The 60,948-nt window shown below is 47.3% G+C and overlaps 2 protein-coding genes across 2 annotated transcripts; both read left to right on the top strand.

The window, feature by feature from the left end:
• Nucleotides 1-21,099: 21,099 nt before the first annotated feature.
• On the top strand, nt 21,100-43,976 carry LOC146176485 (uncharacterized). Its single transcript, XM_084580974.1, has 4 exons — nt 21,100-21,186; nt 24,047-24,208; nt 28,199-28,288; nt 43,896-43,976. Exons 1-4 carry the CDS (start codon nt 21,100-21,102, stop codon nt 43,974-43,976), a joined length of 420 nt encoding a protein of 139 aa, XP_084437100.1.
• LOC146176486 (uncharacterized) lies at nt 35,808-43,842 on the top strand. Its single transcript, XM_084580734.1, has 2 exons — nt 35,808-36,935; nt 43,825-43,842. Exons 1-2 carry the CDS (start codon nt 35,808-35,810, stop codon nt 43,840-43,842), a joined length of 1,146 nt encoding a protein of 381 aa, XP_084436860.1.
• Nucleotides 43,977-60,948: the final 16,972 nt, after the last annotated feature.

Genomic DNA, 60,948 nt, shown 5'->3' with positions numbered 1-60,948 from the left:
ACGTACGTTCTCAATAAGAAAAAGGGGATGTATTTGGTACTCACGAGAGCTAATGATTTGATCTTTTTTAGAGTTCTTAAGGCCGACTGTACCCGAACTTGCGCATTAACTTCCTACTAGCATCTCCTAACCGCTTTCAAGGGTTGCTGAAACATAAACTTGAACACATATTTGTTTGGTTAATTATTTATGTTAAATTATTTATTGAGAGGCGCCCGCTAACAGCCTTTTAGAGTGCTGCGACGAGATCAGTGGCCCAGAAAATGATAATGAAAAGGTCAGAATAATAATAAAAACAGCAATAAAAACTATGTAGAAGGAAAGATAATAGATGATGGGTTAACTGTCAAAAAGGTAGAATCACAGCGAGCCCAGCAGGCTTCAGATGAAATAGTTTAAATCGCGAGGAAATATATTAGGACCAAAATGTTTCCCACATGATCTCCATATTATGAGGGAGAAAATAGTATCTTCGCATTTACATAAATAACTAAATCCCAAATGCAGATCATCTCGCAATGACTAGATTATCGATAGTTTAAGAAAACATGCAGGATTTACGCGGAAACAATTTCATAAGTCCTGTTTGTATTCAACCTCTCTATAATGATAATAAAAATCATTATTATTATTATTATTATTTCTTAACGAATATTTTGATATTGCTTTCCTGGTACAACTTCCTCCTCGCACTCCAACAGGAGCACCCCACTAAATCTTCCTTCTCTTAACTGCCGTCGTGCCAGAGTAGATATAATTTTTCTGTACAAGGCTCCTTCGTGGCCACATTATGTGCCCTCAGCTCGTAGAGTACATTCTTCTGCGCGTTCCGTGAAAGAGCATGAGGGAATTCAGACCATTTCAAGTTTCTTCGTTTCTTTATTCCCATTCCCCTCTTGACAGAATGAAGATGTTGTTTAACTCTATGTCTTCACCTTTACATCTTCGAAATCTCACTCTCTTCATTTATATTGGATGTTCGAAGCGTTGTATTGTAAACAGTATTTATCACATATAACTTCGATTTTCTAGCCTAAATACTGTATTTACTTCACTTTTTACTTTTTTCTCCTGTTCAATGCTGTTTGTATCTTGAGCTGCTTTTTATCCGTTTCTTATTTATATTTTAACTTTAAACCTTATATTCGAATCACACTGTTCCACGTTCTACTCTATTTCTTTATTGTATATCCCTGTATTTCTAGCCTGTATTTTAGATACCACACACCTGTTGCGCCTCGAGTGGTTGTTTATTTTATGTATATTTGTATATTACTATAGTCAATGACAGCTATTTGTGGTTGTTGTTTTTTTTTTTTTTTCGTGATGTGCTTTACAATTCTCTCAGCGTGTATACAAGACATGCTACTCATTTATTTATTTCTCTCTGTGACTCTTTTCATCTAAGTTTCATTTCGTGTGATATTTGTTACTACTTTCATGTTCTATCTGTATGTGTAAAACTTTTGTGTGCATTTCGTTTTGTGCTGCAGCACGAAGACCGCATGGTTGTTCTGCGCACATTAAATAAAGATTGATTATAATTATTATTATTATTTTTGCATGCACTTCCTGCGCTTTAAAATGAAATAAAAAAACACTGCAGCGCAGCTGTTCCCAGCGAACAACGATGGCTTTAGCACACCTTTCACACGAATATGGCCGTTTAGATCCGGGCGCCAAACAGCGATTAAAAACTGCGTGGTGCTATTTTACACGCAACTCCAAGCAGCGCGATATACTCCCTACGAAGATCTTACGTTTTATATAAACGTAAAAACTGGCTGATACAGAAATCACAGCTATGTGCAAAGCGTGACCACTGTCAGGAAAACCTTCAAAATGGGCAGGTGGCTTTCAGAGCTAGTCTATTTCAACTAGCCTACGTGCGACCATTTCAAATACCCTTGTTTTGCTTGATTATTTGACTGAAAATTAGGATTGAGGTACCCATAACGACATCAAAAACTAGCCAGGAATCCCTTAAGAACTTTTTCGGAATCATCAATCATCTGGCCCTAACGACCATCTAATGTAAACTGAGCTCGATTATCGTTAACTGCCTGTCATTTTATGGGCTAGTCAAAAGAGTCAGTCAAGGTAACTGGGAGCAGGACATATGTTGGGATCCTTCCTGCAAGTTCATAGCATACACGGTGTGCCAAATTAAACAGGCACGCAGGTGGTACCAAGTGCTACTGCAAACACAGACACTGCGCTTCCTTTCTCCCAAGATCACAACCAACACACTGCTAGGAGTGACTCCAGAAAAATGTTTCACAGTGCTGGCTATGTAACAAGAAAGTGCATAATGAAAACCAATTGCCAAGACTATTTGACACTTCTCACTATGCCTGCCCCAGGTGAAACTTCCCAGCTTTCGCGGCTGACGTAGTTTTGCGACAATAGAGGGCTTCTCTATCAGACTGACCGTTGGTTTTGCAAGAAGCTTGAGGTCTTGTTCGCAGGATGCTTCTCCTGTGAACAGTTGCACTCGGACAGCATTTAGATGGGCTGACATCTCTCAAAGACAGATTTGGGCAAGAGGTTGGCTGCACCAGCCATGCTTCGACTCTTTCTTCAAATATAATCAAATAATCAAATATAATCAAAGGCAAAGCACATGAAGCCGAGATGCTGCTCCTGAAATGTGCTTGCTCTTGGTGAAGTTTGTTGCATTGTACTGCTCAAGAAAATAGTTTTCTTGAGATTTTGCAACCAACATTTCTTTTTTTCTTGACACTTTTAGTTCCATGAAATGTTCCTAAAAACATTAAATTGACTGCACCAACATCAGTCTGTGAAAAGACAGAAAAAGAAAATACCGACTATATGTTACAGTGAATCCAAGGATGTGGAATCGAATCCTTGCAACGACAGCAGTTTTCGATAGAGGCGGAAAGCAATGCCTGTGTGTGCTATGCGATGAAATTTCCGGAGCCCACCATAACGTCTCTTATACCATGAGTCTCGTTGGGTTAAACCCTATTAATCAAACCAAACCACTACTTTCAAAGATTTCTGCGCAACTTAAACAATATTTGCTCCTTGGCCTTCCTTTCAAATCGCCCTCCCCATTTTGTTCTTACACGTGATGCGCAGCGAGAGCATGGAATTTGTAGCTTTAAGGAAAATGTAACAGTAAACGTGTCTAATTGCCGTAATGTAAGTGCTGCAAAAAGGCAGGGCCGCGCACTAGCGCCTGTTCAAAACAACTGCTGGCCTTTGCAAAAAGGGAAGTGATCTGTTATAAACACGTCGACCTATAATTGAATTACGCCCGTGAAAATATACCTCACCTTGTAAATGCAGAAAATTACGACAGCTTTAGTTTAATGAGTGCGGTTTTCCCTCAATGCCAATCTAGCGAGATTCCGCTGATAACGGGCGCAATTTAATCGAAAGCGTCGTCTCCAGATTTGCAAGAAAAGGAAGTCTTACGACCTAACAAGTCAAGTGAAAAATACTGACGAATGAGCATTTCACAGATTATATCGCTTCTAAAGCGGCGACTGCCTACATTTCGCATAGCCTAAAAGAGCAAATCTGAAGCTGTTGCTTACATTGGAGAGTAGTGGCTTGATCTCGCGGGTGAGACATAAGCTGCGACAGTGGATGGCTCTCAGTCAGCCTCTTGCGCATATACTAGTCCACTTTAACCTAGGCAGACCTTCTGGGTGGCTGCCATCATGGGTGGCAACCCACTACGGTAAACATAGCTTCAGGTGTTCAGAATTCTTACTCGCGTATTTAATGAACCCGTGACAGACCCGGGCCACAAGGCGAAATTGCTAAACGTGAGAAGAGGTGACGGTCTTTAAGAACACTTTTCTAGAGCAAACTCAAACATTGATCTTTACATCAGCATCGGCTTATTTCAAGGTATGTGCTACATAGATGACTCAATATGCAGTGTTTAGAAAATGTTTTATTAGACATTCATTGACATATGCGATGAGAAATGACCAAACTCGAAACGTACGCGGTTAACCCATAAAGAGAATTTATTGGGTACATACAGACATACATACAAAAACGCACGTTACTAACAAAACAAAGCACTATACAAAACCCTATAGGTTACATATGCATAATAAACTAAAAATAACATGATTCCCCAGAGAAGGCAAACTAGGTAAATTCTAATAAAGTACGACGGGCATCTCAAGTCTGCAGCCACGTGGTTAATGGAGGAAATTGCTCACATACCCCATGTCGAGGAAATCCGACCAGGCATTGGAATCTAACTCACGGTCATGCTTATGAACTGTGGCATGTGCACTCGCTTAGTGTGAGAACATATTCAGCAGTTTTAACGGACTTTGCTTAGAGCAATGTTGAGAATTTTCATAGAGATGGCTTCATTAGAGAGTGTATGGCTGTTTTCTTGGTAGGTATAGATGATTGGAGCTAAACTCGAATGCTCAAGTAAGCAAATGAAAAAGTTCCAAGATAAAAATAATGGCAACTGTGGATAATAATAATTGGCTCATGGAAAAGGAAAGGCATAGTATGCGTGACACGTTCTGCGGACACCTACATGACCCGAGCCTAAAGTGAAGGCAGGAGTTTGGGAGTGAACGTGTAAGGAGAGAAAGAAGAGCCGTAGTGGGAGGGCTACGAAATAATTTCGACCACCTGGGGACCTTTAACTAGGAAGGAAGGGTGGCTGATCCTGGCCCTGATGATGCTGTGACAGGTAGGTAGGTCACCGCCACTTGTGGCGGGGACAGTCTTTTTTTTATCTTTTTTATCTGTCATCGAATTTTATCTGTTGTAGGCCGTCATTGTACCCGCCACTGCTTCGGTGGTGGACGACGGCTGTTGTTACAGCGCGCGTCTTTCTCTTCCTCTTTTTTTTTCATTCGTCTCTATTCTCTCTTCTGTCCGCACGAGGCAGCGGAGGTGGCTCAGCTACAGAGCCAGTAGTAGGCCAGTACATTTTTTTCCTTCTTCCTACAGCCACAGCATCAACAACAATAACTGACATCGCAAAGCATACGGATGTCTCTCCCTTTCGCCTGCATCGAAACACTGCCGCAGCGGTTGGGATCTAACCCGGGTACTCCGACACAGTAGTCGGTCATCTTAACCACTGCAACACCACGACGGGGCAATGTCAGCTGTGGATTATATTTTTCAAACGATGTCTGTCCCGTCGGGGTGGCGTAGTAGTTTAGATAGCTGACTACTGTGCTAAGTACGAAGGTTCGAACTGGACCCCCGGCGGCTGCTTTTCGATAGAGGTGAAATGGAGGGGCGTCCGTGGAATGTGCGGTGTAATAATAATAATAATAATAATAATAATAATAATAATAATAATAATAATAATAATAATAATAATAATAATAATAATAATAATAATAATAATAATAATTGCTTCACAGAAAGCGACAGGCGCTGTATATGTCACACTGCGCTGTGAACACCTGAACCGCGCCGTAAGGGAAGGGAGCAAGGTGGGAATGAATATGGTAAGAGAGAGGAGAGTCGTAGCGGAGGGATTAAGATCATCATGTGGTAGAAATTTCTCCATTGCTGTGCGATGTCAGCGCACGTTAAAGAGCCCCAGATGGTCGAAATTACTCCGTAGCCCTCCACTACGGCACCCCTTTCTTTCTATCCACTTTCACTCTCACCTTCCTCCCTTCCCTAACGGCGCGATTCAGGTGCCCACAGAAAAAAGTGTGACAGATACTGCGCCTTTCCCTTCCTGTGAACCAATCTTATATCGCCACTATTGCTCCTCTTTGCACTTTCACTCCCACCTTTATTCCCTTCCCTTACGGCCCAGGTAAGGTACAAAGGGCCCCGCCAGGATGGTGCAGGGGTAAGACGCCAGACTACTGTGCTGGAGTACCCGGGTTCGAGCCAGACCTCGGCGGCTGCGTTTCGATGGAGGCGAAACGAAGAGGCGAACGTATGCTGTACGATGTCAGCGCACGTTAAAGATCCCCACATGGTCGAAATTACTCCATAGCCCTCCACTACGGCTCCTCTTTCTCTCTTTCCACAATCTTCCCAACTTCCTCTATTCCCTTACGGCGCGGTTGAGGTGTCCACAGAAAACAAGTGAGACAGTTACCGCGCCTTTCCCTTCCTATAAATCAATCAATCGGAGGTGGCTTAGCTACAGAGCCAGTAGCAGGCCCGTACATTTTCTTTTCCTTCTTCCTACAGCCACACCCTCAGCGTTGAAACCATAAATGTTTTACACTGTGTCGGCGGCTGCGTTTCGATGGAGGCGAAAAGGAGAGAGCCCCGCCGGGGTGGTGCAGTGGTAAGACGCCCGACTACTGTGCCGGAGTTCCCGGGTTCGAACCCGACCGCGGCGGCTGCGTTTCGATGGAGGCGAAACGAAGAGGCGTCGTGTGCTGTGCGATGTCAGCGCACGTTAAAGATCCCTAGGTGGTCGAAATTACTCCGTAGCCCTCCACTACGGCTCCTCTTTCTCTCTTTCCACTTTCATTCCTACCCTCCTCCCTTCCCTTACGGCGCGGTTCGGGTGTCCACAGAGCAAGTGTGACAGTTACTGCGCCTTTCCCTTCCTGTGAACCAATTTAACTTAACTTTAAAGGAGAGACGTCAGTGTTCTATGCGATGTCAGTGCTCATTAAAGATCCTCAGGTGGGTAAATTACTGCATAGCCCTCCACTACGGCCCCTCTTTTTATCCTTCCACGTTTTCTTCCACATTCCTCCCTTCCATTACAATTATTATTATTATTATTATTATTATTATTATTATTATTATTATTATTATTATTATTATTATTATTATTATTATTATTATTATTATTATTATTATTATTATTATTATTATTGCCCTCTGCAACTTGGCACCGCAGGTTGGCAAGGCGTTATCCTCTGTGTTTCTTCACATTGTCCTGGCTGGTATCATCTTCGAACCCCTGCTAGGTCAGGGCACGCGGCTTCGGTTCCTGAAGACGTCTCCTTTCTAGTCGTTCCTCTCTTTGGTCCGGTGTCTCCGCTGCTAGCTTAGCCTTCTGTTCGTTTTTTGTACGTTCAATGGCCAACTGCCAGGCGACAACCTCGGGGTCCGACGAGTTGAGATTTTGCAATCTTAGGCCGCTTAGCTGCGGCCTGACTTTAACATCGCTCCCCATGGAGACCTGCGGCGTTGGCAAGGAAGAAAGAAAATAAAATGCACGGGCCTGCTACTGGATCTGTAGCTGAGCCAGCTCCTCTGTGTCGTGCGGACAGAAGAAAAAAATAGAGAATAAAAAGAAGTGAGATAGAAAGCCGCGCGTTGGCAAAAGCTGTCGTCCACCACCAAAATGGAAGCGACTGCAATGACGGCTTACAACCGCAGCGTTGGCTGCGTTTGCCGCCCCTCGTTTATACGCGCGACGCTATCACCTCGCACATGCGCGGTAGCGCGCGCCGCGGGTGAGAGCAGAAGGTGGTGAAGGGTTGCTGAACCTAGCCCTGATGAGACTGGGACAGGTAGGTCACAGCCGCTTGCGGCGGGGACTAGCCTGCCCCTCAATCTTATCTGTTGTAGGCCGTCATTGCACCCGCCACCGCTTCGGTGGTGGACGACGGCTTTTCGGCGTCTTTTTCTCCCTCTTCTTTTTCTTTCTTCTCTACTTTCTCTCTTCTGTTCGTTGTTCTTATTGCGGCTGTAGGAAGAAGGAAAAGAAACTCCACGGGCCTGCTACTGGCTCTGCTGTTGCTGTGGCTTAGGAAGAAAGAAAAGAAAATGCACGGGCCTGCTACTGGCTCTGCTGTTGTTGTGGCTTAGGAAGGAAGAAAAGAAAATGCACGGGCCTGCTACTGGCTCTGTAGCTGAGCCATCTCCACTGATTTATTTTATTTATAGGAAGGGAAAGGCGCGGTAACTGTCTCACTTGTTATCTGGAGAGAGTTGATTGATTTATAGGAAGGGAAAGGCGCGGTAACTGTCTCACTTGTTTTTTGTGGACACCTCAACCGCGCCGTAAGGGAAGGGAGGGGGTAGGAGTGAAAGTGGAAAGAAAGAGGAGCCGTAGTCGTTATCTGGGGACACCGCAACCACGCCGTAAGGGAAGGGAGGAAGGTGGAAGTGAAAGTGGACAGAGAGAAAGAGGAGTCTCGTGCGGACCGAAGAAAGTAGAGAATAAAGAAAAAGAAGAGGGAGAGAAAGACGCGCGCAGCAACAGCCGTCGTTCAGCGCCTAAGCGGTGGCGGGTGCAATGACGGCCCACAACATACAAATACGGTGGCTGGCTAGCCTCCGCTGCAAGCATCGTACACCTATCGTCCCAGCCCCGTAGAGCCAGGAACAGCCACCCTTCACCACTTCCTCTCGGACCTACAGAACCAGTAACAGGCCAGTGCATTCACTTTTCCTTCTTCCTACAGCCACAACAACAGCGTGCCGCTTCTGCTCCACAAGTGGCGGCGCCGATGGAGTGATGTCACCCGACTCGGCGTAACCCGGCTGCACGCAGCTGCCACAAGCGGCCGCGGTGGTGGCGAGGCTCGCCAACTTGAAAACTGCGCGCAATGACGTCACTCGCTCTCCGTGCATGCACTGTAGCCTCGTTGGAGAGCCACGCGAAGGCAGCGAGAGTGCGGCCGGTGTACCTCACGCTACAAGAGGCATGTCAGAAGCAACCAAGAAAGCAAGGGCAAGTCCTCTACCAAAGGAAACTACGTCCCCCACTTACACATAGCCTGTGTTTAGAAAACGTTTTATTAGACATTAAAAATTCACATGAGCGGCGACCAAAACAGAAAATGCACATGATTAAAAACAAAAAAGTGCACATAAAATACATCCTAACGAACAAATACATACAAATCAGATTTGCATAGACAATGAAGTCCGGCTATATATATATATATATATATATATATATATATATATATATATATATATATATATATATATATATATATATATATATATATATATATATACGTACATACAATATTAAATAGCAATGTTCAAAGAGAATTTATTGTGTACATAGATACAAAAGCACACATACAGACAAAAGCACTATACAAAACACTATAGGGTGCTTACACCTAATAAACTCAAAAGCATGATTCCCCAGAGAGGGGAAAATAATAGAAAGGGGGGATCTAATAAAGTACGATAGGCATCTCAAGCCTTTTCACAGAAAACAAGTGAGACAGTTACCGCGCCTTTTCCTCGTACAACATAGAAGCGCGTGTGCCAGCGCCGCAGAAACCGCGCCTCGCCGTCAGTTTCTCGCTGTACAGACATATCCCTCCAGAGGACGAGGCGCCGCCTCTGCAACGCTCGGTACATTGCGCGGGCGGGAGTGCGGCTCGGTTCAGCGAGGCACCGGCGACCCCAAAACACGAACAGAACCACAGAGAACACAAGATGTTCGAACGGGTTGCACCGGCGCCCAACGCCGGGGTTCATGATTGATTGATTTCTAGGAAGGGAAACATGTGGTAACTGTCTCACTTATTTTATGTGGACCCGCGCCGTAAGGGAAGGGAGGAAGGTGGGAGTGAAAGTGGAAAGAGAGAAAGAGAAGCCGTAGTGGAGGACTACGGGGTAATTTCGACCACCTGGGGATCTTTAACGTGCGCTGACATCGCACAGCACACGGATGCCTCTTCGTTTCGCCTCTGCCGGGTTCATCCGGACGTTAAACTAGGCACTATAGTTAAACATACAATATGCGAGCCGCCATTGTACTCGCAACTACACATTTGAAAAACAAAATTTTCAGTGGCTTAGCTTTATTCACAACGCAAGCACACTCTATTCCCTTACGCTATAGTATAACCTGTACATGTTCCTCTAAACACATTTCCTCCTTATCACTTGTTGTTTAAGTTTGCCCTGAAATCTTCCTTTTTTTAAGCCTAGTAATTGTGAAAGAAATAGCTATGGCTACGCCTAGGTTCAGCTGGTGGTGTATTTGGTTGTGGTGCTTGTGGTTATGCTTATGGTTATGCAGTAATTCCCTCTGGCCACGGTATATGGTTCAACTATTGTTTATAATGGGGTGCTACCTGGTTATTCTATGTACAACTAGTAGCTAGGCAAGGAGTGCCATGGCTGCAACGATATACTTTAAAATGAAAGCATCCCTGGAGACTGCGTTGGTTCCACCTGCCGCTAGACCACCTCCTATAGTATCTAACGTTGCACCCCCGGCGGTCGCTGCGGCTGCAGCCCCATAATTCTTCTTAGCTTTAGGAGCATGTGGCACAAATGCAGCTCCGCCCGGCCGTAGATCAACGTTGGGCCTAACTCTCGGTGTGTAAGGGCGTACCCGAACCGGCGCCCCAAACGTCATTCTAAACGGTCTCACAAGTCTCAGGGATGACGTCACTCCGGTTGTAGCGCTCCCTCACGGAGGGAGCGGGAGTTAGGCCGCAGCTGGTAGCTACCGCCTCGCGAGCCGACGGCGCGAGTGGGGTCCCCTGTTTCTGCGGCAGATGGGATGACGTCACTCCGGCTGTAGCACCTGTCGTGGAAAGAGCGGCATTTAGGCCGCGGTTGGTAGCTACCGCCTCTCGAGTTGATGGCGCGAGTTGGGGCCCTTGTTTTTGCGCAGCTGTGCTTGGCGGCACGCCAAAGGTCATGCTAAAGGTCAATTACCGCCTCGCTACGCGAAGGGCTGAAAAATGAAAGTAGTATTGTTTTCACAATAAAACATGCGAGAGGCTCTCGGTAGCACCGCAGTAGGTACACAGGTCATTGGGTACAATACCCCATCTGGCAAAGCGCTGTTTCGTGGGGAAAACGCCCTAGCACTTAAGCTAGTCAAAATCTCGCACTTCATTTGGCAGCCGACAAGCTGCCCTCGCTCTCTATTTGGGGACAGCGTTCTCTAGTTGTTCATCACCTGAAAGCCTGCGAACAGAAAATAGTTCGCTTATGGGTATCGCTGCTAGGTCACCTACATTAACATCTGACAGGTCAGCATCGAGAGTCGACTTTGATTCGGCAACCTCGCGGTAAAAAGGCAGAGGACCGATGTAATGTTTGTATGTAAGCACAGGGCACGCCGTGCTTATCCAGTACAGAACGAGGGATCAGGATAAGACTCGTCAGCTAATAGCCTTTCCACCAGCCTTAACGCGAGTACTCGAGCCACTGTCGGGATGCATGGCAGGCCAAGGCCTCCTCGGCTCATCGGAAGGCGTAGGATGTGACGGGCGACAAGCGCTGTCCTGCCGTTCCAAACAAAGTCCCTATAGACCCTATTCACTACCAGGTTTCGCAGGCGGCAGTTGTGGCAACCATGTGTTGTGGATACGCCATAACGTTGGGCGGTTTGAAACTAAAAGGTCACAAAAATTGTTTCCGACGCGTCAGCGTCAGTCTACTGGCGTCCTCCCTGCTGAGGGCCGTTCATTTGTCGGACACTTGAGACGCCGTTTGCAACGCCGTCCAACCAGAGCTCGGATTTCACCGACGCCATGTCGTGATTCGCTGTAGGCCCCCTCTCTATCTTTCTTTCCACCTCTCCGATGTTGCTTTCTGCGTGTCATGGTTGCCAGTAAAGCTGCAATGACGTCACTTGAATTAGCTCTATAAGGGACGTTAGTCGGTTCTCCACACGGCGCGGGATTGTCGCGGGACGCCCCACATAAATGCTGAAAGCGCACGCTCGTGTCTTGACAATCGTCACTTAGCTGAAACTCGCTGCCTCAGAAAGCATGCGCAGCTCGCTTTCTGAGGCAGCGAGTTTCTGAGGCTGCTAGGCAGCAAACGGTACGGCGGTGGCTAAAGGGCCCCTGAACTTCGTTGAAGAGAATTTTATTTTTCATAAACATCTACAGAACACAAGTGTATCCGTCTGGGGCCTTAGCGGACAAAAATCAATAATTCTAGAGGGGTTCAATCGCGTACATATACAGAAATATACATACAAATATAAATGCTCTTTCGCTGATAACATTTCTGCGGAGCTTTTTTGCTTTGTGGAGCTATTTCATCATAACACTATTGAAACGTTCCTCTCACTTGCCTATCTTCCTGGTATGGAAGGATAGGCGCGGTCACTTTACCATTTGCAACAACAATGAATCTCGTTGACCAATGTCGGAGGAATTCTTCCTCCCCTAGCATGACAAGTTCCTCATTCAAGTGAGTGTATACTAACGTTCTTAATCTAAGCAACATCGGAAACATCCAGGCCTCTCCGCTCCCACAACACATACATGCCAAGCTCTAAAGACCTCGAGCCTTGTATTGCCGATAAAACCGCTCACCAAATCTACTTCGTCATTGTTATGTTCGTTTACTCGTGCAAATGTACCGGATCAATCTGGGAATATATTACAATTTTATTAAGCCCCTATGCGAAAACCGTCTATAAAAAGTTTTTGAAATTGCCATTGTCACAGGGTGCACAGTTGCTATGTTGGAAACTGTAAATGAATGAAACTAACGCCGAATGGTATGGCAAACAAACAACAGTATCATGTATCAATAATGGTACCCGGGCCACCTGTGAATTTTAGTATTTGCCAAACGCAAGCTAGGAGTGGAAGGCGCTAAGATTTTTCCACTTTCCGTCCAATTTTGTTGACATAATAATAATGTTAATAATTATAATTGATTCACAGGAAGGGAAAGGCACTGTATCTGTAACACTTGTTTCTGTCGACAGCTGAACGATGCCTTAAATGGTGAGAGGAGGGGGAAGAGAGACTTTATTTTCGTCCATAGTAAGCCGTCAAATGTGAGGTTATAGGCCCATCAAATGACCATGAGATCATGGCTCTCGGCGACTTTTAGGGCTCTTGTCACGACCCGGATCTGTGTGTCCGAGTCGGAGCTGAGGAACGAGGCCTCCCACTGGTCTTGATTCGAAAGCTGCAAACCTGTGGGAGGGAGTCCCAAGGGCAAGCCCAGAATATATGTGAGAGTGGTGTTTTGGCCACATAGAATACGAGATGAGGAGTAGACCCCACGATATATGCGAAAATATATCGCAGGGTGCGAGAAAGTTCGTTTGGAGTTGCCTCCACGCTACCGCTAGGGGTTTCGTAAGGGAAATAAGCATGGTGGATAGATAAGTCTGCCTAAGCGGTACTGCATGGCGATGTCACGAAACATAACCATATGATCTCTCGCCGTCCGCAGAAGGGGTGATGCCACAGCCCAGTCGACGAATCCTCAGGCGTAATTGGGGTCCGCCTCGTTCCCTTGATAGGACGAGTGCGCTGGGACCCTGATCAGTTGGATCTGGCAGAGATGGAAATTGGTTGAATGGAGGAGAGATAGGACGAAAGGGGGAGACCCGGCATTTGACGAAGTTACGAATTGCCGATTTGGAATCACTGAAGATGGTCTCAGTAGAGGTGGAGGCTATCGCCAAGACTATGGCCGCCTCTTCGGCCTCTTCAAATGATCTGACAGAGGTGGAGCACGCAATCAGTGGCCGTCGACAGTGGTTTATTACCGTGAGCGAAAAAACATTGCGGTCGCAGTATTCGGCTGCGTCGACTTAGACTGCAATCCGATCTGCAAATATTTTTTGTGCGGGAACTTTGCCCTGTCCTTGCGGCGAGCAATATGATACACTGGGTGGATGTTTTCAGGGAGAGCGGTAACCATGAGGTTACTGTGGATGCGAGGTGGAAGCTGGGCATTGTCAGCGATGATCGCTTCGAAGGCTATTCCCATCTTGCCGAATATGTGACGTCCCGATAGGGTGTGGTTGAGGCGCTCGTACAGAGAGATGAGATGAGCTTCCACGAGCTCCGTTACTGTGTTATAGCCCCATAATGCCAGGACTTTGTAGGTGGGTGACCTGAGAGGGAGGTGGTGAGCCGCTTTGTATGTCTGTCTAATAGAACAGTCAACGCGGTCCCGTTCCTGGCAGCTAAGATACAGGTAAGGTAGAGTATATGTCAGGCGGCCGATAACAAATGCCTGGAACAGACGTCGTAAGTCAGCCTACCGCATACCCGATGTTCTGCGAGACAAGAATGGTCTGCGAGACAGCGCCTCTGAGTTTGGCTTGAGTGTCGTTAATTTTGCGATTGCTCTCAATAAGCAATTCTAATACCGTAATGGTGGATGCTTCTTTTATAGGCTGGCCGCTAGTAGTAATGTAGATAGGGCAATGATCGCGAAATCCGGGTGAACCTCGGATGAAGAACAGCTCGGACTTCTGAGGGGAGCATTAGAGATCTGCTCCAGCTACGTGGCGCTCAGTGACATCCACCGCTTGCTGAAGCATAAGTTCAATTTCGGCATCGTTGCCTGTTGAAACCCGTAGGGTGATATCGCCCGCCTATAAGGTACGGGATAGCCGAAGGATAGAATCTAATTTAGGAGGTAGCGTGAGCAAGGTGAGAATAAAAAGAAAAGGGAAAAGGACTGATCTTTGGGGCTTTCCATTGCTATCGTGGGTAATAGCGACTCAGAGTAAAGAGCCAAAGCTTACTTCAGCTCTACGTCCGGAGAGAAACGTGCGTATATACTCGTAGGTATGGTAGCCGCGATTTAGTAGGGAGAGATTAGTGAGTATACCTGCGTAGTAGATATTGTCAAATGCTTTGGTTATGTCAAACCCGACGACTGCCTTTGTACCTGCTCTTTTAGAGCGCCATATCTCTCGACAGCTGTAGCGTAATGTCCTGAGTGGAGAGATTTGGTCGGAAGCCAAATATAGCAGAAGGTAGGAGGCGATTATCTTCAACAAAATGGTTAAGCCGGTTCGTTAACGTGTTCGATTAGTTTACCAGCACAGGAAGTGAGGAAGATGTGGCGGAGATGCTTGAGAGGTAGTCGTCTGCCAGGATTCGCTATCAAAGTTACCTTTGCGTGTTTCATGCTGCGGGGACATCCCCCTGTGTCCAGCAATCATTCATAAATGCGTTGAGGGCTTCAATGGATGGGTCATCCTAATTACGAATTGTTTTGTTGGAAATGCCGTATGGTCCCGGAGCAGAGTTAATGCGGAGTTAGAGCGAATCTTACCTGAGCCTCCGAAATCTCTGCAGCTAGAGCGGGGTTGGCATCCCCCATATAGTGGGGAGAGGGTTTGGGAGTGCGGCGTTGAGGTACCATATACTAGGCTCATTGACGAGCTCTTAGTCGGAGCAGGGATGTTTATGAACTGTGCGGGAAATGCTGTCTTGTTGGGATGTTTTGCATCCGTTCGGATCTAAAAGGTACCGGAGAAGTTGCCAGGTGCGGGTGAGCCCGAGCAGGCCGCGCATGTTGTCGCAAACTTCGCCCCGTTGTTGGGTAGCTAAAGCAAGAGTGTGAGCCTCGATTTGCTCATCTGTATAGGATTCGTCGCCGAAGCATTCTGTTGTGGCGTTGCGTCATCCAGCGGTTTTGCTTACTTTCGCGAGCCTGCCGGAGCAAACGGCTGTTTATATTAGGTTGTTCAGCTGTGTTAGGGGATTCTGTTATAGTAGCAGAGATGTCTGCCTGGAGGACAGACAGCCTTGCCTCCAAGTTATCAATTAGCGTAGGGGCGTTCTGAGAACGTAGCTCACGAAACTTATCCCAATCCGGCATGAGGGCCGGGTGCCCTTTTCGACGGTGTTGTCGCGACGATATAGTGGTCGCTTCTGAGGGTATCCCCGGTGCTGAGCCATTGATCAGCCCGCACATTTTTTCGGAATGCCAGATCACCTGAAGTATCAACAGACACGCTGTTTCCTACGCGGGTGAGAGTGTGAGGGCCAGTAATAATAGTGAGGCCCAGTTCGCGTGCTCGCAGCCACCGATTGCTACCGTTTGGGTTAACAATGTGGTACCCCCAAGCTGAGTGGTGGGCCCTGAAATCTCCTAGAATGAGGAGACCTGAGTGGGGCGTCAGCTTTTTGACACGGGAAATAAGAGAGATGAAGTCGCCTCTTCTGTCTTTTGTGGAGCTATAAAAATTTATAATGAAAAGAGTTTTATCCTCCCTTTTACGAGGGATGAGTTTCAGCAAGGCGCAGTCCATGCAAACGTCGTCTAAGGTGTGTTGGACGGCAGGCAGATTGCGTTAACTAAGGTTAGCAGTGTCGGTGATGGCCACATGCTGGGGAGAATATTATTTATAGCCAGGTAGTTTCACTTGACTGGGAATTTCCGAAAGGGCGAATAAATGGGAGGCATGTCCGAATTTCGAACGTACTCCTGCAGGTTACCTCGCTTATAGCGGTACCCCCTGCATTCCACTGTCACACATTAAGTAGATGGTGGGACCAGATGGGGAAGTGTGGGTGGAGCTAGGATAGGTTAGGAGGCTGGAATAGGAGGCAAGCGGTCGTATGGTTTGACCCGGGTGGAGGGGAGAGCTGCCATAGCGTCGGCACTAACGTTTGGGCATGTGACGCGTTTTAAGTTTGTTGCATAAAGAGCGCTTTGTCGGATCACAAACAGAAGTATAACTTCCTTTCTCCAAATTTGCCATTAGAATGCATTCGCTCCCGCGCAAGCATGCTCACTGGTGGACGTAAGCCAATCAGCATGCATAACTGGTACTCGTGGATCCATGCTCTGCAATGGCCGCCGTCACCTTCAGTCACCTTCCTACTGTAGCGAGTATTTTTGCAGCAGTCGTCAGAACAATCGTATCTAATGGCATGCGTCTTCGCGTTAGTGATAAAGCATAAGCAAATCTTTGACCGAAGCTGACACATGTATTTCTCCTACGGGCGCATAACACAAGTTTCTCCTCGCGCTCGCTATAATACAAATAACGTAAAGAATACTTAGGAATACTGTTCTCATGTCGGTTGCGATATGGAACCATTTACCAGATCTAAATGCGAAGAAGTGTGTGCTTCAAATGCCTGCGTTGTTATGGCCAGCTGCGAGGTTTCGGCGCCACGCTGCCGCCAAGGTACGCAGGAACAACTTTGAGAATCATGCTTACAGCTCATGTGACGTGCTTTGTAAGGTTAACATGAAAACCTTACGACAGACAAGTTATTCCGCAGCTTATTTGCTACCGGCGCCACTGCTCGTCAATACAGGACCGGTGCGACGGTTGCCCACTGTGGTAGGCCTGGTGCCGGTAATTGCCGGTGGCAACCGCTCCTTGCTCGATGTCGATGCAGTCCGCCGCACAAGACTCCTTGGAAGTCGGAAAGCAGGCACGGCTCTCCTTGGAAGTCGGTAAGCAGGCAATCAGGCACAGCTGATCAGACCACCATGCAGCGGCGAAGAAGCGCAGGTCGTGGCAGGGAGCACAAGCGGAAACATGAGACACGACATACGGGGTTCCGGCCAAATCCCTCTATTTTTGCGGAGCAGAGCGAGAGAAAAATTCAGTTGTCAGTGATTTACATGGTGTTTTGGTCTTGGGTTGCACTTAGCTGCTCCAGGTGCAAATATCGCTGATCCACGGAGCGATCCAAGACCCACACCGGATCCCAATCTGTATTGGGACAGCCAGCTCTGGTTCCCATTCTACCATTGGACCACAACTGCCCCAAACGGAGCAAAAAATTTAATCGTGATCAGCACTGTAGTACAACATTAGATGTAGGGGCTCTCGGTGCAAGTTAATAACAAAATATTCAATATTTGGAAGCATATATTCTTTGTGCTCTCCACTTGGTGGTCGAGGAAGAGGAGGGAGAAGTCGATCCACGCGAGCTGCGTAGAATCTGTTCCGGGCGAGCGACGTCAAGTTGGAAGGTGAGCACCCGATTCTTCCGCGTTTGCTTACAGACTTAAAGAATTGAAATTGGGCCACGGCCCTGATAAACACGACAAGCAAACAGCAACGGTTGTAGAACCGCCATTAAATCCGCTAAATCACAATGGAGCTTGTGACCTGCCGCGAGGCTGCAGCGATTAAGAGGCCCGACTGCAGCGCCGGGGAATCCCGGTTCGATCCCGACCGCCGGAGCCTACGTTTGGATGAAGCGAAACGAGGCCTCCATGTGCTGCGCGACTTCAGTGCATGTTAAATATCCTCAGGGGGTCGAAATTACCCTACAGCCCTCCACTACAACACCCCTTTCACTCTTTCCACTTTCACTTCCAACTTTCCTCCCTTCTTTCTATGGCGCTGCTCAGGTGTCCAGAGAACAAATTGTACGGATGCTGCGACTTTCCTGTGAAGCAATTACTAATACCAAAGCTGCGTGTTGCTTCAATTCGGTTAAATGAGCTATTCAGCAGTACGTGGTACTGGCACGCATAGGCGATAATAATAGGCTGTTATCGTACGTGAAGTCTCAGACCAGTTCGTGTTGCTAATCGTGTATTCACTTGGTGCCATTCACATCGGCATAAAAGGAGCATAGAATTCGGCTGCTGATATCAGTTTCCTTGTACTGACCACCACCGCGATTGTCACATTTTGATGAAAGCCAAATGAAGACCTCGGTTGACTTCGCGGCTTCACGTCTCTTTTTCTCGATCCCCGCACTATCACTTGTCGCTTAGTTCATGCCTAACTTGATGACGTTAGGGGCTCCAGGTTAGCACACAATACGATGTCGTCAGGGCAGGATTTTATAACTCCTTCATGTTCGAAGGCTACTAACCTCCGTATAATTCCTCTTCTAGCCAATATATCGCCGGTCCTGCATGCTGGCCGCCGACATGCTGCTGCCTCTCATCATAGTCCGCCCTTCAATACCCATGGAGTCGCTTACACGGATGCCTCTTATGTGGCTCCTCGCGCGTCTGAAAGCCAAGTCCTCTTTCATTCTCGTTTATCTACGCCTGTAATTCACACTAGCGGCCCCTTTCTACACCCTCCGGATATTATCGCGCTTGAGGTCCTCTCCATCACCATGCCATTCAAAGTTTCCAATCTCTCCCACCTGTGCCTCCGTTTATTATATACACTGGCTCCCAGGCTGCTATCCGGGCCAATCAATCTAAAAGTCTCACACATCTGTCCACGGAGCTCCAGGCTGCACTTGTTGCACTGTAGCCCTGCTCTGTCTTCATCCGGTGGATCTCTGGATACTCGGGGATTGACAGCAATGAGATGGCGAACCAGCCCGCCCGTGAAACTCGTAGCCGGGCACCGTTCATCCCCTGGCCAAGATCCTTGGAAGGCGGGTCGAGACTGTCTCTTTTCACCACCATCAGCGAGTATTACAGTGCTGCTCGCTTAGACCGCAAGCTCTACCCCGACCCTAATTTCTCCGCTCGAAAGGCTCATGTCCTTAGCGGATACAGCTGAATACACTCATAACTCCTGCACGGCTATACCTATACGAATTCCATCGTGATCCATCAAGCCCCAACTGCCGTTCCCCTTATGGCAACCTTTCCCACTGTCTATTTTTATGCCCGGTTGAATTGCAATCGTGTTTCTTTCCCACCCCCACTCATACTACCTGGACTTGAGTGGACTGGCTTGGTCCTGAGGGAGAACAGCGCCTGCTCGTGCAGCAGGACATCGATGTATTAGGCGCCTAATTGTTTCGCTTCAATAAAATCTTCTACTACTACTACTATGTACAGGTGGGTTAGAAAGTGAAAAGACCGAAAATAATCACATTTCCCTACCAAAAGACACTGCCTGCCTAAAAGGCAGGCACTAATAAACTTTCGCTGGCAGTCCTTCAGCTGTTGCGAGCATATTTATAGAGTAGCAAAATCATTATTTTTTCATTGGATTCCTTGTTGTAACTATAACAATAATAGTAATATAATATTAATAATATTAATAATAATAATAATCCTAATGTCCATCTACACGATGGAGGAGGCTGTGCGCAAAATCTGCTCGAAGAAACGGCAGCATTTTGAGTTCATTTCCACCAATCCTCGCATGTGTACGGTTCTCTGCACTCCGATGGCACCTCACACATCGTAACAGTGGCGATGATGGTCCGCGAACAAGTGCAATTAGTAGCAGAGAAGCAGATCCTTGAAATCACATAGTAAAAGAGTGAAACTTGCCGATGGTGTAGGTGTGTATTCCATAGCAAAACATCAGCGCACAACATGAAAAAAAAAACGAATCACGTCGTCCTGTCTGCTTCTCTCGTGAATGTTCTCCACTCTTCATTTTTACCAAGTGGTATTTACGCACAAAAGCGCTCGCGAGCTACCATTGCCGTTTCATTGAATTAGGGGACTGCGCCACAAAAACATGCTAAATCCTCACTAGAGATTCTATTAGATACGTTTGCAAGTAATTCCAGTGCAACGACTGACCCTTCACTACCACATTACAAGGTCAGATTTGTGATCACGTTCACAGTTTCTTGTCATTACGATAAGGCGCTTAAATTAGGGATATATAGTGCTGTTTTTGGTCACCTCACCAGCATTCGGAACCTCTGTCAAAGAATTTAGGCTGCTCACGAATTGTAACGGTTTTGCCAAAAAGCATGCAAATATTTTGGGCAAATAGAACATATATATATATATATATATATATATATATATATATATATATATATATATATATATATATATATATATATATAACGACGTTCCCCATAAGGTATGTCGCACCTTATACAGCGTGACCCTGGGTTACAGCATGGTACTAATAGATTGTAGTTCATTTTGTAGGATAGAAACGCGCAGCAACAGAATAACTTTGTGTATCTCAGCCATGCATGATCTCAGAGAAGAGATGAAGGAGGGAGAGAAATGTGGAAGGAAGAGGTCTCGTCCGGTTTCTAATGTTTAAGGTCGCAAAGCGACTCAGGTTATGAGATATGGCGCAGTGAAAGTCTCCAGAAATTTCGACCACGTGGAGTTCCTCAATGTACACTACAGTAGTCAATATTCGTAATCAATTCGAGCCGCATCGACTAAAGCATATAACGCATTACCGAAAATCTCAAACTCCAGGTCACCTTTTATTTATCAGTGACGTCGTGCAGCACAGGTGCGCCTTTTGCTTTCAGTCGCCAGCGAAGCCTGGCCTCCATGCGGGCATTGCAACCGAATAATCTGGATGACAGCATCGGACACTGAGCCGATCCTCCGACAACTGCGGAGGATCTGCGACATGATTCCTCTGAGATACGCACCGCGCCGTGCCTAATTGCGCGCTGTTTATGTTCGTGAGAATGCGGGGTAATTATTTACAGCCGTTGCTCCTGTCGTTTCTCGCTCTGACGACAAGCTTTGCTATTTCAGCTGCTACATCCGCTCCTGTCGTCCCCCGGCACGTTAAAGATGTATGACGTCATAGATGCGCGCGGGATGATCAATAGGCGCCGTCCGCTCTTCCAGATATCATTCGACGACTACATCGGGACGATCAACGGGTTCTTCAACTTCCTTGAACTGGTAAGGATTGCTCTGCAGTGCCCGTAGCTTCAGCATGCAGCGTGTTATAGGCTTAAAATACAGGAGAAAAATGTGGAGTTTGAAACTCGATGAACTGTTACATAATTTAGCTCCGGTGAAAGCATGGTGAAGATAAGCATGAGCTTGTAATTTGAACAAAGCATACTCAAAACTCTTTATTTCAAAACGAAAGTTGAAGTTGAAGGAACTGCAGATGTACAAACAGGTCTAAGAAAAGTCTGGTGTTTTCGAATTCGGAATTCACAAAAGGCCGTATTACGCGTTTGCGCTTTCTCGTAAAGAGCGGCTGTGGAATAGTGTTTAAGCTTTGCAGTAGGCATGACCTTGAATCTGCTCAAGATTTTCTATAATAGACGTATATTTAATTGCTCGACAGTAATATGTGAAAATTGTTATGAAGATTTCTATAAGCTTCCCAGATGTATTTTGTATGAATTTCATGCCTGCATGAGTTCATAAGGAGTCTATGAATTTTTCCATGTGTGTTTACACAATGGTCATACGCAAAGGAATCGTAAATAAAATACATTAAATATAAAAAAGCGTTATGAGGAATTTTTTTATCATCATTTTACTCATCATCGTCATGAGCCTGCCTGTGCCTAATTCCGGTCAAAGGTTTGATTCCCAATCCGCTCCAGTACTTACCCGTTCCACAGCGACGTTATTCCAGTCATACATTTCGATCTGAGGCCTCACCGAAGCCCTGCGCAACCAGATTGCTTATCCATCCAACTGAGTTGGCCAGACATTCACACTGTGACCCCAATTGTGACTCCCTATCATTACCGTAGGCCATTTCCTCACGCGCCGCTGCTGTCTTTCAGCTGTTAGGCCGCTTTAACACTGTGTGGGGTCCCAAGTGTTCAATCTGAGATAGATAGCAGCAGACCTCCGGGTAGCTGAACTGTTCTGAATTACCTGAAGCACTTAACTATGGCGTCCCTTATACTGTGACTAGATTTTGGTCGTTACAGTACAATGCCAAAACAAGCCACGTTTTTTATTGCTCACAGAATATCTGGCCTCGGTGATGAAAACAGGCAACCGACTAGGAAACGCCCGTTCTGGCATAGAATAAGATAGAAATGAAGCGCTTATTGAGAGTAGACGCGCTAACTTGAAAGAAAGATTGTCGGTTGCGGCCAAGTATACATGTCAATCCTTTGAATGTTATCGAGCAACAGAAGCTGTGTGCGGGTGAGCTAAAATACGATATTAGAAAACATAGCTACAAAACGTGAAGCACGGCACAGATTTATATGGGGCAAGCGTATTTTGCCTAAATTAAGTTTCAAATTAGCACCTGTTGCATCTACATTTATGTCATTCTTGTATTTTCGCACTCTTTCCGAAAAAGCTACTTGACACATGTGGCCAGCAAATCGCGGGAAAGGCGCTGTTGCGACGACACTGAGTTGTTATTTCTCTTTATCTGTTTGATTTTGTTTGTTATACAGGGTTTAACACCATAAAGCAACTCAAACTATCCTGCGATGCCGTAGTGGAGGTCCCTGGATAATTTCGACCATTTGGGGTTCTTCAACGTACATTACAATCGCACAGTGCAAGGGCATATTGCTTTTCACCTTCATCGACAGATTCTTCCCCGACCGGTCCCGCGGTCATTTGGTTCAGCGGTCGAGTGCCCCAACCATTGAGCCGCTACTGTGGGGGCTTGTCCTCCGAGTCTTCATCAAGATATCTCCAACATCTGTAACACTTACTGAGTCTCGCAGAATGGCGGGACACTCATCTCGAGAGCTTGGCAGTCGACAACGCACTTTCATAAGTGAAGCTAGAAACGAATAACGCCCTCCAACTGTGCGACAGTCAACGGACAATTAAAAAAAAACAAATGTTCCTGATTACAACTCATGGCTTAGAACTATTTTGTAAGCTAATATTGATAGCACCATCAGCTTTCAGGCTTTCTGACCTGACACAACAAATGCAATGCATAAGTGTTTCAGTGATAAAGAATGGTGAAATGGACAGCAATGGTGAAATGGACAGCATCTATTCATGATACGAATTCATTTGCAACGTAATGACCAGAAAACAAAGTCAAATTGACAGGGCTACCGGCCTTTGTGCTTGGGCGTATGCTGATGTTTCAGCAGACGTAACGTTTACAAAAACTGTCTACTGTACATAATTATCTACTCTTGTTTCTGCTATATGGTGCAATAAATTGACCACGTAAGCAAACGAGCTTGGTCCGCTGGTTATATTGGCTAAATGATCTCACATGGACTGTGCGTAGATGCTCTTACGATAAATTCTGCCCGCCTGTGGAATCAATAAGGTCACGGAATGTGATTTCAGATTGCTAATATGAAATTCAGTTCCAAGTAAAATTATTTAACAACTCATTCCAGTCTGTATTGGAAAACTGTAATAGTACATGTGATGCATTAGAATGTGCTCTTCCAATATTGGACATATGCGAAACATATCTTTTCAAAGAAAGAGTTCCAAGGAACATTTCAAGTATTTTAAATTGTGGTGGGTATGTTGCCGTAAAAGAAAATATGAATGAACGCCCACGGAATATGACACCAATGACAGTTTACCCCATATGTGCAAGGCGGATCAGGAAATGACACACAAAGCTGCGCATGGAGATTTTATTTGGTCAGCCCAAAGAAGCGCAGAATCACCCGCACCTGGCCAGTCTCCACGTATGCATTTTTTGGATGTACCCGGACAGTCCCGAATCAGGGTACAAGTAACGTTGATAATAGCGATACTGTTTAAAACTTCCGACAATTTCAGGGAACTCAAAGGGCATGTGTCAATAACTGAGGGCGCTAAGCAAAAACACCTCTCTCTGCAGTGCGGCGGCTGTGTGCTCTACATCATGCTGGGAACTGCCGAAACAACTTCGCAGAGCTTTCTGGGTGGCACAGCATATACATATTCCTTCAACGGCCTCTTAGTAATCTTCTCGAGCTTTGTGAGTGCCACCTCCGCCTTCTACCTAACGGGCACATTCTACGTAAGTACATGCCCACCTCAGACTCCGTGGGTAGGAAGGAAGATGTGATGAAAGGGGAAGGTATTCCCTACGCATAACGGTGATAATGCTTGAATAGTGGCAGGCGTCGACTAAAAAAACACTCGCATGTTCTTAAGCCTAATTACTTGTTCGTAGTGACTGTAGGAAGAAGGAAATGAAAGTGTACGGGCCTGCTACTGGCTCTGTAGCTGAGCCACCTCCGCTGCCTCGTGCAGACAGAAGAGAGAAAATACAAAAGAAAGAAAACGAAGGGGGAGAGAACGACGCGTGTCGCAACGGCCGTCGTCCACCACCGAAACAGTGGCGGGTGCTATGACGGCCTTTATTTATTTATAAACTTTATTGGGGAAAACTGGGGTTAGGGGTAGTGGGTTAGGAAAGAGCAGTAGTCGGCAGTCCTCTGTCTAGGAGTCCGTTGGCCTCAGCAGCAGCTCTGGCCCACTGCACCAGCATGAGTTGATGCTGCGCGTCCGAGTCGGCTAGAAGGTCCTCCCACTGCTCAGACCTAGGGCTATATATTTTAGGCATTTGGTACAGGTACCGCCTCTTGCGGCGGGGGCTAGCCTGGCACCGAATTTTTATCTGTTGTAGGCCGTCATCGCACACGCCACCGCTGGTGGTGGGCGACGGCTGCTGTTGCGGCGCGCGTCTTTCTTTCTCTCTTTCTTTTCTTTCTTCTCTATTTTCTCTTCTGTCTGCACGAGGCAGCGGAGGTGGCTCAGCTACAGAGCCAGTAGCAGGCCCGTGCATTTTCATTTCCTTCTTCCTACAGCCACAACAACAACAACAACAATGCCCTACATCCTCATGTTGTGTGGTATAGTGTAGCAGGGTCTCCATACTAGAAACATTCGCTTTTATTGTGTGTTGGTCATATATTGTGGTACAGGATTATGTTTGGATGTGTGTTTGTTTGTAGGCGCCTAAGTGTAGCGGCTTGTTCTCGGCTCAGTGTGTCATGTGGAAGTGCGTACTTTATACGCCTCTCCCTAAACGCTCGTATTGTTTCCCCGTATGTTTCTGGTGTTCTGAAAGGCTCTACCAATGGTTCCGCCTCCTACAACAGATAAACATTTGGTGGCCCGCTAGCCCCCGCCGTAAGCGGCGTTGACAGTCCCAGTCCCATAGGGCCAGGAACAGCCACCCTTCACCTACGCGAGGACAAAAAATTGACCATTAGAAGAGAGAGAAAGAGAGTAATTTTAAGAAATGTCTGGTTCTCCAAAATCCTTCACAACCATCTCCTCTTTCTCTCTTCCCACTTTCACCCACTTTATTCCGTTCCCTTGCTACGCAGTCAAGGTTTCCAGAGCAAAATGGGAAAGATGCTGCGGTTTCATTTTCTTTGAACCAATTTATTGTGGTTACTTCACATCTTCATTAGTGTACCAGGTGTAGAAGCGATGCCTTGCAGAGAGGGTGGACGCAGGTGGATGGACGACGGTTCATCCCTGGCGTTGCATCGAAAGCAACTTTGATAGGGAACCATGTCGTAAAAGAAATAGGGGTCACAGGAAGATGTCCATGGACTCCTATCAGCAGTTCCAGGGCATCAGCAGCAGAAACGTAGTCAGGCTTAATGTAAGCAGTCGAAGAGAGCCCCTCGGCAGCATAGAAGAAGTGTCCGTCGGCTGTCACCCCCACGCTAGAATGTCACGTCTTCCACAACGCTGTCTCCCGCCATAAGAAAATAATTGATTCGCAGGAAAGGAAAGGCTTTGTATTGGTCAGACGTTCTGTGGGCACCTCATCCGCGTCGTAAGAGTAGACAGGAAGGTTGAAGCGAAAGCGGAAGGAGAGAAAGCGGTGCCGTAGTTGAGAGCAGCGGGCGGGGTAATTCAGACCAGCTGCAGATATTTAATGTGCACTGACATCGCATAGTACACGGACGCCTCTCCGTTTCGCCTCCATCGAAAGGCAGCAGCCGGCGGTCAGGATCAGACCCGGGTACTCCGGCACTGTAGTCGGGAAACTTAACCCCTGCACCAATGCGGCAGACCAAGTCTTCCGTCAAAACTGTTTTCTCATACGTCAGGACTATAGTGCCTTCTAGGCACTATATCAGCACTCTGCTCCTCGTGCTCGTCACTCTTCATAGTCGCCACTTTTTGGAGCATCTTTCGCATCTGCACCCATGTAACGCTGGGCTGGAACGCGAGTCGCTCTGCTGTCGACGCGCCACATTCACTATACTAAAAAATTAGCGGACGTTTAGCGTAGTTAAACATGGTATTCAGTGAAAGCTTCGCAGATGGTTGTTCGATGGAGGCGAAACGAAGAGGCGTCCGTGTGCTGTGCGATGTCAGCGCACGTTAAAGATCCTTTGGTGATCGAAATTACTCCGTAGCCCTCCACTACGGCTCCTCTTCCTCTCTTTCCACTTTCTTTTCCATCTTCCTCCCTTCCATTACGGCGCGGTTGAGGTGCCCACAGAAAACAAGTAAGACAGTTACCGCGCCTTTCCCTTCCTATAAGTCAATCAATCAATCAGCATGGTTGCGCTTGGTACAACACTTGATGCTCATTAGTGGCTCTGAGTCGAGGTCTGGTTGCTCCCGTTCATATACCCGTCAATTCACATCGTGGCTATTTTGTTCGTGCGATGGAATGATAGGATCTCATCCGCCTGATTTATCACGTGCCGCACACCTTCCAAGCTCCTTAGCTCCTAGTTTGAAAAATCAAAGGTCAAAGGTCGTTTAAAAGATTGAAGTGAACCAAAAGCTCATGTGGTCAATTTCATGACCTTGTCCTACGAAATCAAGCTCGTTTGCAAGGTTACGATTCAAGCGGCCGGATGTTATGCGGAAAGGAAGGCACCGTATACTTACAGCCTCACTTCCTCCTCTGGCTCCTTGAAGCGCCAATGGCTAGCCTAACCTACCTAACATCCCTCACCGCAGCCTGGCGGGATTTAGAAAACACCCGGTTTGGAGCCGTCTAAGGTGGCACTCCTTAGATCTGTCGAGACCTTTAGCAGGTCGCGTGAGTGCCCTCCTGCAGAGGCGTAAATAATTTGTAACGTCCGCATAAGTTATGCTAAAACACGTAGACCCGAGATTAACGCGTAGGTGCACATTCTGCGGGCAGTATGCTAACCTATATCACATGGTGTGGGTCTGCCAGCAAAATACAAACAAAAGTTATGAAATAGCCAGCTAGGTAGGGCTGGGAGGCGGCCCTGTCCAGCTAGGCCTGGTCCAGAGAGCTCGGGCAGTGGCGGCGGCCAATAACGTCCCTGAATAGGATTCGCCACTCAGCTCCACAGCCATACGCACCTCCTTTTCCCAAATCATTTCATTGTAAATAAATGTTTTCTCCTCCTCCTCCTCACTCCAGCCTTGTTCACAATAAAGTTTTTAGCCTAAGCTAGCGCTGCATTATGCATTGATTATAGAAAACGAAAGGCACAATATCTGTCACATTTCTCTGCAGAAGCCTAAACCGCATAGCAACAATTTCACCTCCTCCTTCTTGAAGGTCAAATGAAGGCCACATTTTCAGAGAAGCCAAATAAGGCACTACCTAGCGGCTCTACCTAGCTTTCGCTTCAATATACCATGATAATACTTTGTCCACCTCACACAAGGACAATACTGTTCCCTTCAGCTCCTGGCAAAAAGAAAAGTACGGGTAGATGCTCTTTCACTTCACGTCGCGTGCTTTGGGTAGTGGTTCCTGGAACACCAACGAAGAATAACACTAGCAATAATGCTCACGCCCCACATTAGCCAAAAAGCAGACTCAGGTCGGTAAATACGACACGTCTGTCCCCAAACCTCACAGCTGACATATGAGTATCCTTAGGGGACTGTTCCATGCAAGTGGGAAGCAGATCTCTACAGCAGAGTTCGGAGCATGGGCGCACCTTTGCGCATTAATTTAGAGTAACAATTTGTTTATAAGCAATCAGTGTTTCGAATCTTTAGTTCGGCATGTGCCCTGATTTCCTCTTGTTCTCGATTGCAGTACGTCCTTTTCCACGGGACAGGTGCCTTGATGTACATCTGCACATGTATCATAATCATCCGAGATTCCAAAGAAGTGGGCGGGCCTCCGGTGAGTACACTGCTGTTCCATATGACACCATTACCGCCAATAACGACCTGTGGATAAGCAGTAGGCACAAAAAGCTGTCTCTTATGCGTTCTGGCATCTTTCAGCGCGAGCTATAAAATACCATTAGGGAGGAGGCCATATCCAAGTGCAATAGCATACCTTAAAAGTATAGAACGATGCGAACCGAGTGGCCTGCAGCTATGTCCCATTGTGCGAGATGTATAAAAAGGGGGGGGGGGGGGGCTTAAGCATGATTTGAACCGAGGGATTTATTTATTTATTCATTGCAAGTATTGTCACGTAGTGGCGACAAGGCCGTTGACACCAAAAAAAGACACAGGCTTGATGGTGCTAAGTTTAACTCTTTATTGGGCTGACTAGCGCTCGCGAAAGAAATAAGCAACTCGGCGGCGGCGATAGCAACAAACGTGCTCGTCGATCATCGAACAAAGAATGCTCGTCACACTCGTCACACTCGTCAACGCTCGATTTAAAGGCTACTCAGAATAATCTAGGTAATGTCGCAAACTGCTACTAGCCCAACCTGGAACATTGCAGAAACATACGCAAGTGATCGAAATCTTCGAGGCAGATCTTGGCGTATTGTTCGCTACAAAGAAAATGATCAGTCATTCAGTCGTGTCCGACTCTTCGTGACCCTATGGACCATGTCACGCCACACTTTCCGGTCTCTCACTATCTTCCTAACATCACATAACTTCATCGGCAGTGCCTCGAGGATGCCATCTAACCATCGCGTTCGCTGCATACCCCTTCTCCGGCGACCCTCAACCTTTCCCAACATCAAATCTTTCTCCAGCGACTCCTCTCTTCTCATCAGATGGCCAAAGTAGCTGAGCTTTAACTTTAGAATTTGACCCTCCAATGAGCAGTCAGGGTTTATGGTCGACAATATCGACTGGTTTCATCTTCTGGCAATCCAAGGAACTCTCAAGAGTCTTCGCCAGCACCACAATTCAAAAGCGTCAATTCTTCGGCGGTCAGCCTTTTTCACAGTCCAACTCTCGCATCCACACATCACAACTGGCAAGACCATAGCACGAGTTATACGGATCTTGGTTGGCAAACTGATGTCTCTGCTCTTTACTAGGCGGTCAAGGCTAACCATTGTTCTTTTTCCCAGAAGCAGGCGTCTCCTAATTTCATGGCTGCAGTCTCCTTCTGAGGTAATCTTGGAGCCCAAAAAGAGAAAATCTGTCGCAGCTTCCACTTCTTGTCCATTGATGCTCCAGGACTTGATAGGGCAAGACGCTATGATCTTTGTCTTTTTAATGTTCAGTTTAAGCCCAAACTTCTCACTCTCTTCTTGTATGCGCATCAGAAGTCTCTTGAGTTCCACATCACTTTCTGCCATTAAAGTGGTATCATCCGCATATCTAAGGTTGTTGATACGTTTTCCAGCAATCTTCACTCCAGCTGAAGACTCGTCCAGACCGGCCTTCCTCATGATGCACTCTGCATGTAGGTTAAATAGGCAGGGCGACAGTATGCAGCCTTGCCTCACTCCTTTCTCAATCGGAAACCAATCAGTAAGACCATGCCCAGTTCTGACTGTGGCCTCTTGTCCTTCATACAGGTTCCTGAGGAGACAGATGAGGTGAATTGGAACTCCCATCTCTTGGAGAGCTTGCCACAAACTGCTGTGATCTACGCAGTCAAACGCTTTCGCATAATCAATAAAGCAGAAGTAGATGGATTTCTGGAACTCTCTTGCTTTTTCCATGATCCAGCGAAGGTTGGCAATTTGGTCTTTAGTTCCTCTGCCCTTGCGAAACCCTGCTTGCACGTCCGGAAGCTCCCGATCCACATACTGCTGCAGCCTACCTTGGAGGATTTTCAACATCACCTTGCTAGCATGCGAAATAAGCGCGATCGTGCGGTAGTTGGAACAATCTTTGGCACTGCATATCTTTGGAATGGGGATGTAAACTGACCTCCTCCAATCCTGTGGCCACTGCAGGGTTGTCCAAATCTTCTGACATAATGTATGCAGAATGTTAACAGCGTCATGGTTGAGCTTTTGAAGCAACTCAGCTGGAATGCCATCAATTCCGCTAGCTTTGTTCTTAGCAAGGCTGGCTAAGGCCCATTCAACTTCACTCTTCAGGATGCCCGGCTCGAGATCAGTAATCACAACCGTCTTATGTTGGGTTTGCACATTCGGGTCCTTCTTGTACAGTTCTGTGTATTCCTGTGTATGCCTGTGTATTCGCGTTGTATCGCGACAACGAGCATGAACAAATACGGGATACAGAATTGATACGCGTGCCAGGATCGCAGTGATAAGCCCGCATGCCGGCGGCTGTAAAAAAACAACAAATACAGTTTTGAAGGTTTAGCGGCAATATTTTCCAGGTCCGAAGGCATTACAAAATGTAGTGGTGCAAAACCAAGATACTGTGCATCGTTTTACAATACTGAATTTACATCATCGCCGAAAAGTTTTTTTTTTTTTTTTTTTCAGCATCCGTAATGGCGGCGATGGAGGGAGGAAGGTCATTCCAGCCAACGCTGGTTTTAGGAAGAAAGAAGCATGACACATTTTTGTTCTCGAAAATGGAACACGAGCTTTAAATATATGATTGGACTGGGATAAAATGTGTGAGGGGCTTACAAAAATTTGATTCAATAGTACTTTGTTATGGCGATACATTCCCTGCAAAAGGTACAGTCGAAAGCACTATCGGCGTGAAGAAAGGTCCGGTGAGGCAAGTGTTTTTCATTGAAGTAATGCTGGCATAACAGCAATAGTTAGATAAGATTAAACGTCCGGCACGATTTTGAATGGATTCTAGTGTGTTTATCAGTGTGATTGTATTACGATCCCACACTGCAGATGCATATTCAAACATCCGCCGTACTAATGTTTATAGAGGGTTAGTTTATCGCTAGAGGCGTGGTAGAGAAATTTCCACTCAAGTATCTAGGAGTGCTTTTGGCGTTATTGATGACATGTTCGACCGGTGTATGCCGTGATAAGGTACACGGGATATGAACATGCAGGTATTTGTAAGAACTGACGGATTCAATGGCAATGTCGTGAAAAACAGAAATATGCGTTTTATCAGTTATGCTTGTGCGACGTAATACATGCATTTATTAACATTTAGTCGTATGAACCACTTATCACATCAGTTGGGTACGCTTCTGAGACCATCCTGAAAATAATTATAATTAGTCTGGTTAGATATGTTGTGGTAAATGACCCAGCCGTCTGCGAACAGCCTGATAGAAGAATGAGGAATACATTTAAGAAGACCGTTAATATAAATAGGAAGAAAAGAGGTTCCAGTACCAATCCTTGGGATGCACTCGATATTACGCAAGTGTGAGAGGAGGAACAGATACTGATATTCTGGATCTTTTTATAAGAAGCTTTTAACCCAGTTCATTGCGTTAGGTCAAATGTTAAGCATGCTGAAATTGATAATTAGGAGATCATGGGAAACAGTATGAAATCTTTCGCGAAGTCCAAAAACAAAGTTTGCATTGATATTCAATTCAGTATGGGCAAATAGATCTTTAGTAAAGCATATGAGTTATGTTTCACATGAAAATGTCTTCCTGAAACCATGTTTCCAGAAAACAAGGAATTAAACTCAAGGAAATCGGTCAGATGAGAATGTAAGATAAGCTCCAAAATTTTACTTTGAATGACTGTAGGTGATATAGGACGATACATATCGGGATGAGCTGCCTGATTTATGGGACAACCTTGCTAAGCCTACAATTACTTGGAAGTACTGAGGAACCTTGAGTGGAAAGAGAGCATCAAAAGCATACTGGTAGAATATGGTTGAGTGATATTGAGAAACTATAGTTGATTGGATCTTCCCAATATGAATAAGGCATTTTCAATTTTTCAGTCAACTTTTGTACGCCGACCCAGTCTATACTGAATGAGTTCATTGGCAAATAGGAAAACTTATTTGCAGACGGTACAGTGTCAAGAAGACTTCTGTGTGGGAAACGGAAGCAAATAAATTATTTAAAACGGAACAACGCTGCTTCAGAGGAATTGAGACATTGTCAGAACTAGCTAGCTGGATTACCTAGTCTGCTTTGCCCCCAAAAACATTCCAGAATTTACGAAGATTAGATTGCAGAAGCGATGAGGGGATGTTATGGACTTTTTTTTTTTTTTCATCTTTAACAGTCATTAGATATTTTGCATGAAAGTGATGTATGCTGCCCAGCATTCCGGAAGATTGGATGCTTTGGCGAGACAAATAGTAGGCTTCTTTTATTTGCATAGGCGGCGCAGGGTTTCAGTAAACCACGGGGAGGTAGGATTGGAGAGAATTTTAGGTACGTAGTGATTATATTAGTGCTAGCAGTCTATTTTTGTACAATTACCAGTTTTTCTTTTTCAGCGGTACGTTCAGAAAAGTTTAGAGTGTAGTCGGTAATGAATGATTCTAGTTCCTCTGCGATGGACGTGATATTGGTAGCATTGTAATTACATATGGTTGTAACTACTTTCGTGGGACGAACTTTCTTCTTAATTGTGAAGTGAAGAAGTGAGTGGTCATTGCCTCTTTCTAAGTAAGTTAGCGGAGAGACCAAATTGGAAGCTGCTGCAAGAGGTCTATATATTACAAGTAGTGCTTGTGGGTTTATAATTAGCTGGGTTAGATTGAAATCGGCGCAGGTATCCAAATAACTGGTACCCTCGGAGAATAGTTAAGTAGCGAGGGAATAAATTTATGCCGCACTATATATGGGAAAGTGAAATCACCCAGTATGATTAAATGTTATTTTGGGTATCGAACAATTATTTATTAAGGTCATCATGAAGGTCGGTGCGGAAAGTAGTAGGTGAAGATAGGGACCTATATCACGCCCAAAAGATACGGTCGCCCGTGGGAAACGTAACTGAATACAAACTAATTCTAACAGTGAATCGATAGAAATAGCAAAAGAATTAATACCAGAGTTCTCGACAATCATTCCGTCTGTTAGAAAATCGCAGTCGTATCCGTAAAAGTTGTGTTTTTTCGCGTTCTAGTAATTCACTATTCTTGATTTTCGCTGAGAGCCAAGTTTCAATGACCACAACTATATCGGCCGAGTATGCGTGTATATGGGACGATAGCGATGTGCGTTGTTAATAATGCCTGAGGGATTAGTGAAAAGATGGGATATGCAGTTTGCTTTGGTATAATTATTCTGAGTTTGAAAGTGCGGAAGGTGAACCCGGTGGTGTGATGTTCTTTTTTGGGTAGTAGCACTCATGGCTGGTCTGATTTCGAATTCTGTAGCTGCTGAATAAACGTCGCACTTTTTACTTGTGATCAATTTGTTGTGGCGCAATCAATCGAAATTATTACAAGCCTTGCAAAAATCATTTAGTGCTTTCCGTGATTTATGGGATAGTTTTACAAAATATTCGCCGATAGAAACGCCATCTACTTGAAACGTTGCTTTTTTGGAAAATATATATTCTATCATTTATAGGACGCAAAATTAGCAATAACAGGTCGTGTTTTGGCGTTAGCAAACCTGCCTAACTTATGAGCCCTATGAGTTTTGACTTCTGAGGAAATGAGGTTGCGACACCTGGAAAACAATATGATGGATCTGGGCTTTCGATTGTGGCCACGTTTCTGAAGAATTGTTAGAGATGCCATAGAAGATCAAGTTGTCTCGCCTTGACTAATCCTCGAACTCGTCCAGTCTGGAAGCGAGCGCAGCGCTTTCATTTGAAACTGCCTCTTCGACTGCTGTAGTAAGATTGCTACCAGAAGACATTTTTTCGAGAAACTCAACAGCGGCTTCAACAGCAGTCATCATATTAGAAAGATCTGAAACAGTCAAAGAAAGCGCTTCTTGGTTAACGTTTGGTTCAGCTATGGCATTCGTCATTTTTTCATGTCGTGTATCAATCTTCGATGACAAAGCAGCTATCGTGGTCATACCTTAGCTTTGCTGACGGCCCACTTCCTTGTTAGGATCAGGATTTAGTTCTACATTGCAGGAAATTAACAGCAAAATTGCAGTAGATAGACAATCGTTCAACGTGGCGACATCACTTGTGGGCAAAAGAAGGGCAGCAAACATACATTGTACGCTTGCAAAATAGCAATTCAGACAAAGCCGAATGCAGAACTCGACCGCATCGTAGCCGCTCTTCCATCCCCACTGGATCGCCTCGTAGACGCCAGCGGCTTAAATATTCGCGGTGCATTGCTGCTGCTGACGGATCTGTCGATGTTCTACTTGACATGCGCCTGAAGGTGATAATGCATTCAGTGCTCAGATAAGTTCTTTTATCAGCTGTAGGTAGGCTTATATCCGACTCGAAGTCCCGTGCAAATGTCGACGCATAATACGTGTGAGCCAGTGAGATTCAGAACCCATAAACAGCAATCTGCACAAGAAAGCAAAATGGAAAACTTAGCGGCCGCATGGTAGGCGTTCTCTAATGCCCACAGGAAGCGTAGATGCCAGCGGCTTACATATGCGCGATGATGTGCTACCGCTCAAGGAATTCCACTCGATACGGGCAAGACGAAGAGAAGCTCCGAGTGTTGCAGCTTTAGCCTGTGGAACAACGCGTTTTCGATCCGCAGTTTTTCATAATTCTTCTTTAAGGTATTATTTGGGGAAACAAGGTGCCGTGGAAATTTCGGCGGACACCACGTAATTGTGGGGACCTACGTCGAACCAGGTCGTTCTCATATTTTTACTGCTGCAGCACTACTACAAGCATTCTAGCAAGAACCAGATGTCTGAAGCCGAACTGACCTTTGAACTTTGCCAGAGACTGCAGATGTCCACATAAAGTAATGTGATAGATGCTGCGCCTTTCCTTTGCTGCAAAACAATTATCCCGACCGCCAGCGGCTGCGTTTTGATGGAGGCGAAAGGAAGTGGCATCCATGTGCTGTGCGATGTCAGTGCACGTTAAAGATACCCAGGTGGTCAAAATTACTCCATAGCCCTCTACTACGGCACCCTTTTCTGTATTTTCACTTGCACTCCCGCTTTCCTCTCTGTTCATTACGGCGCGGTTCAGGTGTCCACAGAAAACAAGTGAGAAAGTTACCGCGCCCCTTCTTTCCTGTGAATCAACTATAAATTGCATGAACGCCATTGAATATTCGATGCTTTGAAGGAAAGGCCGGTTGTGTTCAAGTGGCACGCGATGTACCGTTTGCAGCAGCAACAATCGAACTTTCGAATGTTCCCCACTGCAAATTTTGCAGAGCTTTCGGAGGAGGAGGAGGAGGAGGAGGAAAGTATGATTCCGCAGTGATTTCTGTCGATTTTCACCGAAGTTCTTGCACCAGCAGTTTCGTGAAGTGGCAGGGAATTCGTGGATACCTGATTTTGAGGTGGGTCTTCATTTTTCAAGAATCTACAAGTACGTTTCTACCACGTGAACGCCGCCGCCGAACTAAGCCTAGGCGTGCACACCAGACGCTAGCGCTAGCCAGAAACGCGCTAGCTCGGCGAGACGCCAACCGCCCTTCGCGCTGGGCGCGACACGAAGAGAATGGCAACCGATGAAATGGATAGCTCTGCGGAGGATTTACCACAAGCGTCGACTACAGAAGACGACACGGGTTGGAAAGTGGTGACCAGCCGGAGAACGAAGAAGGAACGCGCCCAACCTACTGCGCAACTTTCACAGCAAGCACAACATGCAAGCGACGGGCAGGTGAGCTCTTCTCGCAAGCCTCCTAACATTAAGAACCGGGTGATAAGAGCCTCAGGCATGCCACCCCTGCCGCAAGACAACATCAAGATAGTGCTTCGCCCAAAGGGCGGCTTGAACTTGCAAAAGATCGGACCTACCTTAGTGAGCAAAGCCATAATGGCAGCAGTTAATCTTGATCCGCAGCAGACCACGGAGGACATAATATGTCCCAATATTACGCAGAACATCATGGTGGCGAGCACGCCCTTTCGAGAAAATGCAGACAAGTATGCGCAAATAAGGGCTATCCGAATAGCCGAAAAAGAGTACGCAGTCAGCGCTTACGAAACTGCCCCAAGCGACACCTGCAAAGGGGTAATCAGACACATCGATAGTGCCGACGATCACAGGACGATTGAAAGAAACATTGTGAATGACCGCAACCCCTTGGCACTAGCGGCGAAAAGAATCAAGGACTCAGGATCAGTGATCATTGTGTTCGATGGTCTTCGCGTCCCAAACTTCGTTAGGTATGGACCCACACTGGTACCCTGCTACTTATATCGCAGACAAGTAGACATATGCTACGTATGCGGCAAACTCGGACATCGTGCGGACGTTTGCCCCGAGCCAAACTCAACCGAATGTAGGGGTTGCGGACTTCCTAACCCCACCTCATCCCATGTGTGCGATCCAAAATGCAAGCTGTGCGGGGGCTTGCACGTGACGGCGGACAAGGTGTGTAGGAAACGCTATCTCATTCCATACGTAGTACGCGCACGACGACAACGAGCGCGACTGGAGCAACAAGAGGAAGTACAGCTAGTTGAAGAAGACAAGCAGCACGCGGCACGAAGCCGATCTAGGTGCAAGACGCCAACACGCAGCCGCTCCCGCTCTCAATCAAAGAGCCGCACACATGCGAGGACAAGTTCTCAGGTGCGCTTCGGTGGAAAAGACAACGGAGGCACGTGGGCAGACAAGGTCAGAGACGCTATCACGCCTCCAAAGAAAAGTGAGTCCCGCAATCCTGATAAAGAGCGAATAGCTATGTTAGAACAGGAACTAAGAGAGCTAAAAGCCGCTTATACTAAGCTAACGCTCGAATTAACTGCAATGGGTAAAGCGAACAGCCGTAAACAAACGCTCACACCTGAGCCATCAACCGCTGTCGAAATTCCCCAACTCGTTGAGACGAACAGACATGAACAAATCGAAGAGTGCCCGCCTTCTAAGAAGCGCGCTTTAACGCAACCGCGAACCACGAAGGACGCTATGGACGCCATGAGCGAGAATATGAGGCTAATGCACGAGAGCATGGTGCGAATGAACGAGAAAATGGACATATTTAGCTCACGAGTACAGAAAATGGAAATGTATCTAAACAATACGGTAGTACCGGCAATGGCAAGGATGAGTTCACAACACATCGGTGCGCAAGGCCCACCTCGCGATGGTCTCACTGCAAGCGAAGGAGGTTACAACGGCCAACATGACAGTGCCGAATAAGACACGCAGTCTCCGCGTCTGGCAATGGAACTGCAGGGGGATCGCCTCAAAAAAGGCGGTCCTCCTGCAGATGGTCAAATCAGAAACCGAGAAACCACACGTCATCATGCTACAAGAAACACTCACAACCGAAATGGCCATTACGGGATATACGGCCGAAGCCCACAGAAAAGAGCAGGGCAGAGGCGTCGCTTTACTGATTGGAAAGAAGATCCCGTACATTCGGCATGAGATCCGCCACACAGCCTGCTATCTAGAACACCTCACGATTGAGATCATACCGAACGGCCACGTAGGGAACAAGCAAAGCATCTTCCTCACCAATCTGTACAGCAGCCCTAAGGATACGAGGCAAGGGTTTAGAGGCATTCTGGCCAAGATTGCGCACATCGCCAAAGACAGTCCGCTGATTATAGGTGGAGATTTTAACGCCCCACACCAGGCTTGGGGTTACGCGTATCCCTCTAGCAAGGGAAATCGTCTTCTCACGACAGCCTCCGATCTCGACTTCACGCTGATCACAGACCCGGAGACCCCAACCAGATGTGGCACTTCCACATGTCGAGACACCACACCAGACCTTACTTTTGTCCGGGGCCTAGAAAAATGTGCCTGGCACAACTCAGGAATAGACCTTGGGAGTGACCACTATATTCTCCGAATGGATGCAGAGATACCGGGAAAGAGGCAAAGGGAATACAAACTTATCGATTGGGACAAATTTCGTGCTATACGGGCGCAGCCATCCAACTCATCAGGAGCAACCACAAAGCACACGATAACGAGCTGGACCGAGCAGCTCAAAGCAGACATCGCAGCCTCGGAACGGACAATTACCACGGACGTTAAGGTAGAGAGGATGGACAGTCGGCTAGCGAATCTTCTCGAAGCCAAACATTCCATTCTAGCCAGGTGGAAGAGTCAACGTCTTAACAGAAGACTACGAAGGAAACTTGCCGAACTCAACAAGACAATTGAACAATACTGCATGGTTCTCTCCCGACAACAATGGGAGGAAGTCTGTAACTCCCTCAATGGGCAAATACGCAGAGGAAGTGGGTGGGGACTCATAAAACACCTCCTCGACGAACACGGAGCAAAGTCCAAAACTATGCAACGGATCAGGCTAAGTAAATTAGTACATCGCGAGAAGCAAATCAGTACCGCCGAAGCCCTTCTGGATGACCTTGCCAAACGGTACTTACCGCTTAAATCGGGGCTACCCAGTACCTTACAAAGGAACAGCTATGACGGTGCGCCAAACTCAGAGCTAGATACGGACTTCACAGAAAGCGAAGTACGCTTCGCAATTCACGAACTCAACAGTAACTCTGCAGCCGGCCCCGATGGTATCACAAATTGGGCTCTCCGAAACTTAGAGGACGACTCGGTCACGTTCCTGACGCAACAAATCAATGAAGTCTGGAAAACTGGCCAACTACCTGCAGAGTGGAAGCATGCCAATACGATCCTCATCCCAAAACCGGGCAAGCCGCTAGGCCTACCCAACCTAAGGCCGATCTCACTGACGTCCTGCCTAGGAAAGCTAGCCGAACACGTCATCCTGAATAGACTATCGGAATACGTAGAAGAAAAGGAGTACTTCCCTTACAATATGATTGGCTTTAGGCCAGGTCTCTCAACGCAAGACGCTATGCTACGTATCAAGAAAAGTCTGTTGGATCGCCCCACACGAGACACCAAGGCGCTACTGGGACTCGACGTGGAGCAAGCTTTTGACAAAATCCAACATCAAGCCATTCTCAAAGCCATATCTGACCACACTCTCGGAACACGCTTCTACCACTACGTCAAGGCGTTTCTGCAGGATCGAACGGCCACTATCCGGATAGGCGAACACGTCTCGGAGAGCTTTAATCTGGGCGATAAGGGAACACCACAAGGCTCAGTGCTTTCACCATTCTTATTTAACTTGGCGATGACAAAGCTTTCTCGCGCATTGGGTGAAATTGCTGATGTGGAGCACACCATATACGCAGACGATGTTACCATCTGGAGCACCGGTGGCAGCGATGCCGAATTAGAAGCGCGCATGCAAGAAGCCATTACGGTTACCGAGGCCCATCTTGCTCCAATGGGACTTCGCTGCTCTTCTAGAAAATCCGAGCTACTCATCTACCACCCCCCAAGACCAGGCCGCCCGTCCAACGACTGGCGCCGACACCACACACCATGCATAGAGTTACACGACAGGGATGGAAATCGCATACCCACGGTCGATAAAATACGAATTCTAGGACTAATCATCCAAAGCAACGGGTCCAACTGGGCGACGCTTGACAGCATCACGATCAAGATTGCAAACGCGATCCGGATGTTTCGGCGCATCATGAATAGGCACAGGGGACTGAGCGAGGACAACGCTATTCAAATGGTCCATGCGTTTGTACTCTGTCACATCACATACGTGGCTGCAATGCTCCACTGGAAAAAGGAACATCAGAGAAGGCTTGAGGTACACATACGCCGAGCTTTCAAGACAGCGTTGGGGCTCCCCGATAATGCCTCCACTGAACTACTCTTACAGCTAGGAGTGCACAATACCCTTGCCGAAATCGTCGAGGCACAGCACACGGCACAGATTGCACGCCTATCAAGCACCAAAGCGGGCAGAGAGATTCTCGTTAAGCTCGGCCTGAACACCATAGTAGAAAAGGACAACGTCCTGCAGTTACCTAAAGTCGTGCGAGAAGCGATCAAAGTGTCCCCCTTCCCAAGAAACGTACACCCGATCCACAATCAAGGAAGAAGGCTCGCCCGCGCCAAAGCCCTCGCTGCGGACGCGGCACAGTTCCCCGACCAGACAACTTTCGTGGATGCAGCGTACATACCGGGAAAGCATGCCTACTCGGTAGCAGTAGTCGACGGACACGGGCGTACGCGCAACTCACTCACACTTTACACCAAGAAGCCAGAGGTAGCTGAACAAGCAGCGATAGCACTAGCTCTAAAAGACTCGGACTTCACAACTGTATACAGCGACTCTAGAGCAGCCACTCGAGCTTTCGCCAAGGGCGGGATAGACAAGACGACGCTACGGATCTTAGGCGGAAGTAACATCACCGATCACTCCATCGTATGGTTCCCGGCACACATGGGCAGCTTAGGGGGCGGCCTGCGGAATCTCAATGAGATCGCACACGAGGCGGCGCGAGGACTCATCGACCGCGTCCCTCCGGTTTCCCCTGCTACTCCACATATCGAGTACAGAGATCAATTATTCACGTACAACGAGCTCACTAAGCACTTTTATCTAGGCAGACGAGCATTTCCCCTCCCGGATAAGAAATTAACCCGCAGCCAATCAGTCACGTTACGCCTGCTCCAAACGAACTCATACCCCAACCCCTGGCGCATGAAGTACATCGACCCAGACTACGACGGACAACATGTGTGTGAACGGTGCAGTGACCGTGTAGGCTTAAACCATATGCTGTGTGGTTGTGCATCGAGCGACGCCTACGCCAAGAACAAGGAACATTGGGACAAAGTGTTAAAAAGTGCTTCACTACATGATCAGCTTCGGGCTGTCCAGGAGGCCCGCGCGGCGGCGGCGAGCTTCGGGCTCTCTGTTCCGACGTGGGAGCTGCCCTCTACACCTGGCGCCTAGCCGAGTGTCCTCCAGGACCCCTACTGTGGGAAATAAAGTTTTGCTAAACCGCGCGGCCCTCACATTACGCGCATGTGTCCAGGTCACATAGGGCCATGGCACTGGCACCCCGGTCCACACAGAGAAATTGTATGTCCAGGTCCTGCGACGTAAGGAGGGCCTCCCATTCCTCCCATGATCCGATGGCGGGCTGTCCCTGCGGGGGAGGATCGGCAGGGCAGCCGAAAAGAATGTGGTCCAAGGTGGCGTGCAACTCTCCACAGAGAGTGCACTCAGGGGAAACGGGTCGATCGGCAGGGCAGCCGAAAAGAGTGTGGTCCAAGGTGGCGTGCAACTCTCCACAGAGAGTGCACTCAGGGGAAACGGGTCGGCCCCGCCGGGGTGGCGCAGTGGTAAGACGCCCGACTACTGTGCCGGAGTTCCCGGGTTCGAACCCGACCTCGGCGGCTGCGTTTCGATGGAGGCGAAACGAAGAGGCGTCCGTGTGCTGTGCGATGTCAGCGCACGTTAAAGATCCCCAGGTGGTCGAAATTATTCCGTAGCCCTCCACTACGGCTCCGCTTTCTCTCTTTCCACTTTCACTCCCACCTTCCTCCCTTCCCTTACGGCGCGGTTCGGGTGTCCACAGAGCGTGTGACAGTTACTGCGCCTTTCCCTTCCTGTGAACCAATTTAACTTTATTAAACGGGTCGGTAGTAGGATAGGCGTTGAGGGGTGAGAAGCGTTCGGGTTTGAAGACGCCTCCAGATGATTTGTTGGGAGTGAGACAGCTGGGGGTGGGGAGGGGGGTAGAGTCGACGGAACATCTGCGAGACAAATGCAGAGTCGTCTAGAAGCATGGCCGCCTGATCAACACAGCAAAATAAGATTTAATGATTAGAACACAGCAAGCACAATCCTGCGAAAACGACCTACCACTGCACGATATTTCATGATTAACTTAGTTAAACCATCTGTATTTTCCTTTTAAATTGCAGTTTAGTGTATAAAAAGGAATGGCGCAGTCTGTCAGACTTGAGGTACGGGGGAAGGTGGGACTGAAAGCTGGAATTATGAACGAGGTCTGCTAGAGAGGGCTATGGCCACCTGGGAACCTCTAATGTGCACTGACACGAAATCGCACACAACAAGGACGCCTTTGCGTTTCGCCTCTATCGAAGCTGTACTTTGAAGCAGTAGTCGGAAATCTTAACCACTGCGTCAGCACAGCGGGGCAATCCGTTTTATTTTAGGGAAAGGAAGAAACAGTATACCTTTGAGTGGATACTTTTTAATCGTCAAGGTCAATTGAAGTTCAATTAAGTGCTAAGCTCTACCTAAAGTAATAGAGTTTTCGCATCAGTTTTGTGAATTGGCTTGTAAGAAAGGGAAGGCGCAGTATCTGTCAATGTGACTTTAATGTGATTTTTCTTATACGACGATTGCTTTAAATAATAATAATAATAATAATAAAATATGATAATAATAATAATAATGATAATTGCTTCACAGGAATGAAAAGGCGCAGTATCTGTAACAATTGTTTCTGTGGACACATAAACCGCGCCGTAAGGGATCGAGGGAGGGTGGGAGAGAAAGTTAAAAGAGAGAAAGAGGAGCCGTAGTGGAGGGCTACGGAGTAATTTCGACCACCTGGGGATCTTTAAAGGGTTACTGTCCAGGAAAGGACCTTTTAGGCGAAGGAGCCCAATGTTTCGATCAGGTACCGGAGATATTCTGTGCAAAATTCTACAGTGACAAGCGTGCCGCAAAGCAACGAAAATAGAAATCAAAGCTCTCTCATGCTCTCCTTCGGGAAGCCAGCTTCCCCGTTTCCTGCGCTGGCGCGTCGAGCCATAGTAATGACGTACTTCTCGCGAACGACGTCCATTGGTCCGTCTCGCTGTCTGAGGTTGAAGGATGGGTGTCTACCGCTCGCTGCGCGCTTTTCCCTCGCCACGGCCCGACTGAATCCAAAGGAGCGCGCTCCCTCGGCCGTTTTCTTTTTTTTTTTTTAGCGCAGGCGGAGTGCCACGCCCCACCTCCCGCCAAACGCGTGGAAGGAAGGGGAATTTGTCTTGCGGAGGCTAGACTACGGTGGCTAGAACCGTAGCTAGACGACCGGATAGGAGAATGAAAAACCTTTGCGAGGGAACGGAAGGAGAGAAGCATGACAGAATCGGCTGATTGCGGTGGCTGTAACTGCGTTATTAGTTACTCTTTTCAAAAACGTATTGCGGCCTTGAGTTCTAGGGGCGAAGTCTCACAGTCACCAGGGAAGAAAATATTTTCGACCGGAGGGTGAACAGTGGGCCTTTAACGTGCGCTGACATCGCACAGCACACGGATGCCCCTTCGTTTCGCCTCCATCACTTTCATCACAGCGCAGTGAAACCTTTCCTACATAAATGTAAACAAGCATTGGTGTAGTGCCCAGCATTGACAACGTGTATTGTAACGAGACGATAGGGGTGAAGGGTAGCAGTTCCTGGCCCTACGGGGCTGGGACGGTAGGTCAACGCCGCTTGTGGCGGTGGCTAGCCAGCTACCGAATTTGTATCTGTTGTGGGTCGTCATTGCCCCCGCCACCGCTTAGGTGGTGAAAGACGGCTGTTGTTGTGGCGCGTGTCTTTCTCTTCCTCTTCTTTTCCTTTCTTCTCTACTTTCTCTCTTCTGTCCGCACGAGGCAGCGGAGGTGGCTCAGCTACAGAGCCAGTAGCAGGCCCATGCACTTTCGTTTCCTTCTTCCTACAGCCACAACAACAACAATGAGCCGACAGTCTCAGTAATAGATACCTGACTTACGCATCTAATCCTGCTTGCAGATGGTGGGCCTGATGACGGGAGGATTGCACTCATTCCACTGTGCCTATGCAACGTACAAGAATTACTACGAGAAAAGATAAAGGCTAGTGGGCGTCGCTGCAACCACAGGGGCATTTTAGTGCCCATTTCATTGCTTCATTTCAAGTTTTGTTGAATAAATAACTAACCGCACCGCCTCCCTCTTGACTGTCTTTGAATGCAAGGAAAACACGTTTATTAAAAACGGTCTTTCATTCTCCAAATGTGCATCCAGTACAAGTGCTGCTCCGAAACACGAGCACACAAAATACCCGTTACAATGCAATGCAAGCTCGAAAAATCCATTTCTCCAGCATATATCGAAATTGTTCATAAATGCCAGATGTCGTGGTTACGTTTTCTTTATTTCATTCCTTACTCGATTGGCTTTTGTTTACCTCAAGATATAAACAAAAATGGCCTTTTATATAGTGCTAAACTAAAAGCATTGCAAGCAAAAAAATGATGCAAAATTAAAAAATATTGGCGGCAACTATATTCTCAATTTACGATAGAAACTTTCTCAAAAGTGAACCAAGCAGAATTCACCTGAAAGATTAAAACTCCTAATGCAGCATATCAGCTCTACATAGTGCAGTGGCGTCTTAGCATCATACGCCCAAATTGCTCAGCTTGAATGGTGGCCTCTCAAATACACTGCTTTGGTGCACAAAAAGTCCAGGCACTCGAAGCTTCATAAAAAACTCGGGTGTGTAAAGTTAATATACTCATCGAAGCACTCAAAATAAAACAAGGTCTAGCAACTGCCGCCCGCTCCGTAAATCTGCTAGTCCTAAGGCAAGGAGGGAGACTCTGTAATTCAAATTCAGATAATTTTGTTTCTGCCTTATAAAATTACAGACGCTGGAGGCCACAAAAAGCTATCAGACAGAGCCGTAGCCACCTTTCGCTTCGGAAACAATCAGAACCAACAAAGATGACAAGCTGCCATCGCCTCCGAAAATGAGGAATTGTGTCCAGATATAGAGACATAAATAGAATTACGATTCATAAAGATGCGAGCAAACATCTTAGCTCAACGAGGACATTGCAAATCGACAGTAGTGATATATGGCCTTTGGGCATCAATAGCAAGTTCATGACACTGCCTGAGTGTTGAGCGGCGGCGGAAACGGTCGCCACTCAACGCACAGGCAGTGTCATGAACTTACCAGCTCTGAAAAAGCGAGCTAACTCAAACGTCCTCTGTGCAGTCTGGCTTGTGAGTTCAGATGGTCGGTCCCCTGCTATTCATTCTGACCACCGAGAAAGTGATTTCGATGGTTCAATTGTATACGGTACGAGTGTTAATCTCACTGCGAGTATAAAACTGACGTTTTCTGCAATAATTTTGTATTTGATTCGAACCAAGTACAAATATTGCTCGCAAAAAGGGGAGCATTCGATATCAACTAACAAAGCACTTTAAAGCTGTTGTCGTTGTATACGCCATTTGAATGTAAACAAGGTGATATAATTTTGCGTGAATCTTATGTGCCACTTTTTATTGCGCGCGTGGTTATGTGACAAAATGGTTGAAACTATTAGCTGCGAACATTTAGTCTTCTCCGGGCGGCCACAGTTAAGCCTCAAATGAAGCTTCTGAACGACCAGAATTTTTCTCGCTCTACCAAAGTTTTCGAGGTTCACCAGTTGTGCTGACACAGTGGTGCTCAGAAGTTCAAGCTAGGGAACCGTAAAATTACTATGCTTAACCTTGTATTCAGATTGATTAACTGGGATGACCTTACGTGGCGGTGCGCTCCTCTAGTCAGTAGAGACCAGGTTTACAGGCAAACATACTGCTTCCACCATGCCCCTTTTAACTGCGCAGCTTTAAAGGCCCTGTTCAAGAGTATAGCAACCATGAGCTTTGTCGGAGTTGCGTTCTAATAGAAAATCACGAGCACGATGCAGGCCAGTTAATTGGCAGGTGAGATTGCTGTGCATCTAAAGTTCCACTGCTTGCATGACGTCACAAGACCACGTGACATGACCGGTTGGATTTGAGGTGCCAACTTGTACATCTCAGTTGAGGGAAGGCAAGGAGACAAGCAGAGTCCTCAGATCTTTAGCTACACATGCTGTTTCTACCCCAGGAAGTTCTGCTCATGCGGCTTGGTTGAAATGAGTTTTATGGCTCTGCCTGGGGCCTTTCACATAAGGTGGTAGATTATGACTGTACAAGGTGCTTATTGTAAGTGAGAGAACCGAGGCACGCAATAAGGGATTAGGCGAGCAGCTGAGTGAATGTAGACTAAAGAAGGCCACAAGGAGAGACTCGGATTACGCCAGTTAATATTCTCGCATGATAAAATGAAAGACATTGCTTAATTGAGCGTAATTTCTTTTCCGGCTTGCATATGTTGTGCCGGTGGGGTTATCACGCAGTATCCCACCATCAACAGGGTTGTGCCCAAGAATTGGTTGCGTAGCGCTCGTCACCCGTTTCGTGAACGAGGGCTGTAGCTCCCTGGACGGTAACGATGAATCCGAGTCGGCTCTGGTGAGATGAAGAAAAGCTTTATACACTATTTACAGGGATTTACACAACGAGGTAGGCTCTGGGGCCGAAAGCTAACATAACCATACGCGACGGTGTTCGGCAGCGACGGCCGGGGAGATTCCGCCACGTCCGATCTCTCAGGGGACAACTGCTCCCGATGGACGCTAGTGACGAACTCACTCTCGGAGTCTCGAGCGGAAGCACTTGAGTCTCGTGAAACGGGAAACCGCTGACGCTCAAATGGTCCAATCCGACGGCAGCACTTTCGCAGGGCCAATGGGAGAGCTTGCTGCACTCTTGCTTCAAATATGTCGCAGAGCAAGAAGGGTTCCACCGCCTGGGCCACGGCGCCGAGCTGTCTCGTCGCTCAGCTCATGTTGAAACACGTCGCTTCTCTCTCCTTGGGACGTCTCCCCCCAGTGGACGGTGTCTTGCAGAGCAGTATCCCGATTTTGTGAAGGAGGTGTTCGCCGGAGAAGTTTGGCGTCCGGCTGAATTTCTGGGCGGCTTCGGCCGGGCACAACAGCACCCCCACTATCAGACAATGCGCCGGGAAGACGAGCTGCTCGCATGTGGCTCGGACGGGCGCACTCGTTCGCCAAGTTCCCCCAAGCTTACGTCCAGTGTCCGGGCGCCAGGTAACCTCACGTGCCTCGGGTTCCATTCGCTAGGTCACGATCTCTGCCGGCAGCCTTGTTGCCGGGGCACGTCGAGCAACTTCGCTCGGGTCGCTCCGATGCCCTTGCTATCGCCACTGGTAGTGGTAGACTGTTCTGCGGCTTGCAAAACCGACCGACAACAGGCAACACCCAACACAAGCAAGTACCCTCGGTCACCCGTCAAACACCAGACAGAGGCAAAATTTCAAATTCAATTACATAAATTGTTGTCCCCTTTTTGCTCCCACTACAACAAGAGATAAGTGTATAGGATGCAGTACACAAGGTTCAAACAACAATTCTGCACATTAACGATACATTAAATAGCAGGAAAAACTAATAATCAGTAATAGAAAAGAGTCCCCTTGAAATCCCGTGGACCGTAAAGTGCAACTGAGAAAGCAAGGAGGTCATTCAATTTTGCCCCGATCTGCCTACAGCATTACCGTTAGCGACGAAACACTCGTCAAAGGTAGCTATGTCTCGAATGCATGACTCAAAGCATCCGAGTTCGCACTGTGCTGCTCTTTTCCCCAAGCGGAAGAACGCCTAGCAGTATTCGGGCGGTTTGGCTCTCCTCCCTCCGCTACAGCTTCGACTGTGCATTTCTCTACGAGACCTTTCATTCTACTTTGTGCGTGAAAGAACACATGTGCACAAGTTGATCGTTTTGTTGTACGATCTGTCTCGTTCCTTACGCTTTGCGCACCAGTCGCGCATTTTCTCAGCACGGGTGCATTTGTGCCACTTCTTTTCCTTTTGCAATCGTTCGCGTTTTCTCACCTTTCGATGACAGCATTCTTTCATGCACCTGCCTTTCCACTCTTTTCGGCGGCAGAATTTGAATGCTTGCTTTCTTTCTTTTGGAGCCCAGCTCTTTTAAGCTGCCGGTAACCGGAGCGAGTATGGCGCTGGTACCATCGGAGTGCGGCGCCGCGCCTTCATCGCGGCCAGCAGCGCATCACTCACTGCCAGTCGCGTCCGAACAAGGCTCGCTCACGCCAGCCCCCGAGCTAGGCATATCCTCTGCAGACCCGCCACTCAAGTTACCCTTATCCGCCGGTGTGCCGCATCGCTCAGCGCTAACCGGCGCACGATCAAGTTCGTCCGACAGCTGGGGCGCTTCGGATCGCGTGAAGTCCATGTTCGCACTAGAGTTGTTTTTGCCAATTCAATTCAGCGCGTCAGGACACGAAGATTCATGGTTCCTGTCTAGCCGCTCGCTGTCATGTTCGCTTTCAGCTTCACAAGTGTAGCTCTCGACAGCGTCCGCGTCATAGGTCTGCTTTCGCTGTTCAACACTCGTGGGCTGCGCAGTTTCCACGAACGGCACTTCGTTTTTCTGAGTGTAATGATCTACGGCGAGGCTGACTTCAGAAATTGCACTTTTGTCATTTCCTAGTGTGAGTCCATGTCCGCCACGCCGTACAACTGCCCCGGAGTTGACAAGTGGTTCATTTAGTGTCAGATGACCACTCTTATTTGGTGGAATAGGATTGCTTACAGTTACATGGGGCGGCGTGCAGGACGGTGTCACTATGGATTTCTCGCCTATAGAGCCGGCTCCAACCGTCTCAGCTGCCAGTGGCTCGACCAAGGTAACCCGAGACGCTTCTGTTCGAGGCTCGATCGGCTCGCTGCTGCGGTCGCGTTGCTCGGCCGCTTCCCCAAGCTGTCTCATTCTCTGGTGCAAGTACAATTTGCTCCGAGACTTCCTGACTGTCTAGCCATTCAGTTATAGCGGCTATCAATTGATACGCCAAATACAATAACGTTTAAGTACAGTTTTTTTCGCGCTGATACCGGACTCTAAGCTCCATCGGTGACAGCCGATGTCTTTTCAGTAATGACTCTTTCAGGTAATCGTAGTTTTCCAAGTCACCGTCTAACACGCGCTTGAGTTCTTTCGACGAGAGAAGAGCTAGCAATTGTGCCCAAGTATCTCGCTCGAAGCGCTTACTTTTGCAGACACACTCGAAATCTCCAAATACTCTGCCATATCCTCGGCGATGAGGAATGGTTGCAGACACTCTCGCGGCTTCGAACTGTTACCTTGAATGGCAATTAAAGCTCCACGCCTTTCAACACTTATTTCATGTGCCGAAAGCTCGAGATGCATAAGCTTCTTTAAGCGGGAACCCCGCTTTTCGCGTTCTAACCTTTTACACTCATAGCGCTCTTGTCGTTCAAACATTTCACGCTCCTCGCACTTTTGGCGTTGAAGTTTTTCGCGCTCCACGCGCTCTTGGCATTCTCACTTTTCACGCTCCTCGCGCTTTTCGCGTTCTAGCCTTTACGCTCCTCGAGCTTTTAAAGTTGAAGTTAAATTGGTTCACAGGAAGGGAAAGGCGCAGTAACTGTCACACTTGCTCTGTGGACACCCGAACCGCGCCGTAAGGGAAGGGAGGAAGGTGGGAATGAAAGTGGAAAGAGAGAAAGAGGAGCCGTAGTGGAGGGCTACGGAGTAATTTCGACCACCTGGGGATCTTTAACGTGCGCTGACATCACACAGCACACGGACGCCACTTCGTTTCGCCTCCATCGAAACGCAGCCCCCGAGGTCGGGTTCGAACCCGGGAACTCCGGCACAGTAGTCGGGCGTCTTACCACTGCACCACCCCGGCGGGGCTCGAGTTCTAGCTTTTTGGCTTCCTCCTTCCTTTTTCTTTCTTAAATATCATCCCAGGCCTCTGCGGCTTCCTGAGCCGTCACTTCCTCTGCCTGCATGATCTCAAGAATTTCCTTTTTTCTTTTTTTTTTTTTTTGAGCCCAAATCGACGCCCAACTCCACACATTTGGAGAGGCTCTCTGACCTTGTAATACCCCTGTCACCCGGACAGTTTCGATCCTCATTTCGCAGGATATCAAAGGCAATGTCATCAATCCCCACAGATTTATTCCGTTTAAGACAAACAACAATCGACCTTGAACCATCTTCATCAATCAAGGGTAAATATGCGGATTCTGATATGTTGGTGTTCAGATTACATGACGCTGGTTGCTGTTTTTTTTTTTTTTTTCCTGGTACTTGTGCTATGTCAGCGCTGTTGTGTGGTTGTTGTTGTTGTGGCTGGAGGAAGATGGAAAAAAAATGCTGTGGCTTAGCTCTGGCTAAGCCTGAGTGACTGCGAAAGCAATACCTCCCGGGCTGCGCTTGGCTCTGCTGGTGGTTTGGCATGGCTTCGCCTTTTGTGCGGCTAAAGGATTTACTCTGGACACAACATGGTTTCTACTGTTTGTTTATTCCAATAAACACGCTTTGGTGGTCCGTAAAGTAGTGACTCTTGGTCGGAACACTGGTTGAGCCATAATGTCGCCGCCTCGGTTCACCACAACGTTCTGCTTCTTCTCTGCATACGTCTTTCTTCTTTTAGCAAGCCGTTCTTCTTTCTGGCCCGATGGCTCTTCTACACGGCGCTTTCTTCTGTGAGAATTATATCGCTCTGCACTACTCATAGACGATTCTTCGGCATTCAGCGTCCATGAAACTACTCTCGCTCACTGAACTTGTAGAACGCCGCCGTTGTTGTTGTTGTGGCTGTAGGAAGAAAGAAAAGAACATGTACGGGCCTGCTACTGGCTCTGTAGCTGAGCTACGTCCGCTGCCTCGTGCGGATGCCTCGTGCGGACAGAAGAGAGTGAGAGGGTACGCCCCTGATGGGGCTGGGACGCGTATTAGCAAATCATATCCGGTAGGACCACTCGAGCAGACGACGCTCTGGCACGTGATTCCTCTGAGCAGCGCCACCAGGCAACAAATAGTGGATATATTGTCTGAATGAATAAGAACACATTTAAAGGCCACTGTTCCCGTCGCTTTGGTGGCGCAATGGATTAACACCAAGCATTTCTTTACTGATGCCACTTAAACATGCGTTCGACTCCTGTGTTGTTGTTTTTTTCTGAATATTTATTTTTTTTGCAATTGCCTTCACTGTAATTATATCCTGCTACAGTGAGATTGTAACCTTTAGGTTGCGTTTACAGACGCCTTTAAGTAACAATCGGTATGACAACAGTTACACTAAGCAATTACCTTCCCCATAATCATTTCCTGCCTCGGCGAGTGTATGTTACTTTTAGGTTGCATTCAGAGACATCTATCAGCAACAATTTCTGTTTACAGTGAGTGTATGTTACCTTTAGGTTGCGTTCAGAGAGATCTTTCAGCAATCATCGCCGTTTAAATCGCTGAAAGCGTCGTTTGCTTGAGTGCTCCTACAAGATATGATTTGCTAATACGCGGCTGCGGCTGGGACAGGTAGGTCACCGCCGCTTGCGGCGGGGGCTAGCCTGCCACAGACTTTTTATCTGTTGTAGGCCGTCACTGCACCCGCCACCGTTTCGGTGGTGGACGATGGCTGCTGTTGCGGCGCGCGTCTTTCTCTCCCTGTTCCTGTTCTTTTATCGCTATTTTCTCTTCTGTCCACACGAGGCCGCGCAGGTGGCTCAGCTACAGAGCCAGTAGCAGGCCCGTGCATTTTCTTCTCCTTCTACCTACAACCACGACGACAGCAGCACAGAAGAGAGAAAATAGAGAAGAAATAAAAAGAATAGGGAGAGAGAGACGTGCGCCGCATCAGCCGTCATCCACCACCTAAGCGATGGCGGGTGCAATAACGGCCTACAACATGTAATCATTCGGTGGCTGGCCTCCGCCGCAAGCGGTGTTTACCTACCGTCCCAGTCGCGTAGGGCTAGGAACAGCCACCATTCACCACCTTTGCCCCTCCTTCCGTTGTTGTGGCTGTGGGAAGAAGGAAAAGAAAATGCACGGGCCTGCTACTGGCTCTGTAGCTGAGCCACCTTTGCTGCCTCATTCGGACAGAATACATTAGATTCATTTATAGGAAGGGAAAGGCGTGGTAACTGTCTCACTTGTTTTCTGTGTGCACCTCAACCGCGCCGTAAGGGAAGGGAAAAGATGGGAGTCAAAGTGCAAAGAGAGAAAGAGGAGCCGTAGTGGAGGGCTACGTAGTAACTTCGACCACCTGGGGATCTTTAATGCGCTGACATCGCACGGCACACGGACACACTTCGTTTCGCCTCCCGCTCTTTTTCTTTCGTCTCTATTTTCTCTCCTTTTCGCCTCCAGCGGACAGAAGACAAAATAGAGAAGAAAGAAAAAAAGGGGAGAAAAAGACGCGCACCGCAACATCAGCCGTCGTCCTCCACCGAAGAAGTGGCGGGTGCAATGACGGCCTGCAACAGATAAAAATTCGGCGGCAGGCTAGCCCCCGCTGCAAGCGGCGGTGACCTACCTGCCCCAGCCCCATCAGGGGAGTAGCGCGTAAAGATCCCCAGGTGGTCTAAATAACTTTGTAACCCTCCACTACGGCTTCTCTTTCTATCTTTCCACTTTCACTTCCACCTTCCTTTCCTCCCGTACGGCACGGGTCGCTTATTTGGGTTTGCTCGGTACGGTGGCTCCGCAAGGGACAAAACGGCAGAAGAGACGAAGAAAGCGGGCTGTTCCGGCTAGCATCTACCGCCCCCAGGAGCCGAGCAGCTTAGCGATTAGCGGCGCGTGCTCTTTCAATGGGCGTCATGTTGGACGCGGCACTAGCTTATACTACTACTACTACTACTACTATTATTATTATTAATTAGATTAGTAGTAGTAGTATAGAGGAAGACTCGTTTCACTAAGTTGGCACTGAATTGTCTGTAGGTAACGGCCAAATTAACTGGCTAAATATTACTTCCAGTTTTAATTATTAATGATAATAATAATAATTCGTTCACACGAAGGGAAAGGCGCAGTATCTGTCACCCTTGCGTCTGTGGACACCTTCATCCCTTGGTGTCCACAGATACAAGGGTGACAGATACTGCGCCTTTCCCTTCATGTGAACCAATTATTATTATTATTATTAATTAATTAAAACTGTGAAGATAAATTTAGCCAGTTAATTCGGCCGTTAACTAGACAATTCAGTGCCAACTTCGTGAAACGAGTCTTCCTCTATACTACTACTACTACTACTAATGATAATAAGAATAATAATATTTAAAGAAATATTACTGTGTAATATTATTACTATTTAGTAGTAGTAGTAGTAGTAGTAGTAGTAGTAGTAGTAGTAGTAGTAGTAGTAGTAGTAGTAGTAGTAGTAGTAGTAGTAGTAGTAGTATAGGCTCTCTCAAGATAGTGCCGCGTCCAACGTGACACCCATTGAAAAAGCACGCGCCGCTAATCGCTAGACTGCTCGGCTTCTGGGAGCGGTAGATGATAGTCGGAACAGTCCGTTTTCTTCGTCTCTTCTGTTGCTTTGTCCCTTGCGTAGCCACCGTACCGAGCAAACCCAAATACGCGCACGGGTCAGGTTGTCCACAGGGCAAGTCATGATGCTCTCGTGCATGGTGGCCTTAGCTGCCTATGTGCCATAAAACACAACACAACACACAGTGCGTGTGTGACACATGCTGCGCCTTTCCTTTCCTGCGAGCCAATTAATATTATTATTACTAAAGAAAAGAACTCATAAATTCATTTGCTATTTTAACTTCGTCAACGCCAAAGTAGCGGACGAAATCTTTCCCATTTAATTTCTTCAGTTAATTTCTTCAGTCATCTGCGCCGTTCGCCAGCAGCTAAACTCTTCTTTGCTTCCATGTCTAGCGCGTCTATGTTCACCGGCTTTCACAGGAATTCAAATGCGCAGCATCTGTCCCTCGCGGAAGGCAAGAGGCGCCGCCCGGCGGTGTTGGAGCGCACTCGTTCCCGCTTGGTCCTCATAGGTGACGGCAGATTGGTGACATCACATCCTTGACGTCACCCTAATTGAGTGACTTAACTATTTTAGTCTTTGGTACTTCCAAATTGCGCGCCAACCGCAGTATCTGTCACCCGCGAAATCCCGCTATCATCCTCATTGTAGACAATCGGAATTATGAAGTGCTCTTTACGATCTATAAGGCGTGGCACAGGAGTAAACCGCTCGGCTGGGATCTAAGCGATGGAGGTTTGATTCTCGGATGAAGGCAATTGTTTTGTTATTAATGAGGACGAGTCGCACACCTCTTAAGCGTTGCTAGGCAACGCTGGCAGAGTTTGGCGAGAGGACTGCGCAGCTGGCCTTGGCTATACCTTGGCTGTGCCGTCACTCGGCCATGGTTTACGGCATACAAGAAGCTCGGCTCCGACCCTCGTAGTGAAGCTTTTCGCTTCGAAAAAATACGAAGTGGGAGGCGGTAGCTAGCAGCTGATATAGCCGAATACGAACTGGACGAAGGGCTTCCTGACATTTCGTTTGGCAGGAGCTGCCATCTCGGGCCTCTCCTCCCATATGGGAGGGTGATATAGCAATCAATCGGCCAAAACCATCGAATTGACGTTATCACGCGACACGTGGGTACATAAGTACCGCTCGTTCAAAAGCGGCTGGTAGCTTATGATAGCACGTCATCGCAAAGTTTCCGGGCCGGAGTGAAGCGTATTGCCATTCATCAAAAAACTACACCAATGGAGGTGCCGGTGGCGTTACTAAACTTTAAAACAACAAGAAGGAAGTCAATAAAGCTGTATGTTTTTTTGAGTGTACATTGCAGTGCATAAACAAAAATGCATACGCAATGTAATAGTTTGCTTGAATAAAATTTCTAGCAGTAATAGTCTGATAATGCCAGCTGCGTCCATCGCGCCATCTTTAGTGCGTTGAATAAAAAAAACAAAAATAGAGGGTCTCTTAGGTGTCTCTTAAGGGAACAGGGTAGGCAAAATTTCCGAAAAAAATCGATTTTTTGTTTTTGTGTAATTTAAAATCTCTATTCTTTTCTTAACATAGCCTAGTCTTTCATTTGCGAGCACGCGAAATATTTATTTCAAAATCAACATTTTTCGAAACCTAGGCAGCATCCAGCCACACCCCCTTTGACACATGCTCGGGATCTGTGCCTTTCCTAAGCTAAAAAAAAAAAAATTTTTTTCAGCGCCTATTTTTGTCACGTTTAGCGGAATGGCAGTCACTCATCTGGCAACAGTGAAAACCTAGCTAGCATACTTCACTTAGCCAAACGAATCCTAAGACGCAGCTGGATTACTCGCAACGCGCGGCATTTTGCTCGTGTTTCGGCGTGTTTTCGCGGACATACGAGTTTTATATCTTTGTGCTGGTTATTTAGCGGTAATGCAATGACAAAGCCAAAGAAGTGCTTTTAAAAACGTCTCTTCTACGAAAACTGGCATAAGTCGATCTCCAATGGGCGCCGCGGCCACCACGTCTGCGTCTGCACCACGTGCGCGTCTGCGTCTGCGCGTCTGCAAGCGGTCCTTGAAGCAGAGAAGCCGGTGTTTCAGCAGCTCTCAAAGCCTGAACTTCTCCGGAAATGTCTCCATGGAAAAACACAGAACGCGAATGAAGCGTTCAACAACGTTGTATGGAAGCGTGCTCCGAAAAATGTCTTACTTGGTCTCAAGACGCTGAAAATAGCGACAATGGATGCTGTGCTAACTTTCAATGATGGCAGCATTGCTCGAGCCGAGATTCTGATGTCATTCAGAGTTTCTCCAGGACGGTTTACAGTCCAATGGTTGCGCGAAGCTGACCGGCGGCGACTGTACTTTGCAGAGAGGGCTACACGACTGGTCACTAAGAAGGCCCGGAAAAGAAGGCAGCTAGGGCAGAAAAGAAGTGTTGATAATGGAGGGGACTGCCAGGCTGGTGGCTATTGAAAAAATGCGTGAGAATTTGTTTCTATAGTCCTATATTGCAATAAAGCTCTTTCTTCTACTTCAAAGTCAATTATCTCAAAACACCAAATTTTGCTGCATTTGACCCTTTTTTAAAGAAACTGCAGGCGCAAGGGAGATAAAATTTTCCAGACATTGAGAAAACATTACAGATAGTCTACTGAACTAGGATTATAAATATTATTGCAGACGATTTTTATTTACAGGCTATTTACTGCAGATTATGGCTCTAAAATGTGGTGGGTCCAGTAAAAAAACGATAACAAAAAAACTAACCTTTAAAAAGAAATTATCCTAGTTCAGTAACACTACCTAACATTGCTGATTACAATGCCACCAATGTTAATGTTCTAACCCCAGCAGATCATGAGAAAAAGGGTCACGAACATAGCCTAAAATGCATGGCAAGAATAGGACCTACCCTGTTCCCTTAAGAAGAGAATGGCGAAAGCCTACCCTTTCTATCATATAATTTGCCTCCCATCGTTAAAAAAAAAAAAGAAAACTGGGTGGTGCAGTGGTAAGGCGCCCGACTACTGTGCCGGAGTACCCGGGTTCGAACCCGACCTCGGCGGCTGCGTTTCGATGGAGGCGAAACGAAGTGGCGTCCGTGAGCTGTGCGATGTCAGCGCACGTTAGAGATCCCCAGGTGGTCGAAATTACTCCGCAGCCCTCCACTATGGCTCCTCTTTCTCTCTTTCCACTTTCACTCCCACCTTCCTCCCTTCCCTTACGACGCGGTTGAGGTGTCCACATAAAACCAAGTGAGACAGTTACCGCGCCTTTCCCTTCCTGTATATCAATCAGTTTTTCCCATCCTTAGCCTCTTGTCGGCATTCGTTGCAGTGCTACATATATTTTAATTGGTTTACAGGAAAGGAAAGGCGCAGTATCTATCACACTTTCGCCGGCAAGTGTGAGTTTGGACGGTACAGCATCGTACCTGTTGCGTGGCGTTCCTTGGAGCGCGTTCAAGTGTGGCGTTGCAGATGGCAGGTACGCATCCCGCCTCGGCCAATCAGGACGCCGCAAAAGCGGAACACACTTTGTCCACGACAGCATCAGCCATTAGAGGCTTTCGCCTTAATAAGAGCGCATTTAAACACCACTCTACCCGCAAACGAAAACCTCGGACACTGCTTATCTCGATAATGGTTAGGCAAAATGGGTCAATATACAAGCAGAAAAGCAATGGCGGCAGGGGGCAGCCTTGATGTACAGAGCGTACGTTGCACTTGGATGCGCTCGCCCACCCTCTTATTTACTATCAGGCGCGTCGTGCACCCTCTGTACGCCACTGCAACTCCCTTGCTAATAACTGAGCCCACATTTGCATGCTCTAAAACTGATAACAAGACATCATGCGGCACCTTGTCGAAGGCTTTCTTTAGGCCAAGCTTCATGCTGGACCTAGGTCAAGCTAGGTCAATCTTTTCATGCAGCACAGTTCCAAATACTCGCGTATGCCGAAGACATTGCCGTCTTGTGTACCGACTACGAAAGCATTCGCAGTGTTGTCAAATTGGTGAAGGTATTTTATTTTGTGAGTGGTAATGCTGTGAACTGGGATATGTGTCTGGGTTTCTGGCATGGAAAGTGGCTCATGACCCCTACGAATTTCGTGAACATGCCTTGGGTAACAACCCCAGTGAAGTATTTAGGAGTGCCACTGGAAAACTACCGAGGCAGTGAGTCATATTGGAACCAGCAGGTTTTAAAAATACTACGTGGGAAGGCTGACAGACTAAAAGGATTCGGTTGGTCTATGCTTGCACGTGCTACGATTTGTAATTTATTGTTGCCAAGATATGGTACGTGTTACAAGTACTGCATTGTTCTCGTGTGAATGTGCAGAGATTTCACCGTGTGTTCGCCATTTTTGTGTGGGGAAGTACATCGGATCATGGGAGGAATGGGAGGCCCTCATTACGTCGCAGGACCTGGACATCCAACTTCGCTGTGTGGACCGGGGTGCCAGTGCCATGGCCCTACGTGACTGGACACATGCGCGTAATGTGAGGGCCGTGCGGTGGCCCTGGGCCCTTGAAAGGTCCAAACTCGCTCGTGAAATAAAGTTTTTTCCTCCTCCTCCTCCTCCTTGGAAGCGCACCTGCCGAACCAGCTTGTTTCATCGCGTCCGCTCAGAAGGAGTTGGTTTGGCGCATTTGTATTAGCGCCAAGTTGTTGACCGTTTTATGTGCCTTCGTGATGCAAATGACCGATTTTTACAAGCTGTGTGTCAGGTTAGGTTGAACAAAGTGCTACCAAATTTAGTTGTAAGTTCGGCGAGCATGCAAGGGAGGATTTTCGGAATCGTTAGGGAAGTGTACATGTCATGTCGTGTGTTGCAAGCCCGTTTTTCGTTTGAATATTTCTCAACTGTGACGCGAAAGAAACTTTAGAAGGACTTGTGCGATGTCTTTCTCCCGATCCCATTGTACAGAATGTTGTACTGTGCAGGTCCGTAGAAGTCAGTCTTTAAACGAGTAAAAGATATGGCTGTACCAGAGGGACCAAAAGTTTATTTTCAATTTCCATAGCAATACACTAGAAGTTAAGGCTTATTTAGTAATGAAGGGTTTTTTGTACCTTGGGTAAATCACTGTTTTATATGGCACCAACCGGAAACTATCGAACACGTTTCTGCGACTATTAGGAAGCATTTTTCTATTGGGACATTCTACAACGAACAATTAAAAAAGATCTGCCCGTGGATGCATTCGGAATTCGATTTTTACCAATTGAAGGTGATGATGGGCTACCGCTGGACATGATCATGTTACTGGGTCTGCACTGTATCTCGCGATCCAGAATGGCTTTCAGGCATGCAGACGTTGATACGAGGAAAATACGGCGGTATTTTCGCGAAGCCGGTGCGAGTGTTATTGAAGGTTTGAAGACACAAGACGAAGTGCCATGAGTGGCTTCCGAGAATGGAAGGGTTGCTGCAAATACCTGATTTGTATTGGATCACACCGCCCAAATAGCGTGGTTTTAACCCATGTTGTGTATTTGTCGCGTAATATTCTCTTTGTTTATGTGGAGTGATTTTCTTTGTGTAAAATTTGATAATAAATTAGGCAATTAATAAAAAAAGACCGCTCTACCCTTCGATTCTGTGGCGCAATGAATTAACACCAGGTACCTTATTGTAAGGCATGTGTTCGATTCCTGTCGGTACAATTTTTTTTTAATTCACAACAATCAAATAAATTGCGACCACATTTTCCAGAGTATGCTCCTCTTTAGGCTACATAATAAGATGTTTTTTTGTTCTTAATATCAGCAAAACCAGCCGCGAACACAGCCAGGATGCGACGGTATGACAACGGTTACACTATACAATCAGCTTCACCCTAATCATTTCCTGTCTTCAGTCAGTGTATGTTATCTTAGGGTTGCGTTCAGAGACAGCTCTCAGCAAACATCGCCTCTCAACATGCTTTAAATGCTCTTTTGCTGATTTACGCCGCGCAATTTTTTAGGTTAACTTATTTAACGTAGCAAGTATGGCGCGACGGACGCTACCGATATATTACTCTCTTTACAGTAATTTCAATCTATAAAACTATTTCATTACTATTGCATTGCAATTTCCGCACTACGCTTGATGCTCGAACAAAACGTAACGTTGTATTTTATTGCTTAGTGATCACCCGGCACTGCCGTTAAACTGATTTATTTATAGGAAGGGAAAGGCACGGTAACTGTCTCACTTGATTTCTGTGGACACCGCAACCGCGCCGTGATGGAAGGGAGGAAGGTGGGAATGAAAGTGGAAAGAGAGAAAGAGCAGCCGTAGTGGAGGGTTACGGAGAAATTTCGACCACCTGGGGATCTTTAACGTGCGCTGACATCGCACAGCACGCGGACGCCTCTTCGTTTCGCCTCCATCGAAACGCAGCCGCCGAGGTCGGGTTTGAACCCGGGTACTCCGGCACAGTAGTCGGGCGTCTTACCACTGCACCACCCCGGCGGGGCTAGGCACTGCCGTTATTGTTGTTGCGGTGGCGGTAGGAAGAAGGAAAAGAAAATGCACGGGCCTGCTACTGGCTCTGTAGCTGAGCCACCTCCGCTGCCTCACGCAGACAGAAGATTCGATTTATTTTTAGGAAGGGAAAGGCGAGGTAACTGTCTCACTTGTTTTCTGTGGACACCGCAACCGCGCCGTAAGGGAAGGGAGGAAGATGGAAGTGAAAGTGGAAAGAGAGAAAGAGGAGCCGTAGTGGAGGGCTACGGAGAAATTTCGACCACCTGGGGATCTTTAACGTGCGCTGACATCGCACAGCACACGGACGCCTCTTCGTTTCGCCTCCATCGAAACGCAGCCGCCGAGGTCGGGTTTGAACCCGGGTACTCCGGCACAGTAGTCGGGCGTCTTACCACTGCACCACCCCGGCGGGGCTAGGCACTGCCGTTATTGTTGTTGCGGTGGCTGTAGGAAGAAGGAAAAGAAAATGCACGGGCCTGCTACTGGCTCTGTAGCTGAGCCACCTCCGCTGCCTCACGCAGACAGAAGATTCGATTTATTTTTAGGAAGGGAAAGGCGAGGTAACTGTCTCACTTGTTTTCTGTGGTCGCCGCGACCGCGCCGTAAGGGAAGGGAGGAAGATGAGAGTGAAAGTGGAAAGAGAGAAAGAGGAGCCGCAGTGGAGGGCTACGGTGTAATTTCGACCACCTGGGGATCTTTAAAGACAGAAGAGAAAATAGAGAAGAAATAAAAGGAAGAGGGAGAGAAAGACACGCGCCGCAGCCACAGCCGTCGTCCACCACCGAAACGGTGGCGGGTGCAATGACGGCCTACAACAGATAAAAATTCTGCGGTAGGCCAGCGCCCACCGCAAGCGACGGTGACCCACCTGCCCCAGCCCATATTCCCCCGGCAGTACCGTTGCTGCAGTGTTCGGAGAACGGCAATACGCGGGAGTGAAAACAGGGAGAAAGTGCTGCCGATAGGGCTTGGGACCACCACGCGGAGAGGCTTTCGCCTCATCGCTGTTTAGTGATCCAAAGTGCCCGCTAGAATTCTATTATTATTATTATGATCATTATTACGTTTGTGAAAAACGGAACGAAAGTGGAATAATTTCTGCGCTTTTCACTACAAGCCTGCGTTTAGCAAATACTAAAATCCACAGATTGCCGGCTTCACATTCGCTTAACATAACATTCGGGAT

Source organism: Amblyomma maculatum, chromosome 10 (genome assembly GCF_055883805.1).
Source record: "Amblyomma maculatum isolate TAMU_Amacu chromosome 10, ASM5588380v1, whole genome shotgun sequence".
Classification (NCBI taxonomy): Eukaryota; Metazoa; Arthropoda; class Arachnida; order Ixodida; family Ixodidae; genus Amblyomma; species Amblyomma maculatum.
Note: the sequence above shows the minus strand (reverse complement) of the source record. Positions and strands in the feature narration are given on the sequence as shown.

What these genes read in the sequence shown, in the direction of transcription:
- LOC146176485 (XM_084580974.1), top strand. Translation starts at nt 21,100, where the DNA reads ATGATCAATAGGCGCCGTCCGCTCTTCCAGATATCATTCGACGACTAC. An exon ending in ACCTAACGGGCACATTCTAC is followed by an intron (nt 24,209 to 28,198) that starts GTAAGTACATGC and finishes TCTCGATTGCAG; the next exon opens with TACGTCCTTTTCCACGGGAC. An exon ending in AAGAAGTGGGCGGGCCTCCG is followed by an intron (nt 28,289 to 43,895) that starts GTGAGTACACTG and finishes TCCTGCTTGCAG; the next exon opens with ATGGTGGGCCTGATGACGGG.
- LOC146176486 (XM_084580734.1), top strand. Translation starts at nt 35,808, where the DNA reads ATGGCAACCGATGAAATGGATAGCTCTGCGGAGGATTTACCACAAGCG.